This window comes from Eretmochelys imbricata, chromosome 9 (genome assembly GCF_965152235.1).
Source record: "Eretmochelys imbricata isolate rEreImb1 chromosome 9, rEreImb1.hap1, whole genome shotgun sequence".
Classification (NCBI taxonomy): Eukaryota; Metazoa; Chordata; order Testudines; family Cheloniidae; genus Eretmochelys; species Eretmochelys imbricata.
In genome coordinates, this window is record NC_135580.1 from 89,292,756 (window position 1) to 89,353,703 (window position 60,948).

Here is a 60,948-nt window from a genome sequence, read left to right on the forward strand (position 1 = left end):
ATGGATTATGAGCCCAACTTAACGCCAGATGAACATGTAGGGGTGGCTTTGGTCTCCTCCCATCCTGAGGATTCTGCGCAGTTCCACAATTTTGGTGGATCTTATGCTATCCAATTTAAATCTTCCTCCAGTGCCTGCAGAACAGACGTCTCACCCGGTGTTTGATATCCTCGATGCTACTTCAAGGAGTAGACTATCCCTACCACTTCTGGATGCTCTGCTTCATCTGGCTAAGTCCATGTGGGTCATGCCTGCTTCTTGTCAACCTGTTTCTAAGAAATCTGACAAGCTGTTGTCTCAGACGCTCTCTGAGGTTTCTGAATTCCTGAGGAGTCGGCGATTTTATTCCTGATGCTTTCTGGTGTGGAAAAAGGATAATGGGGAGGGAGGGGCTAGCTAATAGTAGACTTTAAAGAATGTGAACAAATATGCTTGAAAGATTCAATTTCAAATGGTGACTCTGGCCTTCATAACCCTTTCGCTGTTCACCATTGACTGGTTTGGTCTCCAACTAAAGGAGGCCTATTTTCATATTTCACTTCATCACACACTTTGATTTGTGGTTGCTGGGTGTCATTTCCATTACAAGGTGCTTCCATTTGGCCTCTCCACAGTGCCCAGAGTTTGTACAAAATGCCTCTCTATGGCAACGGTTCACCCGAGGAATCGGGGTGTTTTCATTTATCCTTATTCGGATGACTGGCTACTGAAGACCACTGTGCACGAGGATCTGTACACAACATGGCTTCACAAAACCAATCTCTTTAGATCTTGGGCTTCCTCTCAACTGCTCAAAGTCAAAAGATCCCCTTTTATAGACTCCATACTAGACTCTGTGGAAGGCAGAGCTTTTCTCCCAGAAGACACGTTTTTCAAAAGGAGCCAGTATGTATTAAAGATCCAACAATGTCCCACTTAGAGAGTGAAATTCTTTTTGGGTTTTATGGGTGTCATGCTGCCTGGTATGAGACACAGCTAAAAGCACCAATGTCAGGTCAGACTGCCAGGAAACAGGGCACGGATCTCAAACTGGTGGTATACTCTATCATAAGATTTCACCAAGCCAATAACAAATGTGAGCTTCCAAAATACTATATTAGTTAGTATGGAGCCACAGACAGTCCCATTTAGGACCTCTAGCCCCTAATATTCCACCCAGACAAGCAAGACTTCTGTGATAAATGATTTTTAAAACCAAGAATCCCTGTTCAAAAAATGGTCATACATGGCTGATGAATTCACCAATGCAAATAGGCATCAAGTATCAAGTCATTGCATATGTTATCTTGATGTCCATGATAAGCCAGTAGATGCATTCTAGATGTTCAGGTTATAGAAGACACATCAGCTGCATCTGTGACATCTTAGGAGACTTAAATGCTTGTAAATTGATCCCCAAACAGATGGCTGCTTGTGCATGATGGAGCTGCAAACTTCTCTGGAAGACATGACGGAGCACAAGCTTTGCTCAGAGAAAAGTGTAACCCTAATCTCTCCTGTAGACACTGCAGAGGCCATCTACTCCAGCTAGCACTAGTATGAACTGCAGAATCTTCAAAATATATTAAAAAGCTATAAATGTAATGGCTTTGTTATTTTTTTTTTTTCAGCAAGCGTTCAAAAGGACTGAACGTCTTGGAAACAAATAGAAGATACACTGGGACTGAAGTTCAGATTAGTCCAACCTGGGAAAACTGGCTGGCTTTCTCATGAGCGATTCTTGGCTGTTGTCTTAAAATTACTGCAACCATTATTACGGGCTTTAGAAAGTATCCAACAAGATAGGACAGATCTAAGTAGTGAGGCTGGTGGACTACTTTTGTTACTAAGTTCAGAGAAGATGATTGCCATTCTCTCCGATGAAGTGAGCTGTAGCTCACGAAAGCTTAATAAATTGGTTAGTCTCTAAGGTGCCACAAGTACTCCTTTTCTTTTTGCGAATACAGACTAACACGGCTGTTACTCTGAAACCTGTCATTCTCTCTCTTGTAAGTCTACTGTTGAAAACACTTGGGTCATCCATTAAATTAAATAATGTCATCCAGGCATCTGCTACAACAGTAGTAGATCTCTGTCCAGCAATAGAAGCTACCCTTGGATCAATCAGAGATATCCACTGAAAACGTACTGGAAGAAACAAAGACTTCAGTCCAGAAGTTGACTAATGAAGGTACTTATATTGACTCCATAACTGAAGAGGACAAGAAGTTCTTGCTAAGCCAGCTGAAAAAGTACATAAACTTGATTCTTACAAATTTACAATAGCGATTTCTGGATTCTACTCAACCTCCACATAATTTTTACAGGTGCCTGTCTTATAAAACACTGACAGTTGAGTGGAGTGAGGCGCTGCCAGCAATGGGGCTGCCATGTGATCAGGACAGAATAGAAAATTTTGAACACAGAGTAGAATATCCTACAACGAACCAATGAAGATTTAACTTCAACTTCTTCATCATCGCTAGTGGTTCGACCTAATCTTTGAGCTATGTTTCCTGGGATGAAAGAAGTAGGAACTCATCTCTTGCTACTCCCAGTCACAACAGCTATAGCTGAGTGTTTTTTTTCCTCATTGAATGAATTTTGTGTTCTGAAAAAAGTTGCCTTCTGTCTGATCATGAGCATATCAAGAAGAACTGGAAGCAACGGGCACACAAGAAGATGCCAAAGAGTTGTGCAAAAATTACAACAAGAAACCAAGAAGGATGTAGATGTCATGCTTCATAGTTGGCTTGAGTAGCCAACTTTAACTTCTGTGATGATTTTAAAACAAGAGTTAAATCTAATAAAATGGTCGTAAAACATTTTTCAGTTTTTATTATGGTGCCATATACCTTACCTTCGCCCTCATGGTCTCAACCCTTGTCGGCCCCCCCCCCCTTTTCAATTCCTGGGGAAAACATGGTTAGGGACTCAGCCTCTCTGTAAGGGGGTAGAGGGTGAGCTTCCTTCTGTGACTATTTACAAGTCTGGGGTGTGTGGGGAAAGATTGAATTTTGTATTTGAGGCAGCTTACTTTTAAAATCACAGCATTAAACCATATTCTATGCTGTTTAAAGGCACAGTAACAAAAATGTTTTCTAGGTTTATATTTATTTGACATTTATTTTAAAAAATTGCTAGAATGGGATTTTTCAGAGCACACTGTCTGAATTTCTGGTCACAACAGTAAATCTGCATTCTATTCACCCTTGCGCTCTTTTTCCTGTGTATTCTGAAGGAAATGTGGTAACTTTCCAGCCACAGAAGTCCAGGTGCTACTTCACAGTTATCACGGTGGTAGCCCCCATGCCCATTCACAACTTCATTGTAACAGCCTGGCCAGAAAGCAGATCACCCTGCTCAAACACACCCCTCTAATACCTAATCTACAAGAGAATCTCTTGTCTGTGGTAGCAGTGAAGGGCCAAAGCCATGCCGTGGATTCCATCCACAAGAGAGCAGTGGCATAATCAGTCAGTGTGTTTCAATATGAAAACAAGAACATTTTTCATTTTCACTAATACATCCTACTGTTTACAGACGAATCCTGTATTTGGGGCTTTTATAATATGCTCTGAATTCCCCAGAGACTAGAAATGCTGGAACCTTTGTCACCCATCTGCACTGATCACTAATATGAAACATAGTTAAAATGTCAATGTTTAGTACGAAGAAAAGGAGTACTTGTGGCACCTTAGAGACTAACCAATTTATCTGAGTCATACAATCTGACTTTAGAAAGAAACTGTGTTAGGGAAAGGCTGGATTCCTAGGCCAGTGTAAGTTACTGTCCATCACTCCCACTACTCAAAAAAAAAAAAAAAAAATTAAAAAAAATCCCCTTAACTAGCTTGACATTTACTACACAATGCATAAAAGTTTGATTGTCATCACTGTTAGCCCTAGCTGCCTGACTACTTAATATGACTGTAAAACAGATCTATACTGAAACTGATGCTGAAGAAGACAATGAATCTCAATGAGGCAGGGGTGCCATTTTATTTAAAGCCTGATCATAAATTGCTGTCACCTCAGGAAGAATCAGACAACTAATGCAATTAAGTTTAAAAGGATTAGCTACTGCTTGCTCAATTATATAGCTCCTCATATTGAAATGTTGTCTGTATCACCCCTCCCTGTCCTTCTGGTCAGCTCACAAAACATGTCCCCAGCTGTTTCAGAAAATCATACTTCAGAGCCTCTTCCCTTTTGCTGGAAGTTTTGCTTAGTCTGTTTTGTTTTTTTTCCCTGCAGCTTGACCTATTTTCCCTATAAGTTATAATAGAAGTTTCCTGTTTCTGATTAAAATGCATCAGGTGACTGCCAGAGTCTTGACTCAGCGCTTTCATTAAGGTGCTGAATTTAATTGTTTGGTTTACTGTCACCGCCTCTTTCAGACAACCTGCATTTCAGAAACAACTAGTGGCTACTGTAAGCATTACTTTGTTACAGTTTGAGCATATCCGATGAAGTGAGCTGTAGCTCACAAAAGCTTATGCTCAAATAAATTTGTTAGTCTTTAAGGTGCCACAAGTCCTCCTTTTCTTTTTGCGAATACAGACTAACATGGCTGCTACTCTGAAACCTTTATTATAGTTGTTACTCACCGTGAGTAACAAGAAATTGCTTTAGAGACACGAGTACAGCAGTCCAAAGCTGTCAAGATCTACTCTTTTTTCTAATGTTAAAAGGCTAATGCTTTCATGTAATGTAGAATCCTCGTAATGGTAACATCCTGGTGGATACAGTATGATCCTCATTAAGCAGCTGTCCAGGCTATAGCCAATCCTGGACATTCCTGGAGAGTTGGCAACCGTAAGAACAAGCCAAAGCAGAGACCTTGGCACATTGGGAGAACTTTTTATAGTTTTGATTGGACTTTCTCTGCTCTGTGCTGATAGGCTGGTTCCTCCAACCTTCTCCCTCCCTCTCCATCAGTCTTTTCACCTCAGCCTCAGTCTTCCTACCCTCTTCTCCCCTACCTATCTCCCTTTCCTCCTTCCCTTTCCTTCACCTTGTTGCCTCCTAACTAGCCCCCTCTGGCTCCAAAAAATCATGGCCCTAACATGCCATTTGCTGCCATCATCGTCTTCAGTCTGCTGGTGTGTTCTACCCATCCCCCCACCCTGTGTCTGTCATGTCTATTTAGATTGTAAGCTCTTCAGGGCAGGGACCGTCTGCTACTCTCTGTTTGTACAGCTCCTAGCACAACATGGCACTATTCTTGATTGGCCCTTAGACACCAGGGTAATAAACATGATTAATACTCCGTATTCCTTAGCAGCTGGATCCTGCAAGGTCCTTGATTCCTATTCCCTTCAGCGGGACAGGAGAATGTTTTGTACCTTTTAGGATGGGGCACCCTGTGTCTGACCCCAACCCATAAATGTTGCTGTCATGCTCTCTCAATACAAATAGCTGTGTGGGTTTACAAAATGAACCTGGTAGTTTTTGCTAAAGGGAGAAGACTTTATTTTGTCCCTTCCTAACTAGGCTAGTTCCAGAAGTAAGGTGAGAGCAAAGGGTTTGGGACCTGCCAGAAAGGCTGTTGTGCAGGCTGCATGCCTGCCACTCTGGGGCTGGAGAGAATATCTTGAAAACCCAGCCTCTGTTAGTAGGATCAAGGTAATTCAAGTTAGGAGAGTGAGAGAGAAAAAGAGAGAACTAAGGGGCTGACATAAGGTTGGAAGCTGGTTCAAATATGCAAATGTCTCATGCCAAACTAAACCCAACACTAAAGGGGGCTAAAGGGTGAGTAAGGGCTCTGAAGATTGCAGACCAAATTCATCTCTGGATACACCTCCATTAACCTCAATGGAGCTTGCAATCATTTACACCAGAGTAGAATTTGTCCCTGTGTTTACACAGGCCAGGCCAACAGAGATCCTCAATGGCTCTGCATTTGGGGGCTGGGACCTAGAGAGATTTCCCCAGGGGCTGCCTTATCATCATTATCACTGCAGCTAACAGAAATTTGCAACCACAGGCCCAGGGCAGCCACCCGCATCTCTTGTTTCATTGTGTAATAGTAAAATAATAATAAGTTAATCAAGACAGAGACTGTGGTTTTGTCATTTTTATTAAGAAAAATTAAATCCTGCTCCAGCTCCCACTTACATCAATGCGAATTTTGCCACTGACCTCAATGGGAGCGGGATTGGGCCCATCAGTTGTGTTAGTAAAATTAGCTTTCCCACAAGTCCCAGGGTTGAACTGTCTCATCTTCCTCTTGCTTAAAACAGTCAACTTGAGACACCACCAAGCAGCTTCAGCCAACCCCATAACCCACAATGCATGTGATAAGCTCCCAGTGAGATGGGTTGATCCTGTGAGTAGTTATACATTTTTTTAAAGGAAGGGATTGAACTAGTTAATATGCCCAATCCTGCAAGCACTTTGTGTGAGGAACTCCCATCAGTAAAACTCATTGATTTCAATGGAGTTCCATGCTTGAAGAGCTTGCAATATCAGGCTGATTGCTTGTGCAGCTCTTTGGAGAACTAAAGCATTACTAGTAATTACATAAATTATGCTTATTGATATTATAGATAATTAACTATATTACACCAGCCCCCTCAGGACCAAATGTAACATAGCTCCTGTGATCTTCTGTCTTGTCTACATCATTACACTGCCTCTTTGAATCCCTCCATTGGCTCACCACATCGGGTTCACCCCATCAAGTTACTCACCTTCTTGGCATCACCTCACCTTCAAGAACTTTCGTGCCTCTGCTCCTCCCTCATTGTCTACTCAAGTTTCTTAGGCCCTGCTCATGGATAGGCTTACACACATTTGCAATTGCATTTGCAGGTTTTCCCAGGACAGCAACAACAAACTGGCATTTGCAGTAGAGTTAAGCAGGATCAGGGGTATAGACCATAGTGTGGTTACTCATGCTTTTACTACAGCCCTAGGCTGGAGCATGTATAACACTGACAGACCCTCGTTGTCAGCAGGCAGGATTGAACCTGGGACCTCTGGCGCTTAGTGCATGAACATCTACTGCATGAGCTAAAAGCCATGCTTAAAGATAAGCATCTACACATTTGAAAACTTAAGGCTTCAGATTGTAAGATGTTAGGAGCACGGCTCTTCAAGGCCGTTTATAAAGGAAAGTATCCAGCAAAATGGGGCCGCAATCTGGACGGGGCCTTCTGGATGCTACTGTAAAATAAAATAAACAGCTTATCCGTACAATCTTGAAGTTACAGTAACATTACTTTAATGCATTTGTAGTCATTATAAATATAATTCTAAATAATGAATTATATACATAATAAATTATCATTTTATATTGTAACCTCTGGGAAAGGGACTACCTTAATATTTGTGTCTTGTTCATTGTTGAGACAATGTTTTGGCAATTGCCATAATCACATTTATATTATATTATATTATATTTATATTTCTTATTATTTATTTGAAAAACAATATGTGATCATGTTATTAAAGACCATTATAATCCACACACTCAAGGTTGCATAGGTAACCTTAATACTGCCATTTGCTAACTTTTGCATGCTTGACTCTCCAGGCTTACTATGTCCTTTAAATGAATTTTTTTACATGTAATTTCTTCAGTTTTTAAAAAAGCAAACAAAAAATCCCTCTGAAATTCCATCATGTGGCATCATAGTGACTCCCACATGGGACATAAGCAGACCTTTAGATCTACTGCACAGATCTCTGCCACTTGAGCTAACAGAGTAATGGATAGCAATATAGTAATAGGTTGTCATCTTCTACACTGACCAGCACTAGGGTTGGATGGGACACGCACTTTGACAGTGGGTTTCACAGCTATTTGTTGACAGCAGAGGTATATTGAGATTCAGGAATGCTGGGTTCCATTTCAGGCTCTGGAAGGGAGTGTTCTGCCTGTTTTCACCAAGCCTGACACTGTCTGCCCATGCTCCTCAATCTGTCCTTGTCCCACTCCTGTCTCTCTCCCATCCCTGGCTCCTTGTCTACCCAGTCCCAGGCTCCATTTCTCAGGCTTCTTATCCCAGTCCCCTCACAAGGCTTCTCATTCAATCCAATCTCAGTCTAATCCCCATACTTGCCCCTTTCCCAATTCCCTGTCTCAGTCCCACCCCTTCCCCCAGCTGCTCGTCCCAGTCTCCTTGTCCAAACAGTGCCAGTCTCCCCTACACCTTGTCCAATCTCAGTGTTTACCCTCCCAGTCAACGAGCTCCTAGTCACCACTTGTTTCCTTCACCTGCTCCTAGTACCAGTCTCCTTGCCCAGCCAGTCCCAGTCTCCCCACGCCACTAACTCTGTCACAGTTTCTCTCTCCCAAACTCTTCAGCCCCAGTGTCAGCAGGCTCCTTGTCCAAATCTACTCATTTCCCTCCTGCTAGGCCAGCTCTTCTCTCCTCTGCATTCCAGTCAGGCAGCATCCTCCTCCACACTGCCTGGGCACCAGCAAGGGTGTCATTGACAGCATAGGACAGACAGGGTCTCCTGCTCTCAATTCTGGTGCCTGGCCTCTTGTTCCAGGAGAAACAATTACAGGGAAAGACTGACTTTATCCTGGTATCCCTGCACCAGAGCATGCTCTGTCGCTCTGTGGGGATAGCACTTGTGCAGCCTAGTCACATATAAGTGCTGTGAGAAGATGGCACATGCACAGTCTGGACCTGACTCAGAACTGTGAAAAGTTCAAGTTGCTCAGTAAGGGCAGACTCTTGAGGAATTTAGTTCCTAAAAACAAAAAAGTCTCAACTAAATGAGCGAACTGCCATTTTTGAAAGGCTTATAGCCTGGCCAAATTTGAGTGTATTTTCACAAGACCAGCAAATGGCACCTCCCTGACACAAAGGCTTTACACCCTCCACCCCTCAAATTGTATTTCTTAGTTCCAAAGCATGGGAGCACTAAAAATTCTCAGTATCATTCTGAGAAATGGCCGAACGGTTTTGGATGAAATTAAAAAAAAAAACAAACAAAAAAAAAAACGGCCTGAGACAAACATGCTGCATGGAAAATTTAATCCCAAACAGTTAAAATTTGGCAACATTATAAGCAACTCAAAACAGGGTCTTAGAATGGGAAGTGTTAGGCAACCTTAGTAGGTGGTGCTACCAGCCCCATTAATTAGAACACATTATATTACATTACTCCTCTAGTGGGGAATGATTTTTGAGGGATGACAGTTGTTTCAGCCTGATGCACCCTTGCCCTATAGAGATAACATGCAGCCCCTTTTTCTTACTCTGAGATGGGACGAAAGAGGGAGCTAAACCCCAGCCGTATGTTGCATCCCTGGTTTGCCAGACCTGCCCGCCCGCATCATTTATGAGGTGGACTATACCTGTGACCCGTAGAATTGGCGGCGGGGTGAGGCCGCCTCTGTGATTGGCTGCCCGCCGAGGGCACCTCCCCCTCATATGACCAGCCTTGCGTTCTCAGTGCGCCCGTCCGTCCGTCCTGCAGAGCCCTTGCGCTGGTGAACATGGCGACGCGCTGCCCCTGGCCGCGGCCCCTCAGCCTGTCCGGCTGCTGCCTCCTGCTCCTCGTGCTCGGCAGCCCCCGTGAGTGCCCGGCTTGGCGGCCTCCGCGCGGCGGTGCCTCTCTGCGAAGGGCCGCGGCGGCGCGCCCGGGAGGCGCCGGGCCTGGGAGAGGCGGGAGTTGGCTCCTCAGCCTGGGGGGGGGCGAGTGGGGCCATGCCCTGGGGGCGGGGAGTGCCCAGGGGGCTGCGGTATTCGGTGTGGGGGGGGGTGCCGTGAGGGGAAGGGGGCGCTGTGTGTGGGGGGGGTGCCGTGAGGGGAAGGGGGCGCTGTGTGTGGGGGGGGGTGCCGTGAGGGGAAGGGGGCGCTGTGTGTGTGGGGGGGTGCCGTGAGGGGAAGGGGGCGCTGTGTGTGGGGGGGGGTGCCGTGAGGGGAAGGGGGCGCTGTGTGTGGGGGGGGTGCCGTGAGGGGAAGGGGGCGACCTGGGGATGTGGCTCAGGGTTTTGGGGGGGTGGATTTTGTGGGGGGGGCCTGGAGAGGGGGATTTGGTGGTTCGGGGCTCTCTGGGGAAGGGGCATGCTCTGTGCGGGGTGTCAGGTGGATTTTGGGGGGGTAGAGGGAGTGTGTTATTTGGGGGCAAGGGTGCGCACTGGGCAATGGCTGCGTGGGGAGGGGCGGTGTGTGTTCCTCCCCCTCTCTCCCCCCGCGGCCAGGAGTTGCATTGCTGAGGTTGCACACAAGTGCACGAGGCCCAGGTGCTTACTTAATCCGGTGCGGGCAGCCCCAGGAGTAAAGGCCCCGGTGCAAGGGACCGTGGGTGGAGAGGGCTGTGTCTATACGATGCCCCTTTTAGCAACAGCTGTGCCGCTAAAAGGGGCGCATGGTAGCCGTTCTTTGTCGGCAGGAGACAGAGCTCTCCCGGCAACAAAAAATCCCCCCACCTCCCCAACGAAATGCGGTACCTCTGAGGGCAAGAGCGCTCCTGCCGACAAAGCGCACTTCACACCGGCGCTTTTTGTCAGTAAAACTTTTGTTGTTGTTGGGGGGTGGGGGGCTGTTTTTCACACCCCTGAACCGCTAATATTTTACTGAGGGAAATCCAGTGTAGACAAAGCTCCATCGTGTCTGTGAAATGCTTCTTTAATACTCCCTAGTCTACCTAACTGCTTTTCTTTCTTTGTTTAATGTGGCATTTCAGTTTTGACTCCATAATATAAGGTCTGGTTTTTCCCATACCACAAACTTAGGCTAATTTTTTTGGGTTTTTTTTGCTACTGCTTTAGATTGAGGTGTGTACCTTGATGCAAGGAGCACAGTCATGGGCCTATCAGTTCCAGCTCTGTATCTTCCAGATGTGCTATCCTATGAAAAATGAAAATGACCATGAATTTGATCTCTTCTGGCTGGTTGCATTCAGAACTTGTTGTCAATACTGTTTCTAGACACAGTGTATTGATATTTTTGCTGAATTGTGCTATCAGGTTAATCTTCATGACTATAATGAAGATATTGTGGTTGCTGGGTTTGTCCTTCCCACAGGGATAGGAGAATAGCATGGAAAGAGATGGGAGAAGTACCTGTCTTTTTGTCTTGTATTATATACCAAAATGTATTTGGATTGGCTTTCTGGACTAATTGCATTAATTTTGTTAACTACTTAAAGTAGTAGGTGTTCCAGAAGAGCACTCTAAAACTGTAACCATCCTTGGACAAGAGCCTCCTCCTGTAAAACATGTTCTTACTTGTAGCCAAACCTGCGTCTACAGTTTTGCAGGTCCAAATAAGTTGCCAAGCAGAAATCAAAACTGTACAAGCTTTGCTGGAGTAGTACTCAGTTTGTTAAAGTTAAGTGGCATCTTTCCCAACACCTTACTAGTTGTGGATAGCTCAGTGGTTTGAGCATTGGCTTGCTAAACCCAGGGTTGTGAGCTCAATCCTTGAGGGGACTACTTAGGGATTTGGGGATTGGTCCTGCTTTGAGCAGGGGGTTGGACTAGATGACCTCCTAAGGTCCCTTCCAACCCTGATATTCTATGGTTTTATGATGAATGTGATTTTTTCTTTTTTCTTGTAGTGCTTTTGGTGCACTGTCCTTTCACATTGGGTGACTTAATCCAAAGTTTCAGAGTGGGAGCAGTGTTAGTCCGTATCAGTAAAAAGAACGAGGATTACTTGTGGCACCTTGGAGACTAACACCTTTATTTAGGCATAAGCTTCCATGGGCTAAAGCCCACTTCATCACATGCATGCAGTGTAAAATACAATAGGAAGATATAAATAAATTTGTTGTACATGTGGCACCTTAGAGACTAACAAATTTATTTATATCTTCCTATTGTATTTTACACTGCATGCATGTGATGAAGTGGGCTTTAGCCCATGGAAGGTTATGCCTAAATAAAGGTTAGTCTCCAAGGTGCCACAAGTACTCGTTCTTTTTAAACCAAAGTGAGAGTGATTCCTGGTCTCCACCATGTGAAGCCTCTTTCTCAAAGTAGCTTTGCTCTTTTGGATCAGGGGCCTAATCTATACTACCAACTTTTGTTGGAACAGCTGTCAGTCACAAATCACACCTCATCACACCCCTTACTGGCATAGCTATTCCAGCAAAAGCTTTGTAGTGTAAAGTTCCTCCACTTGCTACTGCTAGGGTTACCATATTTCAGGTTCCCAAAAAGAGGACACGGGGGGCGGAAGCTGGGGGATACTAACTTGAGGTGGGGGACAGTGTTACTCCCTGTCATGGTGGCAGAGCAGCTGAAGCTCTTTGGGGACTGCTCCCCCAGGACTGGATGGGTGGGATCCAGCAGTTGTGGCTTGCAGGGGAATGAACCAATCAGCATTCTTTCTGGGATGCAGCTTGTTCTGCTCTGTAATCCCACCCTCCTCCTCCTCTCCTTTTCTGCCCCCCCCCCCCCCCATGTTTGAAAACCCCAGACAGAGAAAGCAGGCTTAAAAAAGAGGCTATGTCCGGAAGCCCCGGACATATGGTAACCCTAGTTTCTGCTGCATCCACCGCCACATCAGAACACACAACTTCTGGCAAAGCATGTACTTTCAAATTTATTTCTGTAGGTTGTGGTGGGTGGTAAAGAGAACATTGGCTTGAGTATTAGGTATCCAACTTATGCTTTTGAGTAGGGACCACCCTACATTAGGTATTCTTCAGAATCACTAAATAACCTCTAAAAAGACTGATCTTTCCAATAAGTAGAGGATGTTGCTCTAAATTCTGCTTCCATTCTGCTCTTCCTTATTGGAATAGTCCAGCTGCAAGGCAAAAGGATAATTTTGCACTTCAGTTGCACCTTTATCGAAACATCTTAGCCTTTTATGAAGGTTCATAAGTGGCTTTCTTTATCTGTAAAATGGGAATGAGGCATAGAGGCAAAGAAACTTACCGAAGCAAGTCAGCAGCACGGAATAGAACTGAGTCCTTGCTATGAGTCTCTGGCCCAATCCATGCTGTTTTTCAAGACAATATGAAGATAGTAATTACAGTGCTAGCATGTGTTGTGCTCTGTGGCTCATAAAAATGTTCATGATAAATATTTTCTTTTTAACAAATCATGCTGTGGACTTGAATAACAAAGCCATGATGCACCTTATGATGGTGACAACATGAAGATTATGGAGTTGTGTATAACTGCCATTCTTATCTTTGTACCTCTTGGCCTGATTTCCATGTGACCAGTTTTTTACTAACATCTTGCGATAAGATTGTGTTGTCAAAACTTCTTGCTTTCTTATATAAAGCAGGAAATAGTGGTGACACTTTCATCTAGCAACACTAAGCATCCCTCTTGCTGAATGTGTGATGGTAGAAAACCACATCGAAGTGGAACTTTCTGTGACCGGGTACAAATGAGTTTCAGCAAACTGTATTGGTAGAGACTGGAAACTTAAACAAGTTCTGGTAGTGGTTAAATGCAGAGGCACTTGGAGACTCTGTAATGGCTGCAGTCAGCTAAACTCAAAGCCATCTGGTAGCATATGGGGGGGCGCAGGCAGGAGCATAGTGAAGGGAAGCAATGTTATGGGTAGGCAAAAAAAGAAACTTGTCTAGTAGTGGGAGCAGGCTTTTCCCTAAAGAAAAGGGGGAGTAAGTATATCTGCAGGCTGACTAGTACATATGAGGTCTAGCAAGGAAGCTTGGACACTTACTTAAAAGACAAGACAAGAAAAGGAGTACTTGTGGCACCTTAGAGACTAACAAACTTGTTTGAGCATAAGCTTTCGTGAGCTACAGCTCACTTTATCGGATGCATTATGAAGTGAGCTGTAGCTCACGAAAACTTATGCTCAAACAAGTTTGTTAGTCTCTAAGGTGCCACAAGTACTCCTTTTCTTTTTGCAAATACAGACTAACAGGACTGCTACTCTGAAACCTTAAAAGACAAGATTTTGCAAGTCGTTACAGCTCATTCACTGCTTAAGTGCTTTCCTCTAATGAAGATTGTTTTGGAAACCTTGTCCATTACAAAGTTTTTAAAGGTAGTTGTGGGGGAGAGAGGAAAGGTGGATGTATGCCAAAACAATAAATCCCTAAGTATTAACACTCTTTTCTTGCGGGGGGGGGGGGGGAGAAGGGAGGGAAGAAGGAAGAAAGGAAGAATGTTTTAACTGGCTTTTCTGAACACTGAAGTGGGACTAACAAATAACTATGCATAGGCAGGCTGGCTTATTCATTGCAGTGCTTAGACTAAAATTTCTCAACACTCTTATGCTTTTGGATAAACCAAACTGGAATTTTAATCACTCACTGTACTATAACCTTGGATCCAAATGCAGATCAGTGTTATCGCCCTAATGTGGTGTAATCTCTCTACCACTACAAATTCTTTCTACATAACCAGTAGAATTTACCATGTTCCAAAGTTCCTTTGATAAAGCTTCTCAAACCTGGTCTTTGGTACTACTCATACCATAGAACGTATATAAATCCGTTCTGGCTTGTCAGTAATGATAGGATATGATTAAGACAGGTTTTTCCTGGCATTTTGTTGACTACAGTCCTCTGAATATAAAATCTTTTGAAAACAGTGGCAATCTGTAGTCCAATATCATTAAAGCTGATTTACCTGTCAGCAACTAGGGAGCTTGCAAGCTGAACCAGTTCCCAGTGTTAGTGGGTTTTTACACTGCATCTCAAAATGCCTTTGAGAATAACTGAAAGAAAAAAAAATCCTCAGTGTTTTGTACAAAGGAAACTTAAGGTGACCTATGCTATTAAAACAAGCCTTCTTTTACTCGGAATGCGTCACTTTTTATATTGGGCAAGACCTACATTTCTAACCTCTCTTCTGAAGAATGTAGCCAGCTAGTAGAAGCATAATATTGCAGATATCAAGAAAGTGAAAGTAAGGGAAGTGCTACCTCAGTGAGATTTGTTAGACTTTTAAATACCTGTAGCACTGACCATTTATGAAGCGTCAGAAGGGGAAATTTGCTATCCAAGCTCTTCAGTTGAAGTCCAGAAACTCAAAATACAATTTTTAAAAAGAGCACAAACTCTCTTCCTTTGCAGGTCATCTTAGGTCATAATTGTTGATAAAATAGACCATGATGACTCCTTACAACCATTACCTCACTAACTAGTTCAGGGAATTCTCTCTTGAAGTACTAAACATATCTTCAGGGTTAAAACCTTAATTAAATGAATTATTGACGTAACCTCTTAAGCTTTGACAAGCTGCTTAGCTCATGCACAAAGTTCAGTGTGCTCAAATTTTCTTAACTTGTTCTTGCTTTCTAGCTGCTTTAAGCAAACTACAAATTCTGCTGAGCTAAATTTGTCTATCAGACAACTGATGTGCAAAAGATTCCTTATTTATCAGGACTGGATAAAATTCCAGAACTCTTCTACAATTTTAACTTCAAAATCCAGCAGTTATATCCTGTTTCTAATTCTAGTATTAGAAAATAACGTAATTTTCTTCATGTCTCTAGCAAAAAGCCTGAAAGAACTTGCTTTGTTTAAAACATTTTGTGATGTAATGAATGAATTTGTGAAATATACAATAAAATGAAATATCAACCTCTTACAAGCAAACAATTACTGTATGTATTGTAGGTTTTTTCCAGTCACATGCAGTGGAAGTAGATGTGAAAGATCACTCCAATACTACATGCATATATGCAAAATGGATGATGAGCTTCTTGATAAAATATGAAACAAACAGTAGTGAATATGTAAGTACTGAATTTAGTGTTAAACTTCTGCTATTGGATGTACTATCCATTTCACTTATCTGCTCAGTCTTGAGAAGCTTCAAAACAATTACCCTTGTAGCTAGTCCTGGTAAGTTTGAACAATAAGTCAAGCTTACCTCTTTTAAATAGCTGATCTCAACTTTTTTAAAGGGGCAGTCAGAGTTTGTTTGTTTAACTTATGTAATATGTTAGTGTTGGCATATTACATTTTAAGTAACACGTTACTCCTCTTGGACAAGAGGTTAGTTTGACTTTCTTGCCCTTTCTTAGATGGTCCTCTGAGTTAACACTGGGTAATAAAACTTAAGATATTTTTGTTTGAAATAACTCATATCTAGTAATTTTAAACTCTCTGCTGAATCATGTTTAACTCTAAAACAAGGGCTTCAACCTACTTGTTTGGGGGTGATTAGGAAACTTTTGAATCTCACTGTATTCTAATCTTCCACTCTTTAAAAGCTTCTAGTTCTTATTGTTGCAAACATCGCTTTCCAAGCGTAAATTGAGTCTTCCTTGGTCTGTAGATTAAGTGACAGATACATTGGATAACACTTTTCCAGCAGAACAAAATTGATGTAATTTAAGTCTTCACTGCTACTATTCAGAGCATGTGGACAAGAGTGAAAATAAGATACAAGTTTCATTCTTCAGGAGCTTGGGAAAAGACCTGGAGCAGGCTGATCCAGAAGATAGGCAGGAGGAATGGTAGAGTAGCAAGACATTACAGCCATCACACTAGCCAGGAGGCTCTGGTGAGGGAACAAAGAATGAATGATCATTTTGCATTCCAGCTAAGTGGGTAGTGCTGTAATTCATTACAACATCTGGGTATACATGAAGCCAGAAGCTATCTTTCTGGTCAGGAACAGCATGCCTTTTCCAACAGATTTAGAAGGAGGATTGGCTTTTCACATGGAAGTGGCTCCTGGACACTTAGGAGGGGACAGGACTGGCTTCATCTTAGTTTAGTTACAGTGAATGTATCTGGAACACGTCTAAAACCCCATGTGAGGGGAATAGGTGACAGTGAGAGTGTCAACTTTAAAAAAAAAAAGTTTGGGGAAGACAAACCATATTGTAAAGGAAATGGAAAAAGAGAAAAGCAGTAGCCACTGAATGTTTCAGGGAAGGAGGCCATGATCAATTAGAGTGGAGTAAAATCCAAAAGGGTAAAGTATAAAACATAGCCACTTTCTGTCTCATAAGTTTTAAAGGTTTTTCTCCAGCTAGTAGACTAAGTATCAGGCTAACCATTTATTCCCAAGCCCTTACTAAAACTGAATGACACTACTCAGTCATGCTTAGTACCCTACCAAATTCATGGTCCATTTTGGTCAATTCCACAGTCCTAGGATTTTAAAAATTTTACGATTTTATGATTTCAGCTATTTAAATCTGAAATCTCAGTGTTGTAATTGTTGGGGCCCTGACCCAAGAGTGTGTGGTGTGTTTGTGTTGGTGGGCAGGGAAATGTCACAAGGCTATTGCACGTGGGGTTCCAGTATTGCTGTCCTTACCTCTGTGCTGCTGCTTGCACTGCCTTCAGAGCTGGGCAGCCGGAGAGTGGCGGCGGCTGGTTGGGAGCTGAGCTCTGAAGGCAGAGCAGCGCCAGAAGCAGCGCGGACATAAGGATGGCAGCGTATTGCTACCCTTACTTCTGTGCTGCTGCCTGCGGAGCTGGGCCCTTGGTCAGCAGCCGCCGCTCTCCAGCCACCCCGCTCTGTAGGCAGTGCAGAAGTGGAAATACCACCACCCCCCTAAACTCTTGTGATGCCCCCTGTAACTCCCTTGTGGATCAGGGCCCCCAATTTGAGAAACATTTGTCCTCTCTTTAGTATCTGTATACTAAATTGGTAGAGTTTAGGGTAAAAGCACACGACCAGATTTCACGGTTCATGGCATGTTTTTCATGGCACTGAATTTGGTAGGGCCCTAGTCATGCTGCATGGCTCTACTCAAGCCTGTAGCAGGTTTTCACTCAAAACCATAACTGTTAAGTGTGGTTCTGGCCATGCTACCCATACTGAATTACTTCAGCAAAACATCAGTTTTCCTCGGTGTGAGTGACCTTTCAAGTTACTGCTGTAATGTACTATCTAAATGCTAGCGGGGCATTGCAGGCAAGTTAAGACCTTTGGCTAGATCTTTCAACTCTGTCTCATGACTGAATCAAACACAACACTTTTCTAATTCAGATGGTGGTAAACTCTGGAACAATGTGTAGAATGGAGTAACTTTCTTAACCCTTCTATGAGTTCAGTTCTCTGTTCCTATTTCTTTATTTACATTAGGAATTGTTTTACGGAAGCTTCCACTTGAAGATTATGAAACTTCCCAGAAAATACTCCAGCATGAGGAGAATGTCTGTCTGTCTGTCTGAATTAAACTACCTTTCTCTTCTAGAAAAATGCAACCTTAGACCTTACATCTCCCAACATAACACATGACCGAAGCACCTGTGGCAATAAAACTCATGCCCCACTACTAGCGGTAGAATTTGGAGCAGGTCACTCTTGGAGTATAAACTTTACTAAGACTAATGAAACTTATCAGGGAAACATCATCTCATTTACCTACAACACCAGTGATCCAGTCTTTAAAGATGCTAAAACAAAAGGTAATATGTGGGATTTTATCTTGTGTGGCTGAAAAATGACTAAGATAAACTACAATGATTATTGCAATATACCATCCCTCTAATTGTTTTTATAGTTACTCATTCCTTTGCCCCAGTCCTTTTTTCTTACAAGTGTTGCAGACCAATAAGAGCATCCTATCTGTTTTTATGACTGTATTGTAGATTCTAGTAATCTACTAGACTCTCCCTCAACATGGATGGGGATGATTTAAGTGCTTGCTGATTTTTCACGTGCATTGCTCAGTCTCTAAGAACACTAGTGCTATGATACAAATTGTTACAATGCACAACCCTTGACTAAATATGAGAGTGTGCATCTTGGACAGCTAGTAGCAAAGAACTAACTTTTGACCCCTTTCCTGTACCTTAAGAATTTTAAAAGGAAGCATCCTGCTGGAAGGAGCAGTTTCTTTTCCGAGACTTGTTTAGTTAACTTTGTAAGCTAAAGGACCACTCTACAATACTTAAAATGAATATGTGAAGGGGTGAGGGGGGAAAAATGTGTACCAGAGGTGTTAAAGGTGGCTAAACTTACAGGAATCCCGTTCCTTGTATTAATTATAAACTATTTTTCTTGTCTAAAATACGTGAAGGTTAATCTGTATTCTTGCTTATAGGACTAATTACTGTTGTTGTAAAGGACACTCTGCCTCCAGTCCAACTGAATACTGTCTACAAATGCCATCACCTTGACTCTATTGAAGTGGCAAATGTGTCTCAGTTCTTCTGGGATGTCACTCTGCAGGCTTTCGTTCAGAATGGCACTGTTAGTAAAAATGGTAAGTCACTTAAAATTGTGTGATGGTTCTGTATCCAAACTCTCATTTTAGGATTGCAGTGCAGAGTGACTTTAATGTTGTAAAGTAGTGAATGACAAACTCTTATAGTGAATTGATACTTATCTTGCCTAAACTCTTGAGAACCAACATGAGTATAAGCTCCATTTGTCCTCGTTCATATCATGAATCAGCTGCTGTTCTGAAACTAGATCAGTGGAGCATACTCACTTGGCATCTGTATAATAATTTTTAGGAACTGCGTTTTGACTAATGAGTATTTGCTGGCTGACTTGAGATTTTTAAATACTCTGATCCCTTAACTGATTGTACCACTACAACTGGATCATGAATCTCAAGGTACCTCTGTAAACAGAAGTCATACTGCCTCTTAGTCCAGGACTCAAACATTTTGAGCCTCAGATGTCCAGTACAACAGTGACTAGCAGGTAGTCTTACTAAAGACCACACAAAACAAGTATATTGCACTTCAGAGGCTTGTTAGGCTTCTTTTCTTTAGAGCCGGTAGCCTTGCCAGAACTTCCTCTGCCAACTGTCTTCATCTGCTAGATCAGCAGGGTGACCTCTTTACCTGCTATGCTGCTCCTAACTTTGCCAGTGCCGAATGAAACTAGCTTCTCTTCCATTACTGTTAATGGAAGGACAGTTCTGTTTAAAACTGTTACTGCATGCTTTAATGCTAAAACATCAAAGATTTGACTAAAAAAACTCTGTAGGAGACTTAAAAGGCCAAAATACGCCCTCCACGTAAAACATGACAGCAGAGCCATCTGTAACAAACCACCTCTGACAACTGCTTAATGTTATGAAAAATGTATCTTCATGCTGATATAGTAGCTAGGAAGTCACACGCTGCTTTTTTCAGATTCTACATGTGAAGCTGATAGATCTACTGTTGCACCTACCACTGTTGCCAACTTAACTACTACACCTGTCACTACTGCTTCGTCACCTCTGCCAACTACAACTTCTAAACCAGTGGAGAAACCACTCACTGGAAACTATTCTCTTAAAGATGGCGATAAAACCTGTCTTCTGGCTACATTGGGGTTGCAACTGAATGTCTCCCAAGAGAAGGTGCTTTTTTAATATCTTAAAAGCAAAGAGGAGGAGTGCTGCAATATTTTCTTGTTTGCCTAAGTATGGATATGTGACTAGAGCCTCACAACTTAACCAATATTTGGCATTACCTTTAGTGTTATGAATGTCCCCTCTAGTATACATATATCAAATCAATTGAGGGATACTATATTCAGAATGCTACCTTTTTAAAATGGTAACTTGCTGAGGAATATCTTGATATTGTAACCTGACCAGGGCATTTCAATAGCTTTTAAGGCTGGAACCTACAGATGCTCTGCTTGGTTGCAGAGGGAGCCCAAATTAAGGCATCTGATTGCTCAAGCTGTGCTATTATCTGATGCACAAAATAAAGGAAGGATCTGTCTTCAGCTTCATAAAAGAGCTGAATGGGGAAGAGTGTCAGTGGGCAAGATTTCTCTCCCTTGCCCCCCCCCATCTTGTCAGGACTGCTAACCTTAAGTGTCACTTAAATAGCTGGGCTGAACATGATTCAGTCTACCCTAGCATGAAGACTCACCTTGTTTATGATACACTCTTGTAGAGAGTAGGATTAAAACACTGAGGGGGAAATAGGAAGTTCCTTCCTTCTGACAGCAGCAGAATGCCTTTTTTGAACAGCTAGAAGCCTCTTGACTGACAAGTGTTTTGGTTTTTAATTTCAGCCTGTTTTGGTTAACATCAACCCAAAGACAACTTATGTCACTGGTAGCTGTGGCAACACATCTGCTACTCTGCGATTGAATGACAGCAACAGCAGGTTTATTGATTTCACCTTTGCTGTTGTAAGTAACGTATTACAGTTGAGCACTAACCTTCCAATTAAATCTTCATTTCTTATGTCAAAACACTTCGTACATAATGCCTGTATCTTAAAAGCTTGATTGTTTCCAACAGAGTTGTATAGGTGGCTGGTATCTTACTCTACAGGTGAAGCAACTGAGTCTCTTAATTGACTTCCCAAGGTTACCTAGTGGCAAAATGAGGATTGTTCTCAGTCTGTTTTCCAGTAACATGCTCAGTACAGTAAATAGGCTCTCTATTAAACTGACTGCACTAGTGTGTCATCTTTGTCAGTAAATGCTTTCACACTTAAAAGTGCATACTGCAGAGGTAATCTTCTAAATATATATGTACTTGTGTGGGATAGACCCTTCAATTTTAACACCAATGGGATTTTTTTCTCTTAAACAGAAAAACACAAGTGCAAACACACAAAGATTCTATCTGAAAGAAGTGAACATCACCCTGATCAGTTCTATAAATGGCTCTGGTAAGATACTATTTGGCTTAAAGAAAGCACTTCAGTGACTGCATGCTAACTATATTTAGTAAATACTAGTCAACTAATTTTTAAACCAATATTAATTCATACTCCATAGTCAAATCTACAGTGACTAGCTATAGTAACAAATTGCTTTAGAGAGTGCCGTAACTTGCTACTTTCCTTATCCTATTTTGGCCTTGTTACGACTGTAGCACATATCCGTGCCTACCTCTGAAGTGCAGTAAAGTTCTTAAAAATCAGTTATTGGGGAAAGGAGATGACCATCTTTAGTATGAGAACCCTAAGTGAGCAGTTCTTTGCAAAGAGGTGCAACCTATAAGACTTAAGCATATTCTTCCAGATCAGCAGTTCTCAAGCTATGAAGTAGGAGGTACAGGAATTTGTCAAGAGAGCACAAACTGTGGGCCCTGCAGGGGGCCCCCCAAAACTCTGGCTGTCAGCCCGTGGCAGCTGGGGCTCATGCAGAAGGGCTGTGCACACCCAGGAGGCAGGATAGGGGATAAAGTAGACTGCAGGGGAGGGATGGACAGACAGATGGAGCCCCCTCACGGCGGTCCAGTAGTAGCAGCACAGAAGTAAGGGTGGCAATGGGGGACAAAGTCTGCTGTAAAAAGTGGGTATTCAGAAATATCACTTTTCACTTTGCCACCCTTACTTCTGTGCTGGTGCAGAGCTGGATGCCCAGTATATGTATCTGGAGGTGGGGGGTCAGCCATAAAGGACTACAAACACACAGAAGGGGTGTGTGATGAAATAAGTTTGAGAGCCACTGTTCTAGACATTTGTCTTACACATCTAAGGTAACTCTTCTCCTATATAGAAGGAAAACTTATCTTTCCAAGTTCTTCCAGATAACTGAGAATTCTCACTCTGTAGTATTTCAGAAACCAAAGTTTTTTTAATTTTTAAAATTCTTAAATGTGTTCTTTAAAAGGGATCATGCTGGCCTACTACTATGTTGGCAATCTCTGTAATTAACAAGATGTCTAAGACAAAGTTTAGACATGTAAGCAGTTTTGTGTTGCAGTAATGAACTGCAAGGACATGTGTGAGTAGACTATAGACTTACATTTTCAGAAGATTTAACAGCTTTAATTATTCACCCCTCTTCTGTACTGACACAGACTTCCTGTAGTCAACAAACTTGTAACTCTCCTCTAAACTGCTACATAACCACATTTCAGAGGAAATAATGCTGAGAAATGGACTCGGTAGCCTTCTCTGACTAGGCTTATGATCTTGGTAGTACCTTTTGAACCTGGCACTCTTGATGAATAGACTTTTTAGGCCATAGAAAACTCATCAGCAAATGTCCATATTAGAGTATTTTTTCTTTTTTTAAGAACCTTTAAATGCTGGAAATAACAACCTCAGCATCTGGGACACCTTCCTAGGCAGTTCCTACATGTGCCAAAAAGAGCAGACTGTTTTGGTGACTGAAGAGCTTCAAATACATACTTTTGATCTAAGGATCCAGCCATTCAGAGTACAAGACAACAAGTATTCTAAAGGTAAGAACAAACCCAAATCAACCAGACTTGTAGGGTGCTCTAACAAGACTCATAACATAGGAGTGGATAAAAGCTTTATAGATACTAGCATAACTAATCCATTGGCTAGTACTTTATTTTTGCTTAAGCTAAAATGAGACTCTAAAATTTCTATTTGGGAAATGGCACCAGCCTTCTATCCTGGTTGATATGAACACCTTGCTTTTATCAGTGTTTTGCCTGGGAGAAACCTCGCTTCTTAAACTCACTCTGAACTGGCAACAGCCCCTTAGGCTTATACAAAAGGGGCTGAAGACATTGACTTTATGGCTGTGGGGGGAGGAGGAGATTGCCATAGAGAACCACTGTTGACTTACTGAAATCTGCAAATGCTGGGAGTGAAGGAGACTGCCCAGACTGCTGCAAGAAATAATGGGATGAAGCTTGGAAAAAGAGCATTTCTGCTGAGTGTAACCCAAGCTTTTTCTCATCATGCTGGAGGGGGGGAAAAGGATGATTCAGGTGATGGGGGTCCAAAAGAAGGAAAGTTCTTATTGCAAAGGACAACCTTGCATTGGCCAGGGGTATAGAAAGACCTAATCTGTCTTGTCAGTAATTCTGAAGATGCAGTATAAACAGTTCTAGATCTCATTGTGGAAGGCCAAATGCACTTCTGCATAATTCTGTAAATAGTACTTGAAAACTAGGTATATGTTACAGTAGTGCTTGCAGCCCACTTCTGGGTTTAGATCCAGGTCTAGACTGATAAAATACCTAAGTTAGGATGGAAGGTGGAAGTGTGCCTTTAAAAGAAGAAAATTTAAAATCCAGTTTTAAAAGTATATACTGAAAAGACTTCTCATCATAGTAATATATATTGGTATTGGGAAAAGGTTCAGGAAAGGGCAACAAAAATGACTAGGGGTACGGAACAGCTTCCGTATGAGGAGGGATTAATAAGACTAAGGTGTGGGGAGGATATGACTGAGCTCTATAAAATCGTGAGTGTTATGGAGAAAGTAAATACCACAATACAAGAACTAGGGGGTCACCAAATGAAATAATAGGCATCAGGTTTAAAACAAAAGGAAGTATTTCTTCACACTGTGCAGTCAACCTGTGGAACTCTTTGCCAGAGGAAGTTGTGAAGGCCAAGACTATAATAGGGTTTAAAAAAAAACTAGATAAGTTCCTGGAGGTTAGGGCCATCAATGGCTATTGGGCAGGGATGGTGTCCCTCGCCTCAGTTTGCCAGAAGCTGGGAATGGGCAACGGGATGGATCACATGATTACCTGTTCTGTTCATTTCCCTCTGGGGCAGCTGGCATTGACCACTATTGGAAGACAGGATATTGGGCTAGATGGACCTCTGGTCTGACCTAGGTTGGGCGTTCTTATGTTAACGTTGAATTCCTTAAATACTACTAAATGAGTTCTGATTGTAATTGGCACTCCCTGTTACAGCCACTTCATCATCCACATGTTAGCTTATGACCACTTCAGCAGGCTTTTCAAAACTGAAACCACGCTGCTTTTGTACTCCTTTAAAACATCTGTGTACACTTTAGCCTGATTTACACTAATCTGGCTTTTTCTAGCTTTGTATTTAAATCTCCAATAGAATTGTGATACTGCAATTACTCATTCATCTAATACAAGTTTGGGTTAGCTGATATAAAAATTTATCCTCTACAATTCCCTCTCTAATGCCTCTTAAACGTTTATCATTTTAGTAAATAAGCTACTGTATCCACCAAAAATGCCCCAATCTGCTAATTATAAACTAGCACATAGGGAAACTTCCTATGATCTGTACCGTTTTCTCACTAAACTCTACAGGTATAATAAATACTTGCTTGTAACTTTGAGCCTTCATGTTAAGGAAAATATTTTTGTTTCCCAAGAGAGGTACAATAGCATGCTGTCTCTTTATTTATTCCTTGTCACAACCTTTCTCTCATCTACAGCCCAGGAGTGTTCGCTGGATGATGACACCATTCTAATACCAATTATTGTTGGTGCTGCTCTTGCGGGCTTGATTGTCATTATAGTGATCGCTTACATAATTGGCAGAAGAAAAACCTATGCTGGATATCAAACCTTGTAAATCTGAATGTGATCACTGTTCCAGTTTCACTTTAATGAAGCAAGTGCAAGCTTCCAAATGCAAACAAACCACTTCAAGTAAACATTTGCATTATCTAATTAGGGCTGGAGACTGTGGGTGCTTTCTCTTTCGGTGTGTTGTCAGATAAAAGAATGGGAATGTAACTCTCCTTCCTGAACTAAGAAAAACATGGGTTTCATAATTGTACTCCAAGTAGCAAATAAGGGTTATTTGACAAATTATTAGGTAAAGATATTATCTGCAAACAATTACTTGGGATTCATGTCTGCATTTTACAAATACTAAGCTAAGCAGGGAACAGTCTGAAAAGGGAACAGCCTAAATTAGGGCACTAATATGATGCATTGGGCAACTTGTAAAATTGCATTAAACTTGTACTTGTCTCACCTGCATTCCTTAGTTACTGTCACAATTGCAGGGTAACCTGGCTGCCTTTAACTGTATATTAAACCTGGAATACTTGCCAGGGACTTCAGAGTGCCTAGTATCTCTTTTCTGGCTCATAGTACTAAATGCCATACTAATGGTTTTTTCAAGCAAGTTTATGCTAAAGTGACAGTAGTAACCCACTTAATTCCAGCAAGATCTGCAATAGCTCCCTCTTATTTTGGTAGCTTCAGGAGCCATTCCTCTTGTTTGCATATCTAAATGAATGGGTTAACTTAAACTTCAATTGGTGTATGTGGGAGTTAAAACCCAATTTCTAAATGCTTTAGAAAACTGTTGTGTACAAGTGACCAGAAACCTAATGCCTGTTACAACCTGGCATCCCCTAAGATACCAAAACAGACACAGTTCTACTAAAGTAGTACAGTATTCCTGCTGGCACCAGCCTTAAAAAGGGAATAAGAACCTTAAGTATTTCTAGAATTTAAAGGGCACTTAACTTTGTATCATACCTTGCACAGAAAGTCTGTCTTGCTCACTTCCTTTGAGTGTCTGTTAAAGAAGCTCTCAGTTTAATGATCCAAAATAAATTGTCACAACATCAGCTGTTTTTAAATCTCCATATTAAAATCGTTCTTTGCTAATCAAAACTTGCATTGTAACTGTCCCATGATGGCATCTCATCTGCTGATTCATGTACTTTGTGCTTCGTGTGCTGTGCAGAGATGTAATATTGTGCATTTGTGTGTAGGAATTACTAATGCTGTGAAGAATGCAAAAGTAAAGCATAAGTCTCTGAGGCTGACCCACTGCACCTTTCTCCTTGCTGTTTGGAGTAGGTCCTGTACTTAAACAGAACTGTAATGCAATTGGACTGTTCCTTAAACTGAAGCTATGGAGAGACTAACCCTCACTGTATATTTTTAAGTTTCTCTGGTCTCCTAATCAGTGTGGTGTAATTCATGGTGCACTGCATAAAAAAGGTGACCTTTCCTAAAAGGAATGAGTTTTGTGTTATAATAAACGTGGATTGGTCATATTAATGAACATAGGACAACTGAGTTTAACAGGGAAAGCTGGTTCATTATTTTTCTTAAAATTTGGCTTGGAATTGTCATGGTAATGTTTATGGGTATACAGAGCTGCTTGTGGCATGTTTGGTTATGCTCTCTAAAAACAATCAGTAATACTAATTTGGTTCCCAGTAACATGGTTGGAGTTCATAGTGACTAATGTATATTTAGGACGCTGAATAAAAGAGCAAGAATGGTTGGATAACTCTTACTAATGCTTGTTGCAAGCAAAATTCAGGCCTTAGTCTAATATCAAAACATCTTTTTAAAAAAAAAAAAACCCAAAAACTAGAAATGTAAATGGGAGGAACTAGCTTCAAACTTAAATTCTTAATCTGAGAATATCTCTAAAAACATAAATTGCAATTAAAGATATTTTAATACAACAGTTCTCATAGAAAGTCTTTTTTGTAGAACTCCAGTGATTGTTGGTGTTTACATGTGCCAGTTATGTACTTTTTAATTGGCATTTATCGCAGCTATTTTCTTTGTCCATCTAATGTCTTCGATCTCCCAGGTTTCTATATGTGAACTCTATTCCTGAATTTCAGACTAAACTCTCTCCTTCTCTTTAAAGGTGTAGGAATATTACTTAAGGAAAACCACTGGATTTGTCCAAGAAATTGGCTCTGATAAAAATACTAGATCTGGTGTGCTGGTAACTGGCTCATGTAAACATCTAAGTTTCATGCACCTACTTAAACTGTTTAAACCACTAGTTCTTTGTATTGTATTTCTCCATAGGGACTTGCTTGTCAGTTTACTCTACATATTGCTTTAAACAATAAAGATTCTTCTATTTCTTAAAGAACCTTGGTAACTTTTTTAATTAAAACAATGATTTCTTGAACTGTAGTAATAACTTAAGAAAAATAGACTACTTGACTAAAATGATTCTTATTTTAGATCAGATTCTCCATCCTAATTGTTAAAATTGTAGGACCACTTTCCTTAATCTTCTCTCCTCTTGCTTAGTTCTATCTGCATCTTTCTGTAACACGCTAGGAGGGGCTATCTGCTTATAGGCTGTAGTCTTTTTTTTTAATAAAACCACTAGTCTAGAGATTAAATCACTTCTGTTAGAAGCTTGGCTATCCCACTTTAAACTTGTAGTGAACAGTAAAACATCTCCCAAACCAAGTAGACTTAAAATCTAATTTCACAAGTCAAACTTAAACTGACTAAAGTATTAGTCTTGGTTATAACTAATGCAGCAAATAGTTCAGTGTCTCTTACAAATTCTTCTCTTTGGGAGTGGCTTCTCTTTATCAAGCCTAAATTTACCTGGGGATAACTTCATCCAGCAGATGTGGAGAAGCTGTCGGGACTTTTCTCTGAAAATTTTGCTTGCTTGGTAAGGCTCTTCCTGTATGCTAGGATCTATCTAAATCCTGCTCCTAGGAGGGGGGATAAGCTTTCCTGGAAAGCTTCAGGAAAAATGCTATCCGTTGCTGATTCTGCTAGTTCAGACTCCAGCCTCCAGTAAGATCAATGTACCATATATATTTGTTCATAAGCCAAATATTTTTGGTAAAGAGATCCATCAAAGAGTGGGGGTTGGCTTATAAATGGGTCTACACAAAAATTTGATTTTAAACTCTATGAAATCATTGAATTGAATATTTAATACATTGTCATTTTTACCTGGAGCATCTGCAGGCATGGAACCCCTCAGCTCCCTGTGGCTGCAGTTTGCTGTTCCCATTGGCTGGGAACGTGAACCACAGCCACAGGGAGCTGAGGGGTTCCATGCCTGCAGATGCTCCAGGTAAACAAAACATCCCAGCCCACCAGCTGCTTACCCTGATGGGCTGGGAGCCAAAGTTTGCCAACCCCTGAAATATAGGGTCAGCTTATGAAAGGGTCATAATGTTTTTACTATTTTTACCTATCCATCTTGGGGGGTCAGCTTATAAATGAACAGGCTAATGAATGAGTATATACAGTAATTTACAAAGTGCAATAAAAGTACCTAGCAGTTGCCTCACTGTTGGATACTCCAGGTGGTCTAGAAGTAGTGGCATGCAATGCTCATATTGCATAAATCTTTTCTTCAGAAATCCATAGAGCAGGCATAAAATTCATTCTGAATAGGGGAGACTTTTCTTAGTGTTTCTGTAGTTAATCAAAATACAATACTGGATGTAAATGTGCTTTCTCTATTGCTTGTGTTTCAGAATTGATTACCTGTGCTGCTTGTCCTAAGTATCCATAAAAGCTTTTTGACAAAACAAACAGCTATATGGCTAACTCATGGGGAAAATGCTGGGTATGCAGATGTACGCAGCACCATAGAACCAGTCTTGTCTCCTTACAGATTCAGTGCATTAGCTAAGATATCACACCACACATGAATAATAATGCTGTAGCATATGTTTCCTGTTTCAAGAGTAACTACTAGAACACATCTTCATTTGCCTACCCCAATACTGATATACTAGTCTGATTTTTGCAGAGGAACCACACATCTGGTGTACACAATTGTATTGGTGATAGTTTGACTAAGGAGGAGGATGAGTAAAATCACAGATGCTCTTTGACCCCAAGCCAACAGCCAGGAGTCAAATCAGTGAGTAAAATCTCACTGCCTTTCCTTTCAGGCTTCATTAGAATCAAAGCCCCTGCTAAAAACAAGGAGTACTTGTGGCACCTTAAAAACTAACAAATGTATTTGGGCATAAGCTTCTGTGAGCTTCATCAGGTGCATGCAGTGGAAAATACAGTAGGAAGATAGGTAGGGGGGTGTGTATGTTAGACAGAACATGAAAAAATGGGTGTTGCCATACCAACTCTAAGGAGACAAATCAATTAAGGTGGTTAATTGATTAGTCTTGTTAGTTGGTATGGCAATACTCATTTTTGTGAGGAGATCTTCCTACTGTATCTTCCACTGCATGCATCTGATGAAGTGGGTCTTAGCCCACAAAAGCTTATGCTCAGATAAATTTGTTAGCCTCTAAGGTGCCATAAGTACTCCTCATTCTTTTTGCTGATACAGACTAACACAGCTACTCCTTCAAAAGCCCATACTGTGATTGAAGTCTAAACTGTTTTTGACTATCTACAATGTTACTGTATGTATCTTAAAAACTCAATCAGAGCTCAGTGAAGCTTTACACAACTTCAAAACTACCTAGAAAGATAGGCTGAGTGTCTCTTGGACGAACCAAAGTCTAATCTTAAATGGAGCTTAAGCACCTAATTCCCTTAAGATCCTCTAAAAAATATCTTCCAGGTTGAGACCATGGTGGTCAAAACTGCAGATTACTAAACTTGCACCTTGTAATGATAAAACTTAGGTGACTAGTTGTAGTCCTTAACTTTTGTTGTTCCAAAGCATTTTACTCTTCATAAAATCTCTAATGAAGAGAAGTAGGTTGTTCACATTTTCGCCTGAACTCCACTCCAATGTAAAGTAACAGTTTTCAACATTCCTGCTTACTTTCTACTTAATTGGGAAAGGTCTGCCCTAATAAGACTTACAGGGGAAATTCTGACCAGCAGTAAAAAGTCCAAGATTGGAGGGGGGTTGGAATAATATATTATCTAATTCATCATATACAAAATCAATTCCAGAAATTTCATGTTAGTCTTAAAATAGGGGTGGGGCAGCATTGCAGTCATTATTTATAAACAGGGTGTGATTGAAGGAGAGCTCTAATACTGGCTGGAAAGCGATGTACACCATCATGGAGGGGTTGCAGTGTTTAATATTTCAATTTAACTGGCTTTCTTTTGAAACTTGCCCTCTTTCTATCTAGCTGAAGACTGCAGCCCAGATGTGGACAACTTCATTGTGCCCATAACAGTGGGAGCAGCTTTGGGAGGATTAGTTGCTCTAGTGCTTATGGCTTATTTTGTAAGCCACAAGAAACAGCGTAATGCTGGATATCAGCAATTTTAAATAGGGGAAAGTTTGTTTGTTTGTTTTTTTAAGCGGGTGGGGGGGAATTGTCTCCTCTTAAATCTGAATGGCTTTCGCAAATGGTTTCTTGAAAATGACATTGGTTTAAGAAACAGTTTAATTTTTAATTAGGACTACGGCTGAACTTCACAACTCACCTTGAGTGATTTAGGCTAGTCCTTGATCAGACTAAAACTTGTTTCCATCTTCTGGACGTGGATGTGATGCTGCCAAAAACACTAATTCAGTAATTCTATGATCTATATGTACACAGTGCCTGTATGTGAATAAAGTTTTGTTCCTAAGCGCTGTGAATGGCACTTAACCAGTACTAAGTTTGCTGTGAATGTCAAGTATTAATGTATATAATCATACATTGCAATTTATTTTCACTACTAGTGATAGTGCCTTATATACAGTTTGTCAAATATTAAAGCTGTTGTCTGAATGACCCTACTAGAAAGGTTAAAACTGACTTTTGCAACTTAAAGATGCTCTGTATGTGCAGTTCTCTGGATATAACTTTTTGAGTATGCCAATATAACTTGCATGTTCTGTACTTTCTCTGGATCATCTATTTTGTGTAGCTGGTCTACAGAACAAAAATACTTCTAAGGATACTATAGTAGTTTGAACTACTAATTAATGGTGCTCATGGCTGTTTCTAATGTCAAAAGCTGATATTCAAGAGAAAAGGGAAGATGGGTTGGACTGGAACCTAACTCTGTACAGCCTTAATGTGAACTCACATGGTCAGTCTGCATAGCTTCCAAATTCCTCCATGAGAATATTTCCCCTTTCTCTCTCTGGAACAACAGACTTGCCGTGATAAGTAGTAGAATCAGTTAGTGTACAACTGTCTATATTTCAACTTGCAAACTTGGTAGCCACCAAGTGTGGAAAGGCTAGGTTCCCCAACCATTCTTCTTTGATCTGAAAGGGACCTCCCTCTGACAGAATTAAGGAGATGCTAAAAGTAGCTCAAACTACTGTGCTCTCCCTGCCCTGCTAATGTAAACTTAAAAATTCTACTGGTGGCTACTTGGCACCTTTCATCAGTATTGAATTAGCTTATTTTAGTATTAATGACTTTAGTATTCCTATGCACTGTTTAATGTTCAAGTCAATCAAAACTGATTCAAAGTAGCAAGTGGCCAGTTGTCCTTCCTCCCTTGCATTGCTGAACTGCACAGTAGCAGCTTCTGAATTGGAATGAACACTGCTACAGGGGCTAGACTTTGTATTTGTATTTTGATTGGATTAAAAGGGGGGAAAAATATAGTTATAAACCCACACTTTGTCCTAATGGATAAGTGGCAACTGGTTACTAGGTTAATATATCTGAGCTAAATTTGGCACAGTAACTCTTCTAAAGCAGTATTTCTCAATCTGTTTAGCATCGTGGGTCACGTATACACCTCTCTGTATTGTGGGCCACACACGCACAATACTACCTGTATGGCCCTGAGGATGACACATGGGCCACAGTTGTGTGCTGATTGGGGTGCGAGGGGCCTGCAGGCCATGGGTTGAGAACCACTGCTCCAAACAAAAGCTAATTCAATTGGACTCGTATTACTGGGCAGCGTCTTAAAGTAGTAAGTAGCTGCTACCTTTTTATAGAGTGCTACATCTGTACAAGACGTCTTCTATTCAAGCATAAAAGCAAGCAAAATCCATTCTTCAGGAATCTCACCAAGCTTTAACAAAGCCCTCCACTTCAAAATCACACCACCTGGATTGGGGTGAACTAGGTTAACATGTTTATAAAAGTTCTTTAACTCATACTGCCTCTTGGGGGTGGTCATTAGCTTGGGGCATTGGACATGTAATTACTTAGTGCTGCTCTAGAGATTTATGTTTTCAAAGCAAAGTCAAACCACTTTTTCCTTCCAATAGTCCAGTGGGGTAAGTATTTCTCCCTACTTTACACACAGGGAAAGTGAGGCAGAGTTGTTACATAACTTGCCTGACGCTTATAATTGGCGTTGGAGTCCCATGCTCTGAAAAAGGCCCTACTGACTCTGAATTTAGCATTTGTACCAGAGAGAAATTAAATAACATATACTTCAAAACTGTGTGCAAACCCGCTTTGTGGCATTATAGTGAATGTTTTTTTACAATGCTGTGTTGATTGTAATAAGAACTACGTAATTCTTCTCTGAAAGCAATACCTCCATGACCTCTTTGTACTGAATGGATCAAAAAATAAAGCTATATGCACCAATGGTGTGTGTTTCAGTGTTTTCAGCTGCCCTGATATATTTTTGGTTGTCTTACAGCCTTTTCTACAGTGCTGCTTTCCATATTATCTATTTATGCTCTCGTTTCCCATCCATTTCTGAAAATGCACAGTGGTGTCTGAGTGGATGAGAAATCAGTTTGGTTTTTTTTGGGGGGGGCGCGGCGGTGTGTAATACATTTTGTCATTCTGGTGCTTTCATCCAGGTAAATTCTCCTAAATCCATATGGTGGTGATCAGATAGTGTGTCATCTCAAAGTTAATACTTGTCCTGGGTTATGGGTGACATCAGTGGAGAGCCACAGATGGGGAGAGAGCAGAACATTGAAAGTGAATGCTAATGTGAAGATCTGAAAAGAGGTCTTTACCCTATGAGAGCCATATATGTGGCCAAGTGTGATAGATTTTTTTCATAAACACTTCAAATGCACCCTCTGGCTAGAGGCAACCCAGTAACTATTAGCTAAATTGTCTAGAAGAGAAACAAAGCAATTAAATTATGCTCAGCTGTCTGGGGTGGTGAATAAGTGTTGAGACTGTAACTAACGTCCTGATCCAGAGAGATGTTAAACACGTGCGGCTCCTATTGAAGAAATAAGTTCTGGGTATTCTGTACCTATCAGGATCAGATCTAGAGAGAGAGGACAGGTTTTTTTAAAAAAAAAAAAAAAAAAAAGTGGATGGGGTTTAAAATGAAATTGCAAGTGTCTATTTGCTCCCTGCTTGATTGGTTTCTAATGCATGGTTTCCCTACTAATTTCTTCTCCCTCACTCTTTTCTTTTCTACAGCTGAAGAATGCTTTGCAGATTCTGACCTGAACTTTCTTATCCCCATCGTAGTGGGTGTGGCGCTTGGCTTCCTTATCATTCTTGTCTTTATCTCTTATGTCATTGGAAGAAGGAAAAGTCGTACTGGCTATCAATCTGTGTAATCTTTTCATGCTGCCTCTGCTGCTTTTTTCCCTTTATGGAAGTTACTAGTTTATGGTTTTCTTTTGACTAGATATATTAAAAAACAAAGGATAATGTATTTGTGCATATGATTGTGAGAACAAATTTAGACTCACCTGAAGCTACTGTAAGGCTTTGGATTAAAGTAAAACTGCTCCAGGAAACACTTAAGATGAGGACCAATAACTGTCCCCTGCGCAATGTGACTGTTCGGCTGAAAAGGCCTAAGATAGGAATGCATCTTACTTGCAGCATTTTTAATCTCAATTCTTTTGCATAATATCACAGCTGGCGAGCGAGTTTCTATTTTATATGCAGCTACTCAATTTATTTCAGATAATGCTGAAGTTAAAAAAACACTGGTAGAGGATTGAATGCTGTGCAGCGAAGGATTGTGTGTTCTATTGGACAGAAATGCAAAATCCTTCCTAGCATTCAATTAGAAGCAAACTTACCACTGCTGCATTGTTTCTGTTTTTCATGTAGCTGCTTGTTCTCTGGGGTTAGCTTAAAGTTGCTTTTCCTGTTGCATTCAAAGGTGGTTCTTGATCCTACAGTACATCACCCAGAAGTTCCTTCTCTTAGTAACTAGTGTACTTAATATCAGCATGGAAAGGATTATCTTTGTAAGAGGGGAGTGGGTGAGACCTAGTGTAACAACTTACCCAAGAAGAGAAGAACCTGACCTTAGTGAACAGACAAAGCTTTTAAGGAAGACTGCTACTAGTTGTAGGTATCCTATGCGGCTTTTATTCAAAGAGGACCGTGATAAGCATCTTCTGTTTGCTAACCAAAAGGTTCTTCTGCTTCCTGACTTTAATTGAGCCTATGTTTGGGAAAACTTTGAGTTCACTGGGTCTAAGTTTTCATTCTGTCTGTGTAATCTAGACCTCTCAGCTTGTATTTCAATTGAAGGAACTGGCCTAACTTTAAACCTGTCATTAACTCCACAGAGGTGTGCTCTTATTCTATTTTCCAAAGTAGTCAGTATGCAAAATGCTGATTGTAAAGGATAAGGTTATAGAAAACCACAGTAAAAGAAAGTGACCCCACCAAAGAATGGGATGGTATGATGGATCCAGTCAAACTCCCTCCCCTGTCATTAATATTGTCGTACACTTTGAAGGCCTATGTTCCACATCTGGGCCTTAGCAGAATGGAAGCTAGTTATTTTGGATTAAATTCTGCCACTCTTGAATGGGTACATTGGGACAGGAGCATCTTCTGCCATGGACCCCTTTGATGCAGACCTGCAGAAGCTAATCCTACTATTATTGTGCTCTCTTTTATGCTAGGCCACGTGACTAGCTGAGGTGCTCGCATCATCTTTGCATGGCTGTTAGTAGCTGGCAGTAGGCAATGTGGGAATGTGTTCAGTACTGTTCTGCAGCATGCGTTTAGGATGTTCCTGAGCCACTGCGGGGGCGGACTGCTGTAGAGCACCTCCACCTCATTTACAGATGAGTGAGAGCATGATTTGGGCCTTCATTTTACAGATTGTTTGGGTCTTGGAGGTGGATGAGGATAACTGGGCTAATTAAGTCAAATCAGATGAGAAGTAGTCTTTAGTTTTTCAATTACTGGCTCACAGAATGTGTGTTCAGCCATGTGTGGGTGAGCCTAGTGTCATAAAGAGAAAACCCATGAAGTAAGCTGCGATGTTCAATCAATACAATATAGGAGGATATGGCACGGGGGGTGCCGAATGTAAATTAGAGCATGTAACAATTCACGCTCAGTGTGGCTTTCTTTAGAAGCATAGCTGCCTTTAAAAAACAAAAAGTTTAGTAAAAGCACACATGGGCATGGTCTACAAGAGGTGTTCAAATAGACTTACATTTGAGTGACATTGGGCATGGAAGATTGTACAATACTGACTTAAATTTTAAAGAAATGCTGTTTAGACTTCTATCACAAAAATTGCTTTGGTCCTGTTCTGACTGCAGGATCAAACCTAAGCTGTAACTGCATCTTCTAACGGGACAAAAATAGGGCCCTCTACAGATGTGATCCTTTCACGATGGGGACTTAATTTAAGCCCAGTGGGTTGGGTTTTTGTCTCCCATTTTTAACTCTTGCTTTCCATGAGTGGGGGAGTGCTAAATGGGCTGCTCTGGGCCTAACACACATGCCCCTCAAAGCATGTCACCTCCACCATGCTATGAGGTGGGTTCTGTTCCTGCTGTGCTATTCTTCACACATTGCATCCTTTTAATCCAGCTGGGTGACTTTAATAATAAAGTGCAGCAAAAAAATAAAAATTAAGTGCTATTTGGACTTCATGAGAAGTCAAAATTAAGCAAGCACTTTATAAAGTTGTTGTAGAATGAAGAGTGATATAAACATGGTTCTCTGAATTTGCAAAAGACTGTACAAAGTGCTGATGAAGACAGAGTATATATATATTAAACAAAGTTAACTATGATGTTTGTCTAGCTTTGCTCAGTGTTAATACTCTTGATAGAGATGAATGCGACTTTTGAACGCTTTACCTAAGGGGCTGGTGTGGCTTGAGTTTCAATGGCTGTGAAAACTCAATCACCTCTTGCTCTCCTTCACTCCATGCTCCTTTCAGGTAAGGACTGAGGCAGAGGCCAGGCAGGTGGCATTTGTGCTATCCCTGGTTGCATGTTCCACAATCTGTGGATAACCAAATTTAAAAGGAGGGAGAGTTATTAAAACTCTGAGCAGGAGGGATGGTAACAATATTTAAATGCTTTTTTCATAATGGTAAGCAGTAGATGTTGTAGACAGCATGCTGTTAGATTTTTAATATAAAGAAAAGGTCTTTAGCCTGTGGTTATGAATGAAAGAGACTTCTGTGTATGTGCTGTCTATGGCCCTGGCACTTTAAACTTCTGAGCCCTTCAACTCCTATTGGAGTTAATCAGCAGGGCTCAGCACTTGGCAGGAGTGGGCCCTATACTTCTTCAGAGTCCAGTCTTTTTAGCTAAGCAACGAAACGTGCAGCAGTTATAAAAAGTGTTCACACGTCAACACAATTGCCAATAAAATTCTGATTGCTGTATCTTTATTACTCATGAAAGCCTGGGATGTACAGCGAACACAGCTTGATCTTCAGATACTGGGGGAAGTTTCTAATACCCTTGCCTTGAAAAGTCTTGTTCTGACCTGTCAACTACTCTAAATTTCTGGGTGTTATTGACAGATGCCTCACTAAATGTAAGTGATTGATTGAAGTAATTCTGCATATTTAGAAGATGGCAGAGAGACCACCATTTTTCACCTGTAAGTACTAAAGCTAGATATCTATATGGATAAATATTTAGGCACCTAAGTTCCTTGATTTTTCAGAGGTGTTGAGCATCCATAAATCCAGTTGATGTCTTGGGAGTTGTGGATGCTCATATTTAGATGTCCGAATGTGGATTTAAATGTTTAAACGCACAGGTTTGAAAACTTTGGTCAAAGTTACTATCACACAATGGTCTGTCTTCTGCCTGGAAAACTAATGAAATTACACCTGGGGTGATTTTGTCCCATTGTGATTAAATCCCACTCCCCTCCCACAAGAGACTTATTGTGTTTTTTAAAAAAAAAAAAAAAAAAATGTAGTGGTGAGGGCCCTGTTCTAAAGCTCAAAACTCAGTAACCGGAGTGAACGAGCCTGCTCCAGGTACTCTCTCAAGCCTGTAAAATCTGGACCTAAGGAAATGGGCTGAGTGATCCCGTTCACCCCACATACCATAGATTGTACTAATGTTTTTTAAAAATCACTTCTAAATGGGCCAGTGAAATGGAGACAGTGCAAACTCACTCTCTACAGTGATGTTGTATGGCTGTAACAAGGGTGGCCTGCACTGTAGGGGTGGCCATAGTGAAGGCTGGGTCCTGTTCCCAGGGTGGGTTCTCCAACCACACTGACATGTGGATGGCCATAGAGACTTCATATTAAGACTAAGGGTTGAAAAAGGACAGATGTGTAAATTGTCACAGCACCAGACACTGGCAATAATCAAGCTCCAATTGCTGGTGTGAGAAGGAGATCGTAATGAACCAAGAAATATTTCCTCAAATGCATAGAGCATACACAACCTGGTAGTAGCCAAGTAAGAAGCCTACACACCCAGTCCTTAGGCTTCTGTGCAGGAGATGGAGGAGAGGAAGTACCCCCTGTTGCAGTGACTCTTCTGGCCAATCTAGGAACTCAATGACTTCCATGTAGCCTGTAGGAACGGTTGTGCTGGCTTGCAAAATGATTCCCAGCTCGTCTCCAGGAGCAGCACTCGTGCATCCCAGGAAGAGCTCATTCAGCCCTCTTCAACTGCAGTGAAGGTTTCAAATCCATGTGAAATCTTCCTGTGAGGACATCTGGGGTAAGTGATGCAATCCTCTGTGCGGGGTGTAATGTTACAAAGGTTCTTTTAAGACACTCTGTCTCAAAAAGAAAGTGACCACCTGTTTCTCAAACTTGGGAAACTCTCAGCTAAGAATTTCCCCAGCTTCTGCAAGAGCTCTAACAGACTTGGAATCAGTTTCTAGAGCATCACAAAAAGAAAAGGAGTACTTGTGGCACCTTAGAGACTAACCAATTTATTTGAGCATGAGCTTTCGTGAGCTACAGCTCACTTCATCAGATGCATCCCGTGGAAACTGTTAAAAGTCTGCTGCAGTTTCCACGGTATGCATCCGATGAAGTGAGCTGTAGCTCACGAAAGCTCATGCTCAAATAAATTGGTTAGTCTCTAAGGTGCCACAAGTACTCCTTTTCTTTTTGCGAATACAGACTAACACGGCTGTTACTCTGAAACCTGTCATAGAGCATCACAGGCATCGAGGGAAACATTGTGCACTACTGCCTGTACAGTCCCATATTACCTGAGCCAAAATCTCTCTTTCTCATCATGTTGAAACAGAAGGGGGAGAGGAGCCAGATCTGTAGGTCACGCTGTAATACATCAGTACATATCCTCGGATGCTGAGGGGGAGAGAACCCCAATGGTAAATTCCTCCATCATGTATGTTATAGATTTACCGGAAGAGAGAGAGCCCCGATTAGTAAAACAGGGTGAGAACTAAGGGACGAAGGCTGTTAGCCCACTTAAGGTTAAGGGGGTTGCAAACAGAAATCAGTGAATGAATTGGAAACCCACCCACCCACCCACCATCGTTGTTACAGTAATTGTATAGGGCAGAACTTCCTTTAAAAATACCAGTAGTAGGGCACAGCACTCATGATAAGCCCTGCACTAACAAACCAAAGGTCATAGCCCCACACTCTTGATCAATCCTCAAGTAACGAAGCAATACTGACAGTCTTGTACTCCCAAGCAATCCCGCCTAAACAAGCTGCACAGCCTAGTGCTCTTGCAATGGTAAAGCAGTGGGTGCGAACACAGCGAAAGAAACATTTCAATTTCGAGTTCCGTGAGGTTGATCTAAACAGCTGTGGGTGAAACAAAACTATTGTGAGAGTTCTGAATGCTGAAGTGATAATGCCTGGTTAACCAATTGGCCAGTCACCAGAAAGGACAAAAATTTCACATGGTACATTAAGAATGAGATCGCACTGTTAATTTCACCGATAAAGATAATTGGCTACATGTTCTCCCACAACTCTCTGGCTTTTAAGGACATTATCACTGTGATCTTTTGGACACTGAGGGGTGAAGGATTTGAAAAGTTTGGGGGCAGTGAGCTGCACTCTGCATGGCCATACAGAGAGTCAGCTTCAGTTCCCAGCTCTGGGCTGGCTGGAGGGAGACCCTTGTTTCTTGACCCTTGAGTCTCTTCCTGCCAGTGTGACATGCTGCGGGGGCTAGGAGAGAAAAACTCCTTTCAGTCTGGTGGACTCAAAGGGCGTGCGGAGAGAGGGGAAGGAGTGCATTAAGGGGTGGGAGGTGTTTATCCTCCCAGCTCAGTGATGGAGGGAACCATCCTAAAGATTCATAAATGACAATTCTTCCATATTATGGCGTCCTCTTTCCAATTGCAGCCAGTATCTTACACGTATCAAGACATGGTTGAAGCTACCAGTGCGAATGCTGCTGTGCTGAGTTGGGCTGATGTCCCCAGGCACCGTGGCCCCCGCAGTGCCAGGGCTCCTGGGCTCAAGGAATTTTGAGATGGGCCATTTTACTTGATTTTTATTGGTTTTACACATGTAACCCCAAAGATCGTGGGAGTGCCCTACATTACTGTTTAATGTAGTTTCTACCTGGGAAATGTACTTTAAAATATAAGTGAAATATAAGGTCAAAAGGAACATTCCTGAAGTGACCCTATGAAAATAGTATTAAAATGTCCTGTAAGTATTTAAAATCAATATTGAAATGTTTTACCAGGGTCCTCTACCTGTAGTTACAAGACTGGATCTACACTGCCAATAAGATTTGTTAGGCCTTTACATTTTAAAAATGTAGCTCCTCGGTCTATATTACATGGCGGTTGTCTCCAGCTATATATATAAAAAAATCCAATAAAGAAATGTCTCAGTTACATCGGAAACAATTTGTGTTTCCCTAACAGAAGAGGTGCTATATTCTGACGTTATGTTTAAAAGGAGGAGTGGAAAAAGCGCCTGATTGCCATAAAAAGAGTTAAATGAAGTGCCTGGGGAATGTTTGCGTGGGCTACATTCTGATGCTGAGTGTAAAGGTGATTCGGCCCAGGAAACGATCGTTAGTCACATCATTCACAATTCCTTCCCCATTCAGTCTGCACTGAATGGGGACAAAATCATTCTTCTTCACATCTGTGAAGTGCAGAGCCACCAGCGGGGAGGTGTAGTTGACCTGAAAAGGAGAGATAGTAGATACGGACAACTGCTGAGAGGGTAGGAAAAACATCAAATACTCTGTGCCACAGGCCGTGGAATAGTGTTCAGAAAAATGGGCCTGATCCTGCAGTGGTGCCAATTGGCTTAGCCCTATGGACTCCACGAGGATCAGGGAAGCTGATTTGCACCAGGCTGAGGATCTGATCCAGTATGTTTGAAAAGGATGGGGACACATTTGAGTTCTCTAATACAATATTCCTCATGGGTCAATTTGTTACTATTCAAGCCAGAAGCCGTGATAAGTAGGGAAGACTAACAAGGTTATAAACTACTTTCTGCCACTTTAAATTGTTGCTCCTTTGTCTGCAATGATAATAAAGAAAAATAGTCATGCTCCTTGTGATCAGTATGCCCAATGTACATGCTCCTGGGAAACCAAGGTCGGGGCATGCAGCTCACGTTTCACAAGGGAGCTGTTATTTGCCCTCACCTACATTCCATCTGTTTTCACAATGGGAATTTTGTTGACCCTACCTCTCTCTGTCTGAACTCTTATTTTGAATGCATTCTGCTCACCTAAACCGCCCTGCGCCCAATCCTGCAAATAGAATCATAGACGTGTAGGACTGGAAGGGACCTCACTAAGTCATCTAGTCCAGTCCCCTGCACTCAAGCCAGGATTAAGTAATAATTAGCCCATTCCTATCAGGTGTTTGTCTAACCTATTCTTAAAAGCCTCCAATGATGGAGATTCCACAACCTCCCTCAGCAATTTGTTCCAGTGCTTAACCACCCTAACAGGAAGCCTTTGCTAATGTTCAACCTAAACCTTCCTTGCTGCAATTTAAGCCCATTGCTTCTTGTCCTATCCTCAGAGGTTAAGGAGAACAATTTTTCACCTCCCTCCTTGTAACCACCTTTTATGTACTTGAAAACTGTTATCATGTCCCTCTCAGTCTTCGCTTCTCCAGACTAAACAAACCCAGTTTTTTCAATCTTCCCTCATAGGTCATGTTTCCTAGACCTTTAATCATTTTTGTTGCTCTGGACTTTCTCCAATTTGTTCACATCTTTCCTGAAATGTGGTGCCCAGAACGGGACAAAGTACTCCAGATGTAAATAGGCCCATTAAAAACTAGGGCCGACCTTTTCAAAAGTGGTCACTGATTTGGGATAGCTCAATTTTTGTCTGCCCAACTTGAGCATGTTGGTCACCACTAAGGAACAGGCCCGTACACATTCCAAGTTGGGCACCCTAATGCCAAGCCATCCCAAATCAGTGGCCACTTTGGAAAATATCAACCTATGGTACTACTGCTGTCAGCACATTGAATATGATTGAATATCATGCCCATTTTACAGATGGGGAAAATGAGGCACACACGGTGATCACACAGCGAGTCAGTGTCAGAGCCAGAAATACAACACAGGAGTCCTAATTGCCAGCCCCAACCCCACTGACTACTAGTTCACAGTGCCTCCCTACTGGGTTGTGCTTTCCAAATAGGCGCATTTTACAAACAACCACTCCCGCCCCACTCTTTCTCCGAGGAGAGATTAAAGGGAAGCCAATAGAGTATTAGCCACCAAGTTTCTACTTACGTGAGTGAGCTTGCCATAGTAGGGATAGTACATGAGATCAAATGTTCCATTGCCTGGATAGAAGTCCACTGATTTAAGAGCACTTTCATTGCCTTTCTGTGATTAAAAATAGGCAGGTGTGTAGTATGAGGGCAGTACAGTACAGCTCCCCTCAGATCAACAACACAATGGGGCTTTGGCGGGTACCTCTGGAGAGCCCCAGCACAAAAGGACTAGGTATTTTGTCACCTATTTATACAGAGCACGTTTACTAATAGAACCAGCTGCTGCTGGAATGATCAGAGAACAAGTGCGCCATAACGAGCAGGACAAAGGTCATGTTTGCCTCCTATAAATCAGTCTCTATGCTTCACTGCCTCATCATTACTAGCTAAGGGCCTGGTCTAACTCCCACTGAAGCCAGTGGTAGTCTTACCCAGGCCCTGAGTGCTGGGTCATGGACAGAGAGGGGGCAGTCTCAGTCCCTCTCTGACTACGGACCTGCTCCTAGGCAGGGCACAGCTGAGCACCCTCTGTTAGTGGCATCACTGGAAGCTGGAAGGGCTCAGCATTCCCCACGAGGTGTTTGGCAGCTCCCACAGGATCAGGCCCCAAATGGAGAGCTGCAGGATAATACTTAGCACTGTCCACCTTCACAGAACTTTACAAACCTGCAGCCCTCACAATGTTCTTAATGCTGGGGCTGGTGAAACATTTTGGGCCAAAGTCATCCCAGGTGTAACTCCATTGCAATTCATCACCAAGCGGGACTGCGGGGGGGGAGGGGGTAAGTCTCTTTCTGCAAATAACACTGGGCATTCGTGAAAGAATTACCTGAATGGCACAGTTCACGCTCACAGGTGTCCCGTAGCCAGGTCGATAGCCTATGATCTACAAAAAGAAAAGTCATTCATGCTTCTGTGAGATGCGAAGCCTGGCCTGTGATATCCAACCAATATCACCTGCCCACTCCAGAGGTTTCTCTCTCTCCATCTTAAGCTTATGTATCTGATCATATTGCATATGAATGCAAGTTATCTTGGAGGCATTTTCTGCCATCAGCACATTATGTCATTCACTCCAAAGGGGGTGCACATGCCTACTTGTCCTCTCTATGGGCCTGAGCCCCCAGAACTCAGGAATGGAGAAGACCAATAGACTCTCTGCCCCTTCAAGTTGAGGCTATACAATGAAATCTGCATGAAGGGCCTCCACCCCCAAAAGACATCACTTTAAAAATTTCTGAAAGTTTTCCAGTATGATGTTCACCCTTTAAAAAAAGAGCCAGGTCTACTAGGCAACCAATTTTTGCTGTTTCCTCAAATGGCTGCTTGACCCCTGCTTGATAGACAAATAGAAGCATACGTATTGACAATTACTACACTGATCACAATCAAAAGGCCAACCCTTAGTTCTTCAAAAGCTTTTCCAAGCAGCTGATGAATTATCTTGACATTTATTTTGCCAGCAACATACCCTTTGATTCTATTGTATTTGCAGATTTCCGATTATGACTGTTCTTTAAAAATGCACAGTTATAAAGAGAGCATCGTGTGGGTCATGACCTCAGAAAATAACTTAATACCCAGAAAGAAATCCCAGCAAAGAATTACTTTCCTGTAGCCTATTTCTTGACCAAATCAAGGTACAGGGGGCTTTGCAAATTTTCTTTGACAGAATGTACCCGCCTGGGAATGGAGCTGCTGTTTTCCACCTGATATGGGGAACTGATTTTAGAGCTGATTTTACTAGCTCAGAGAATTGGCCTAGTTTCAAACCCAGCGTAATAATTAATTTATAGTACTGCCCAAAGAGGGAATTAAAATTAATGGATTTTTTTGTACCCGATTCATCTTCAGCAAGATGCATGGCTGGCCTTTAGAGTAGCCAAACGTGGGATCCTCAATCCCAGAACAGTTCTGCAGTTGTGATCGCTTGAACTGGCAGGCTTTCTTCTCCTCGCTTTCCGCTCCGTCTTGAACAAAGTACTGGCCTGCTGGGCACTCAATGTTCTTTTCCTCTTGAATGTTGTCATCATAAGCTAAGGTGAACCAAGAGCTGTTGGTTAATGCTTTTCGCACTGTCACGATCTAGCCAAATATCAAGGCTGCAATTGTCAAAGGCACCAGAGGGAGCTGGAAAATCCCTTCCCAAAAGACAAGGTTTAATACTCAGTTCAGCAGAGTATTTCCATGTATGGAAACCTCATAGACAGAAGTAGGAACATGGGTTTTTATGGCTTAGTTTGTGCTTCACCTTTTCTTCAGACTACATTCATATTTATTGCAATGGCAACTGAAAGCAAAGGGGCTGGACTTACTGCTCTGCAGTCTACTAAGGAGCAGAGTCAAGGTCTTCCTAACTGCAGGCTTGTGATGCTGGGAAGCCTTTCCCTGTCCTATTCTCCCATCCTTCTGGGGGTCCCGCGTGGTTTGTTTTCTTGCAGTTTGTTTTGTCAATGGGGGGGGCCATCTGCAGGGAGACGAGGCCTGCGCATTGTTAGCAGGATGCCATGGCAGGAGTGAAAAGCAACACTGAAAACTTGGAAGTGAAAGAAAAAGCCGGGAGTAAGAGGAGTGAACGGCCAGGTTCATTTCACTCCGAGGAAGCTGCCGAAGTGCGTTGCAGGAGAAATCATTAGAAAGGGGCATGTGTCCCGTCCCCCCCCCCGCATTTCCTGTGTGGCTCTGCCCAGACTTGGACATGCTCATTGTCATCTCCTAGAGCCTTTATGACATCAGCTCTTTTGCAAATGTCACTGAGCGATCGACACCAGTTTAGGTTACGTGATGTGTGGGTTGGGCACCACCTCATACATGTTGCCCAGTGTCTGGAGGGCTTTTTACTGTTTATAAAAGGTAACATAATAGCTACTAGAACAAAGTTATATAAAGACTGTGCTTTCCTTAAAGCTCCAACCAGTTTACCTTGTAGGAAGTCATGCATGCTGTTCACATAAGGCATCCATGTGCTGGGTTCGGAGACACTGAAGGCAATGTTAAATCCATGTAAGTATGGTCTAATCATTACTCCTGGTAAATAAAAAAGACCTTTGTTGTATTAACCAGTAATGGAGATTCTGTTGGCTCAAGTATGTATGTCCAAGGGGTTAATTTGGGTAATTCAGATCAATATTTATTATTTAACATTGCATTATTTCATTATTTACTTATAAGACTACGTTTTAGTCATGGGTATTTTTAGTGAAAGTCACGGACATGTCACGGGCAGTAAACAAAAATTCATGGTCCGTGACCAGTCCATGACTTTTACTATATGCCCCTGACTAAAAGGGGGTCAACGCCACAGGTCCTGGGGGGTCGCCACGGGTGCTCGGGGGCAGGGGAGATGTGGCCCAAGGGGGCACCATGGGTGCTTGGGGGGTGGTTGAGGGGGCTGGGGCAGGCTCTCTGTCCCTACCTGGCTCCTGGGAAGCAGCAACCGCAGCTCCTAGCTCCATGTGCTGCCTCCACTCCACCCCAAGCCCCAGTTCTCCAGCTCCCATTGACTGGGAACCACAGCCAATAGGAGCTGCGGGGGCGGTGTCTGTGGGCGGAGGCAGTGGGTGGATCTAGGAGCTGAGGGAGGGGAGCTGCTGTCGCTCTTCCAGGGAGCCCCCCCCAGGTAAGCACCGCCCTGTACCCCAAGCTCCAGTCCTGAGACCCCCCCACACCCAAACTCCTGCTTCTGGGTGGGGTGGGGGGGCCCGAGACTGCTCCAGCAGCAGGCAGTGTGCCTGGCCCAGGGGCTGCCTGAGCTGTTCAGCAGCCCCCTGGCCAGCCGCACTGGCCGCTGCAGAAGTCATGGAGGTCACAGAAAGTCACAGAATCTGTGACAAACATGGAGCCTTATTTATTTAGCATTTATATTGTGGTAGCACCTAAGGGCCTGTGATGGGGCATCTGCCCAACACTGGCTCATAAGGGGTTAACAGAGCCCTATGTAGGCTGTGCAGGAGGCAGCCAATTAGAGAGGGCCCTAGAGAGGCTGCAAGGAGCAGCCAATCAGGGCAAGGCAGGTCCATATAAGAAGTTGCTCCCTGGTGCTTGAGGAGGGAAGACTGGCTGCCTTGCAGAAGAAAACTAGCAGACTGGACAGAGCAGTGCTGCTAGCAGCATCCAGGGGGAGCTAAAGACAGCTCCTGGTCAGCTGCAGGGATTCGCAGGCTGAGGCCTTGGGGCAAGGGTGAAGAGGGTGCTGGGAGCCACGGGGAAGAGGTCCAGGGAAATGAACTAAGGAGTCGGAGGGGACACAGCAAGTGGAGGCCGTCTACTAGGTCCCTGGGCTGGGACTTGGCGTAGTGGGCAAGCCCAGGTCCCCCCCACCCCTCGCCACTGAGGAAGTGGCCAGACAATTGGCTCCCCAGTTGCCACTGAGGGAAGTGGCTGGACAGTGGACTGCAGTTCCCCCAGAAAGGGGAGAACAGATTGTGACATGGCTGGAGGGCTGTATCACGAAGAAGATGCTGCGGTCCTGGGAGTGATGTGGGCCCTGGAGCTATGTGAGCCCTGGAGCAGAAGTGATGGCAGTGAGACACCACCAGAACAGGGCGCACTGGCTAGAAGAGCTAATCCCCGGAACAGCCACCAGGAGGCGCTGCAGTGATGAGTGAATCCCATCGCAGGGCCACAACCAGGTTCTGTCCTGTTGTGCTAGGTGCGGTAGAAGTACATAAACAATTAGGGTGCTGCCTTGTGAGTTAGCAAATGAATTTAAGCTTCCACCTGATTTCATGGGGAGGGTTTAAGACGAAGAGGCTGATTTTCCTCTCATTAGTTTTACACCAGTGTAACTCCTTTGACTCAAGAGGGTGCCTTCTGATTTACCACAGCAAACGTGAGAGGAGAATCAGGCCTTTTGGGACATGCCTGTTCGTGGTCACCATTAGAACTTAGCAAGGCAAGGGGAAAGTGAGGACACCTGGTGTTTCAGATGGAAACAGACAAGCAGGAAAAATATATTTTAAAAAATGATTTAAACAGTGCTTACATTTCATCAAAAAAGAAAAGAAGATGTAAAAAGGCCAAAACATTTTTTTTTTGCTTTGGTTTCACCTTTAAGACTTCAGTTTAAAGAGGCCTCAGTTAAACTGAATGATCATTCTAATCACCTGTCGTGTGAACGTTAGGTTTATTTTTACGTCTTGAGAGTAAATTAGAATAGACACTTCATGTTAGGGTATTTAAGAAGATTGCATCTTCTTGAGAGATCATTTGACTTGAAGACCTCTAGTATCATGCATGACACCATTATAACAGCATATATATTCTGTATCATAATTGATTATAATAATCATAGTTACTGGTTGCTGACTGTGGGCTTGACATTGTGCAAACATACAATAAGTGTAAGTACACTTCCTGCCTCCAGAACTTACAATGTAAATTACTGATCATTTTACTGAGCTCCTAGAAATGGATGTGAATCCTCAGCTTCTACCAGGAGAGGCCAGAGTCCCATTGAAACACACTGGGCCAGATCTTCACCTGGTGCAAATGCATGCAGCGCCACTGCCTTGCTTTATGCCAGCCAAGAATCTGGCCCACTGTGGAAAATTAACATTCCGCAAGTTCTCAGGGAAACAACCGCTGTCTCTTTGGCTGCATCCTTCCACGTTAACACATATTACTCCGGCAGGTTCTTCTCGATGCTCCTTACCTTTGAAAAGGCTGCTCCAGGCATGACAAGAAATGGGTAGTTTTAATCTGGTCTGCGGAATCTCACGTTAGATTTCTCCGTTGAGGAAATGGAACGGCAGCTACCTAACTAATGTACTTCCAGGAGCCGCAAAGACAGAACTTCTGTGTAGGTGACTACCGAGACTGTTCCTACAGTCGTAGGCCAGCATGGGGCTCAGAGGGAAGTCAGGGAATGGCTGAGCTGAAGGGCTTACCTGGTGGCGAGACTCTGTCCCTGTACGTAGGCGTGTAGGGGCTCAGAGCAAGCAGCAACCCGTACATACAAAAGGAGAACATCCCAGCCAGAAACGTGTACAAAATGAGGTAAAAGAATAAGATCAAGCCTGCAAGACACAGAGGACATGTCTCTGTTAGCGCAGTTGCTAGCCCTTCCACCCTCACAAAGAGCAGGCCCAATCACCCTTCTTCACGTCTGGTATTTGCTAACTCTGACGGGAGTCTTTCATTAGAGAAGTGACTTTCCCAATCCAAACACCCTCAAACTTTGGGAAAGTTTGGATCAGACTGTACTTCCCAGCCAGCCACTATCTGCAACTGGCCCACACAAACCATGGATCTGAATGCTTCCGGGTGCAGGGAAAGTTCGGATTATGAGCTATATCCATCTAATTCATGGCTTGGCCCATCACAGTCAGAGATGGGTCAAAAAAGGATCTACGTATCCACATTCCTAAACTGGATCAAACTGAACCCAGATCCCACCCACAGCAGCTTCAAACCCTCTCTGAATAGCAACGCTGATGTCATAGACAAGAAGAGGTAATGAATAGGCAGCCTCTAACACATTTTTGAATTCCTTAGGAAAACTCCACAGATAGGAAAATTGCCTCCCTACCCATCCCCACAAATCCCACCATCAGCTGTTCGACAACAGGAACCGAATGGCCAGGGAACAATGCAAGTAACATTGACTTGAAATGCAGCTGCTCCGAAATACACTTTACACTTGGCTATTTCACAAGCCCAGTGTCTAGAGAACAGTTGTTTTTTTTTTCCAGGACCAGACTGACGGTTGGGGTTGTCTCGGGAGAATAAAGCCCATGAATAAAAACCAGTGGTTCAGAAAATAAAGTGAAACTATAACACAACCATTTCCCAGGGGAGCCGTGATTCTGCTTGCAGAACAAGCCGTGAGAACACAGATGTGCACTTTCGCCTCTGCATTCTCTAGGTGTTTATGTTTGGTGGAATTGTTAGTGATGGGAACTAAGTGAAAAGGCAAATTCAACAGAGGACCGAACAGGAGCTCAGCAGTGGGGCTACAGTGCAGGGGGGCTACAGGGGAGCTCAGGGGGCTACAGGGAAGCTTGGTAGGGGGCTACAGGGGAGCTGAGGTGGGGAGCTCAGTGAGGGGCCTACAGGGGAGCCGAGGTGGGGGGTCTACAGGGGAGCTGAGGTTGGGGGAACTTCTGTGGAATTCAGGGCCCTCGTGGAGGAAGCTATGCTTAAGCTCTGGGTTCTGGGACAGAGAGCAGGCTCCAGCCATGGGGAGACCTGAACAGAATTCCTGGTTTTCTTTCTGGGAGTGCTGCAGAGACAAAGAACTAACCCCTTGGAGAGGACATAGCTGTTCAGCAGCCACCGGTCAAGGTCCCTCTGCGCCGGAGAGGAGTAAAATCACAGAAATCCTGGGTGGATGGGCCAGGAAGCTGCAGGGGCTGGGGGTGGGAGCGAGGGACAGACCTCTGTGTGGTACCTACTGCATGGCTGCTGAGAGAGGGGCTGATGGGAGCTGTGTCATCAGGCAGGAGGGGGCCCAGTGAGTCACCAGGTACCTCAAGATGTCCCCAACAAGCTCTCAGCACAGCCATGCTGGTAGGGAGCCATGGCACCTTCTCATGACCTCCTCTCCAAAGGGGGCAGTGCCAAGGAACGCCACAGGCCAGATTCTGCTCTTGGTTACACGGGGCGTATCCAGTCACTCCACCACCGTCAATGGTGTACTCCTGTGAGCCTGATTCTCCTCCCAGTTACCTGGCTGCGCGACCCAGGTGACTGCACTGACATCAGTGGAGTGCGTCAGAGCTGAAGCCAAGCGGCTGCCGGCCCTCTCCCTCCCCTCTACCCGCAGGCTCTTCCACGGGAGGGGATGGTTTTAGGCCTATGCTCCCAATTTATCTTGCTGTCCTAACCCTGCCTGGCACGTCTGATCATGCAGCCACTGCAATTCCCACGCCGACTTGGCCCATTTGGATCATAGCGCTGCTAGGTTTTTATTATTATTATTATTTATTATTATTCAGTTTTGCTTTGGCAAACGCTGTGCAGAATAGTACCACAGAACTAGCCTGGGCTCTTGCAAATCCTCGCCATAACGCACAACAGCCAGCAAAGCATCCAGTGCTGCCTGCTGTTCAGGAATGACGAATGCTTATTAAAAAAAAAACAGACTCTTTGAAGATCGGCTCATCCGCCTTCATCATCATGTACGCACTGGGAAGCCGTGCTGGCCCTGGAATACTCCCTCCCTTTCAGCTGGTGTTTATGCAGGATATGAAAGCTTTGGCCGATTCCTCATTTAGCGTTCATCATGAGGCACCTTCATTTTAAAAGTGTGATGCCTTGTTAGGCGCTCAAATGCCCAGCTCTGGGAAAACCTATTCAGCCTGCTTGTGTGAGCAGATGAATGGGGTGGGTGTAGATGCGCACACTTGTGTTACCAAAGGTTGTACAGCACTGGGAAGCTGAGGACCAAATAAACGTATTGGTAGAGAAAAGAAATATGGGAATGTCAAGAATAGTTTAAGCATGGCTGGGTTCTAGAACCATTGTTTTTAAGATATTTGGATCATTTATTATATATTCAACCCCCCGAGTGCATTCATGATGGAAAGGGGAGGCAATCCAGCATTGTTAATTAAAGGTTTTGACCGGAGAAGCCAGCACCACTGTTTTGAAAATTTTCAAAAAGTGAGTGTTTGATGCTCCAAGACTCACTGGAGCTTTGAGTTAATTCCCACTGAGACGCAGTAAGAACTTGCAGCTTCCGTCAATGCATCTGTCTCGGCTGGGTATCTACACAGAACTGGCTAAATCCACCCATAAAGCCCTGTCCCAGCACACATGGGACCTGGGTAAAATCAGCTCTAGATGCTTTGAGGACCGTTTCTCCTGTGCTTCAGTTAATCCACAGTCTGGATGTGGAACACAGAAGAGATTTTTACTTGATTTTATATCTGCCTCAGGAACAACAAAACCAGGTTCCATGCATGGCCAGAACAACACATGTATTATGTGACAACACTGTAATGCCACTCAAATACCTTGAGAGAACCTGCTTCAATACGGAAATAAAACCCCCTCCAAACGGACACCCCTAGCGATCACCTACCACCCCACACTAGAATCTATATGAGGTATCATTAAACAACTACCACCCACACTTGATGGGGACCACATCCTGAAAGAAATCTTTCCTGAACCCCCTCTTCTGGCCTTCAAATAACCCTCCCAGCCTCTCCAAGTTCATCATCGGAAGCAAGCTCCCCACAGACCAGGACACACCAACTCAAAGCGACACCAGACCCTGCCAGAACAACAGATGCAAAATCTGAAGACATATCTCCACTGTTACAATAATCAACAACCACCCCCTCCACACACACACCTTTCAAGAGCCATGCGTCCTACACGTGCCTCTCAGCCACAACGTGTGGTGTACCTCATCCAATGCACTAAATGCCGCAATAGCAACTAGGTGGGACAATCACTCCACTCTTGTAGGAACTCATGCAGGAAAATGATAAAACACAAAAACATCCTATCACCTGTGGTTGAACACTTTTCTCAGCATGATCGCTCTATCTGATCTCAAAGAAACCTGCACAACACCTTCAGAAGATGAGCCTGGGAGTTTAAATTCCTAACTTTGCTAGACACAAAAATCATTAACTGAACAAAGACACTGTATTTATAGCTTATTATAGCAATCTATAACCCACCAACCCCCGCCCTCAGCTTCTCTCCCGCCCTCCCCATGACTGGAGAGGTATTAACGGGCCCCTTCACCTTGACTGGTCCCTTAAAAGATGTGTTAACTACATATCCTAAACAATCTGTTCCACATTGTATTTAGCTGTGACACTTCCCAGAGCTCTCCGTAAACTTGAAAGCTCGTCTTTCTCACCAACAGAAGTGGGCCCATAAAAGATATTACCTCACCCACCTTGTCTCTCTAATATCCTGGGACCAACACGGTCACAGCAACACTATAATAATGATAATTGACTAACCACAGACTCCTTGGCACTCCGCTCACTGGCTGGGTAGCTTTTGCAGCTTCTGTAAATCACTCCCTGTTTTCTCTTGCTTCAGCTGACTTCCCACAACAGGTCTCTTGGCTTAGATGAAGCCACTCACTGTGGACTTTGCAGGAGATGCTGAAAACTTAGCAGGAGGAGCAAACAAGTTGCAAGGCTTGTCGGCTCATTACTGTTGCCAAATGCTCAGTGCCGCCAAAATGTCTGTCCTTTGCTTCTTGAATGCAGTGCTGGGCATCACATTGTCTGGGTTCATTTTACTACTTTGGAAATTGACGAAGAACATGATTGGCTGTATTCTGCTGGCGTAAAGTCAGAGTTACTTGCTCTGATTTACTCCAGTGCAAAAGTGCTCATAACTTGAGATTCAGGCCCCACCATTTTCATGCTCATGAATGAGTTGTTTAAGTATAGGAAAACAGCACCACAAACGTCCCTCGCAATCTGAGTGCTCTAAGGATTGAGCATGGGAATGCAGCTGCAGCAGCAATAATTATGGGACTGGATGAGTGGCAGGTGTTCTCAGCCTACCACCTTCCACTGCCTGTTTTTAACCAGTTGCACATGGTTTGCCCAGAGTATAATTTTTAAAGGCCATGGAAAAGGCTGTCAAAACAAAATCCTAGCTTTTGAGCCAGACCCTGCTTCCCTCACTCATGTGAGTGATGTCGCTGATTTATTTAGCTACAGCCTCCACTCATCCAAAGGGATGGGCAGAAAAGTGTTGATCAGGTCTTGACTTTGCACCTGGCTGGCTTTGCTGCTAGAATCTGAGCCCTGGTGTGTAATTCTGATTCACTCTGCTTGGGTTTGAGCCCAGGGCAGGAAGCGGCTTTGGGAGAGTAGAGACTTTGGGAGTCTCCTCTGGCTTTCATCAGCTAAACATCGGCATAATGCCACCAAAGCCAAAGGAGTTGCTCTTTTTTTATGCTCCTGTAAATGTGAGGTGAATCAGGTCCATCCAATCTAGAGATACCTGTCTGGTCTCTCAGTGGCACTAATACACCTACCGAAGGACTCCACAGTCTGCATATTGATCTATTCTAATCCAGGGTCACCCTTCCCTGGGACATCTGGGCACCATTTTACACGCTAAGCCACAAAGATGCACAAGGAGCTGATCCAGTCGTTCGTGAGAATGACATGCTCATCAGAAAAGCCCTACATATCCCCTTATTTCACCTAAATTGCGTACTCTGTCACTGTGAACAGAATGTGCAAGTGGCCAGTTAGACCCGTCACTGGCCAGTGGTGCACTTACAAACCCAAGTGGTGTTCAACCATGATCAGGGTGCGTGCCATCTAAGTGTGCAGCCCTCCGCCTCCCTCCGGGGGGAGAAGGGGCGGTGTTCTTAAGCCAGAATGAAGCTATATGGAAGTGCGGCAAACATCACACACACACACACACACATCCCCACCCCCATCAGCGCTGATCTGGAGAGGCTAGCCCCAGAGAAAGTGGAGCTCTGGTCTAAATGCATGGTTGCCTAATTCAGTGCAATGGCTCTCCCAGTTACCAGGGGAATCCATGATGTGAATAATGAATTAAAAATTCATTCCTATCCACTCACCGACGCCACTGGGGATTTATTTCTTGTCTAATTCTTTGTGTTTTTAATGCTAGTATGGGAAATTGCTATTAAAACACAAAGGTCAAACTCTGCTGCCCAGGACCTGTTTAACTGACAGCAGCGATTGGCCTTAAAGCTGCACCAAACTGTGTTGGTCTCAATTTGCCACATGAAAGGAAGGGAGTATGGGGCTGAAACAGAAGCTCAGGCCACAGAGCACGTGCAGGGCCAAATCCTGCTTCAGTTACACCAGTGTAACTCATCCGTACCTGATTCGGATCTCATTTACACTGCCTTTTAGATCAGTGTAACACTGTAACTCTATTAACTTCATCGGCGTTACTCTTGACTTACACCAGTGTAAGCTCAGAAGGAGACGCATTGACGTCCCCGGGGATGCATGGGTATTGCAGGGCAGATCTTTGGTTCACTCTAAATAAAATCACTCAGCCTCAGACATCTGCAGCATGTGCGCTCTGTTATGAGTCCTAGATTTACCTTAACCCCACTGTACGGTCACTAGGGCTGTAGATTTGTCACGGCATTTTTTAATCAAAAATCATGGAGCAGTCATGGGAAATTTACTAAAACTGCTGAGTTAGGGGGAATTGGTGTGTAAGTCCTGGGTATGAAAATTCAGCTATGCCTCTTTAACAATAATATACACAAATCCTTCTTCCGCTGCCTCCTCCTTCTTTCCCTGCCAGGGTGGCACCGACAATCTGTAGCAGCACCCTCTGCTCCGCCACTGCAAAAATCCCAGCCCACTGAGGAGGGCTTGCAGCGCCTCTCAATCACATTTTGCTGGCAGCCAGGCCAAACCTGAGTGCAACCCCGGGCAATCCCGGGCACCAGGCCACAACATCCAGTGGAGAGTTGGGCCCAGTCCCACGGGATAGGAGCCGCCATTGTGGGGTGAATCGGTGCAGGGTGGGCCTGCTCTCCAACTCCCCTCCCACTGGAGGTCTCCCCTCTGCACCAGACCTGCAATTCACTTAGAACCTTCCTGCCACCCACGGGTGGGTCACGACCCACCATTTGGGAAACTCTGCTTTATTAAAACCCCAGACACACAGAAAAGTCACGGATCAGCAGAAAATCACAGTATCTGTGACATTTTTACCACCATGGCAAACGTGCAGCCGTAATGTCAGCATAATATGTCTACCACAGGAGTAAAAACAGGGGTAGCTTCCCCATGGCTGTATGTTCTACTGGCACATTCACGGCTAGCATTTTACAGTTCTTTACTGAGCCACCTGTTAGATATATGTGTATGGGTCCAGGATTTAGATTACATGTGCTCTGCTATGCCATAGCAGGGAAATTCACAGTCAAGGAAAGAAAGAAAGAAAGAAAGAAATTCAGCCATTTAACGTACCCCAGCTCTGAGCTGTTCTTCCCATACATTCTTTCTTCTCTGAATTCCACAGGAAAGTTTTCATTTCTTGAATTACATCTGCCAAAGTTTTCTTCCCCATCTTTTCCTTGCACTTTTCCTGCTCGTCTTCAGAGTGCTGTGCTCTCTCTTCATCCTTGTTTTCCTGGAATAGTTACAGAACGCAATCCCCCCCCACCCCACCCCCCACAAAATGAGTATCTCATTGGCCAAAAATAAACACAAGACTACTTAATATCTGGAGATGTTTCAAATTTCCATTTCCTATCCCCATCATCACGCCTGTGTCATGGAGAGGCATTTCTTTGGCTGTAGTGGTTTATAATCATTTAGATCCCAGTATTCAGTTTCCCAGGGCAAATATGGCTCTGCGGTCACACTGGACACTAGTCTCTCATCCTGATTCTCCCCTTTGTTCACAGTGAGTCTTCATTTCTAACCCATGTGAACACGATGAAAAGACGCACAATTCCTACATCTCTCATATGCACCTCGGAGGTGAGTAAATCCTTTCCTGGGTTGTGATACGCATCATGAGGTGATGCTGTTAAACAAAGTCTTCCAACTTCTTTTTCTTAGCATGCTAGTATGAGGGGACTGTTGGCCCCTTAATTAGTGGGGTTTTTTGGTTGGCCACCTCCCACTAACAAAAGAAAGGAAAAGGGCCAATGAGAAATCAGGAGCCTGAGATTGACGGTCCTCAGGGGGAATGGGGAGAGGCCAATGCGCCAGCTCAGCCTGATTGACAGGGCAGGCAGGTTAATGAGGGAGTCAGGAGGCCAGGGGGTCCAGTCCTCCATGTGGCAGCTGCCTGGGCCAGAGCGGGGTCCAGCAAGGGGAGAGCAGGGGCCTGAGCCGAGCTGGGGAGCTGGGCTGCGCCGGCCAGGGCCAGAGGGGCCAGAGGAGCAGCCCAGGGAGCTGGAGGCAGAGCAGCAGCAGTGCTGAGGCAGAGTGGTGGAGCTGGGGCTGGAGCAGTCCGGAGCCGGGTGCCGTGAGCAGCTGGGGAGAGCAAGGGGGACCCTGGGCAGCAGGCCCAGTGCAGGGAGACGCAACCAGGCAAGAGGCCCTGCAGGCCAGACTTGGGGGGGGGGGATCATAACCCTGACAGGGGGGCTGACGCTGGGAAGAAGGGTCCTGCCTCCTAGAGCCTGAAGGTGTGTGGCCACCGCTAGAGCAAGTGTCCGACCCGCAGCATCCCTGCAGCACAGCCAGGGCTTGGGAAGGTGGCCTGGGCCGTGTGAGGAACAGACAGTGAACTGCTCCGGCATTCCAGAGACGGCTGTTTCCCCGTGCCCACAGAGCGGGGTTATGTGTTTTCCTGTTTAACCTGTCCCATTTTTAACCTGTCCCATTTTTTCCTGTTTTTTTTTAATTGGTTGCTCTTTTAATAAATTGTATTTGCCTTGAACTATATGCAATGATCAGTGGACACCCTAGCCCCTGTCCTAAGTGACCACGACAGAGGGGGGTCGAGCCCCCCTGAAATCCTGGGCCCAGCCTTGTCGGGGTTATACAGGAGAGAGGAAGGGAAGGTCAGGCAGGTCTCTGGGTGAAAGGAGTGGGAGTGAGAACGCAGATTCTTTTGCTAGCCAATTCCACTAGGGTAGTGTATAAGCCAGGAATGTTCCCCACAATAGTGGGACCATACCCCCACTTACACTGGATTGAAGAGCCCATTATTAAACATTTGTTCCTCAGGTAGATATTTACAGATTGTAATCAAATCACCCCATAATCTTCTCTTTGCTAAGCTAAATTGAGCTCTTTGAGTCTATCACTTTGGGCACATCTACATTGCAATAAAAACCCCACGGCACCAAGTCTCAGAGCCCAGGTCAGTGGACTCAAGCTCGCAGGGAATGAAATCAACATCCTCTGCTGGGGAGCCATGGGAGCCAGGGCCACCATTTTTACAGTATCTGGTTCTCTGTCCCGATCTGCACAATTTGTATATGCAGGTGAGGCAAAGGGAGTGAAAAGCAGTCACAGCTTGCCACTGTGGGCTGTCCAGATCTAGAGGAGTCCCCAGTGGACATGGACCCAGCATAACCAGCTCCTAGGCCTGTCACTGGGCAGCCAGCCCCAGTACAGTGGTGTATCAGGGCAGGGAGAGGAACTGGCCAAAGCATACTGCATGCTGCCAATCCCCAGCTGGCAGATGATGATTACCTGGGGATGATTACCTGTTGGTGGAGTTTAGAACAGTCCCCAGGCTGATCTAAATTCCCCCAGAGCCAGGCTGATACAGATCCAACTAGAAAGCCAAGGGATCAGAACTGCAGCAGAGAATTAGAACAATAGAGTGTATTAATGGTCTAAGCACAGATGCCCTAATTCTGGGCTGTGTCCTGGCCCCTTTCACCACTGACAGCATATAAGGGCTGGTTTCAGAGTAGCAGCCGTGTTAGTCTGTATCCACAAAAAGAAGGGGAGGACTTGTGGCACCTTAGAGACTAACAAATGTATTTGAGCATAAGCTTTCGTGAGCTACAGCTCACTTCACGAAAGCTTATGCTCAAATAAATTTGTTAGTCTCTAAAGTGCCACAAGTCCTCCTTTTCTTTTTGCATATAAGGGCTGTAAACCAGCCAGATTTTCCCACCAGGAAACACCTCAAGGGTGTGGGGTAGCATAGGGCATGCCCCGGGATAGCATAGGTGCAGGGGCATGCCAGGGCTGTGTTGGGCTAGGGAGGAGGGTGTTCTGAATATTCTGGGAGGCCAGCAGGTCCTATAGGGATTGTTTCACCAGGGCATATATTAGGGCATCCCCTGGGCCTGCTTTCATGTATGCTGGGAGCCAGACTTCCCCATGGCATCCCCAGAACCTGGCGGTGCAATGGTGTCCAGAAGATATCCTGCTCTCTTCCAGCATGCTATGATAGAATCTGCTTGGCCGAAGCTCAGAATGCAGGTTCCCATCTCACTGCAGTGCTGCAGGCCTGTTTTTCCTCGGAAGTGACATAATGCATTCCCTCAGAGAACTAGATACATGCATAGGTTAAATTGACAGCACCCCACACACCCCAGCAGAGAGAGACTTGCCCAGAGAGCTCTATCAGGACAACTGATCCATCCAAACCATGTTGCCCTGAGAGAGGCTGCCAGTCACTTACATAACCTCTTTGGTCTCTCTTAGGACAGTTTGTATTTTGATATATCATGTGTGTCTAGGTTACCTTATGTAAGAGAATCTCAGATGAGTCCATCCTGTTTAGACCAGTACTTTGCTGTGTGAACCCACAGAGATTCAGCATGGAATGTGGCTTATGTGGATCAGTCCAGGTATTCCCATTTATGTATCCAACTCCCAGCTGCTGGGGCTTTCTGGCTCCCCACTCCCTGTTAATTGCTCCTGCCAGGGAGCAATTGTATAAGACAAACATCTGTGGTGCATTAGAACTGGGACATTCAGGGCTAGATTTTCATCTCAGTGACACCAGTGTATATCTGGACCTTAGTAGAGCTGGAGTGATATCCTGGTCCTATCGACATTAAGAAGAGTTTTCCCATTCATTTCAATGGCCCTTACTCCAGATTGACTCTGGTGCAGCTCAGCTCAGAATCTGCCTTTCTGTGTCTCCTTAAAACCCCACTTTTGAAGCAGCGTTGGAAGAAGTGGTGGTCAAATAGAAGTGGATCCAAGCCAGAGGTAGCACTCATTGTCCTAAATGAAATCACTTTGGTTCACTCAGGCTGAGAATCTCTTGTGCCCCAAACTCTGGGAGCACTTGACTTGTTTCCCTGGTCTGTTCTCTCTCCTCCCCATCCCAGCACATTGGCTCTCCACTGAAAAGGGCTAACCCCATCCCAGTTGCAGCAGGAAAAGCTTGACTTGTTTGCATTTTTCAGTCCTATTTGCCCATGTGGCTCGCCTCCCCCACTCCCCTTCCTGCAGGAGGTCACTATAGATCAACGGTAAGTGCTCGCTCTCTGCACTAGGGAACAGGAGCAAGAGCAATCCCTAAGACAAAGTCACTATATTTATCACCCTCAGACGTGAAATGGGATCCCCCTTCTGCAACCCCCACTTCCTCATTTCTATAAAGGGCAGTTTGCAGTCCCCAAAAGACTCACCGGCTTCTGGTGGTAAATCTTACGCTGGCCTTCTGCACCTCCAGAGGTGGTATTCATTTCCATGGCTTTGTGTAAAATGAAGAGAAATAGAACAATTAGTATGGTAAAAAGCCACGTCTGGGGTTAACGGTACAAGCTATCCATACAGTACGTGCCACCCCAGTACGGTGAGCACGCTCCCATCACTTATTCCAACTAACCAACAAGGGGAAGGTGCACAGAAAGCTGGCTCAGCCCTTAAATTAAATGTAAACGATGAGAGACCTCCGCTTATTCTTGTGAGCAGGCGCAAGCAGGGCCAGCTGGCACCTGTGGCTTTCATGACCTTGCAAAGAAGACTTGGATGTTCGAGAGGGGATCAAAAAATAACTCTCTTTTGCATGCAACAGGATCCTGGACAACACTTAAGGTTCTGTTCCACCTAAAGCCATTTGCACGTACGACACAGTCAACTGCACGGGAATCCCCAATAAGATAACCACTTAGGAAGCAAGTCGCCATCCCCTTGGTCTTTGGAGACTAGGAATCGCTTGATGAACAAATGGGAAGGCTGTGACTTAGTGGCTGAACAGATATGTCAATGTGTGCTTGTCAGTCATGGTGAACCCTGGGTGACTGCTTGCAAAGTCTCTTCAGGGGCTGGGGGAATCTATATTTATCACTTTGAATCAAGAAGGGCTGCAGTGTCAGTTTCCCAGACATATATAACTCAAGAGTCAGTCCTGACCAGCTACAGAAAATCGGAAGAAACAGCCAACAATGCCAGGCAGCCCCGCTGGGTTTCTAATTATGTCATGTTTCAGAGTAGCAGCCGTGTTAGTCTGTATTCGCAAAAAGAAAAGGAGAACTTGTGGCACCTTAGAGACTAACCAATTTATCTGAGCATGAGCTTTCATGAGCTACAGCTCACTTCATCGGATGCATACTGTGGAAAGTGTAGAAGATCTTTTTATACACACAAGGCATGAAAAAATACCTCCCCCCACCCCACTCTCCTGCTGGTAATAGCTTATCTAAAGTGACCACTCTCCTTACAATGTGTATGATAATCAAGGTGGGCCATTTCCAGCACAAATCCAGGGTTTAACAAGAACGTCTGAGGAGTGGGGGGAGTAGGAAAAAACAAGGGGAAATAGGTTACCTTGCATAATGACTTCGCCACTCCCAGTCTCTATTCAAGCCTAAGTTAATTGTATCCAATTTGCAAATGAATTCCAATTCAACAGTTTCTCGCTGGAGTCTGGATTTGAAGTTTTTTTGTTGTAATATCACAACTTTCATGTCTGTAATCGCATGACCAGAGAGATTGAAGTGTTCTCCGACTGGTTTATGAATGTTGTAATTCTTGACATCTGATTTGTGTCCATTTATTCTTTTACGTAGAGACTGTCCAGTTTGACCAATGTACATGGCAGAGGGGCATTGCTGGCACATGAGGGCATATATCACATTGGTGGATGTGCAGGTGAACGAGCCTCTGATAGTGTGGCTGATGTGATTAGGCTCTATGATGGTGTCCCCTGAATAGATATGTGGGCACAGTTGGCAACAGGCTTTGTTGCAAGGATAGGTTCCTGGGTTAGTGGTTCTGTTGTGTGGTATGTGGTTGCTGGTGAGTATTTGCTTCAGGTTGGGGGGCTGTCTGTAGGCAAGGACTGGCCTGTCTCTCAAGATTTGTGAGAGTGTTGGGTCATCCTTCAGGATAGGTTGTAGATCCTTAATAATGCGTTGGAGAGGTTTTAGTTGGGGGCTGAAGGTGACGGCTAGTGGCGTTCTGTTATTTTCTTTGTTAGGCCTGTCCTGTAGTAGGTGACTTCTGGGAACTCTTCTGGCTCTATCAATCTGTTTCTTCACTTCTGCAGGTGGGTATTGTAGTTGTAAGAATGCTTGACAGAGATCTTGTAGGTGTTTGTCTCTGTCTGAGGGGTTGGAGCAAATGCGGTTGTATCGCAGAGCTTGGCTGTAGACAATGGATCGTGTGGTGTGGTCAGGGTGAAAG

General features: G+C 43.7%; 2 protein-coding genes across 3 annotated transcripts; one reads left to right on the forward strand and one right to left on the reverse strand.

Moving 5' to 3' along the window:
• Positions 1–9,394: 9,394 nt before the first annotated feature.
• Positions 9,395–32,659, forward strand: LAMP2 (lysosomal associated membrane protein 2). 2 transcript variants are annotated; one of them, XM_077825641.1, is made up of 9 exons: positions 9,395–9,518; positions 15,508–15,626; positions 18,051–18,264; positions 18,903–19,064; positions 19,948–20,159; positions 20,828–20,947; positions 21,357–21,435; positions 22,794–22,961; positions 30,290–32,659. In XM_077825641.1, exons 1-9 carry the CDS (start codon positions 9,440–9,442, stop codon positions 30,430–30,432), a joined length of 1,296 nt encoding a protein of 431 aa, XP_077681767.1. In that variant the 5' UTR covers positions 9,395–9,439; the 3' UTR covers positions 30,433–32,659. The 2 variants fall into 2 exon arrangements, with proteins under 2 accessions (XP_077681767.1, XP_077681768.1); XM_077825642.1 differs by lacking the exon at positions 30,290–32,659 and adding an exon at positions 24,908–27,570.
• A 7,559-nt stretch (positions 32,660–40,218) lies between these two features.
• Positions 40,219–59,012, reverse strand: ATP1B4 (ATPase Na+/K+ transporting family member beta 4). Its single transcript, XM_077826910.1, has 8 exons — positions 58,950–59,012; positions 54,856–55,018; positions 47,839–47,967; positions 44,873–44,977; positions 43,790–43,986; positions 42,780–42,836; positions 41,967–42,062; positions 40,219–40,380 (listed from the first exon to the last, which is right to left on the reverse strand). The coding sequence occupies exons 1-8, from the start codon at positions 59,010–59,012 to the stop codon at positions 40,219–40,221; spliced, it is 972 nt and encodes a 323-aa protein (XP_077683036.1).
• Between the last annotated feature and the right edge of the window lie 1,936 nt (positions 59,013–60,948).

Bases quoted from the DNA above. Each gene is read 5' to 3' on its own strand.
- LAMP2 (XM_077825641.1), top strand. From the start codon at position 9,440: ATGGCGACGCGCTGCCCCTGGCCGCGGCCCCTCAGCCTGTCCGGCTGC. The intron at 15,627-18,050 runs GTAAGTACTGAA...TTTCTCTTCTAG, and splicing joins AAACAAACAGTAGTGAATAT to AAAAATGCAACCTTAGACCT. The intron at 20,160-20,827 runs GTGCTTTTTTAA...TTTTAATTTCAG, and splicing joins TGAATGTCTCCCAAGAGAAG to CCTGTTTTGGTTAACATCAA.
- ATP1B4 (XM_077826910.1), bottom strand. From the start codon at position 59,012: ATGGAAATGAATACCACCTCTGGAGGTGCAGAAGGCCAGCGTAAGATT. The intron at 42,063-42,779 runs GTAATTCTTTCA...TTTTAATCACAG, and splicing joins GCGTGAACTGTGCCATTCAG to AAAGGCAATGAAAGTGCTCT. The intron at 40,381-41,966 runs GTAAGTAGAAAC...TCTCCTTTTCAG, and splicing joins ACTATGGCAAGCTCACTCAC to GTCAACTACACCTCCCCGCT.